Source organism: Ipomoea nil, unplaced genomic scaffold, assembly GCF_001879475.1.
Source record: "Ipomoea nil cultivar Tokyo-kokei standard unplaced genomic scaffold, Asagao_1.1 scaffold1421, whole genome shotgun sequence".
Taxonomy (NCBI): Eukaryota; Viridiplantae; Streptophyta; class Magnoliopsida; order Solanales; family Convolvulaceae; genus Ipomoea; species Ipomoea nil.
Window position 1 is genome coordinate 4,322,011 of NW_017617849.1, and position 61,674 is coordinate 4,383,684.

A 61,674-nucleotide genomic window follows, 5' to 3' on the forward strand; every position below is an offset into this window, starting at 1 on the left:
TCATATTATTAACAACATAACAAAAACAATAACATCAATAAAGAAAGGTACATTACCTGACCCACTTTTGCCCATTTGCACTTTTGACAATAGAGTTTGCAAATAATACAAGTTCTCACTATCAAAATTGCAAATGAGCCGATATGAGATTTTTAGAAAGGAAAAAAAAAAAAAAATACCACATAAAAGTGCAAGTGGGAAGACTTTTATGCATGCACTTACATGGCGTGTCTTTGAAAGGATGAAATTAAAGTGGAAATGAATTATAATTTCGTGGAAAAAGAATAAGATGAAACCTCAAATTACATTATTTGTTAGGCATAAAATAAATAATGACGGGGGAATTGAAAGGAATAAGTGAATAAAAATTAAAATGTCATTGTATAATAATAATAATAATAATAATAATAATAATAATAATAATAATAATAATAATAATAATAATAATAATAATAATAATAATGTGCAAAATAGTAATTCACTTTGAAATTACAATTCCACGAACTATGAAACTGCAATTCCCTGCAACCAAAACATGAATTTGTAATTTCATGGAGTTTGGTAAGACTGAAATTACAATTCAATCCCACCAAACACCACCTTAGCTTTAATTCATGACTTAATAAGAAAAAAATCTTTGATTTTTTTTTTCTTTTGAGTTTTCACATTTTAAAATCATTTTTAAAAAATGTACTTTATCTTTGGTCATAAATGCTTTTAGAGATTTTGTTGAATCGGTAGGATCTTTAACACCAACAATCGTACTGAATACACACTTTAAAATTATTATGAAATGAGAAAATTCAACTACCCAATAATTAATTAAGGTTTGAAAATTGAATGTGATTGCTTTAGTAAGTGGCATTGCACTCTTGTTTTATTATATTGTTGGTGGAACATTTATGGGCAGAAGTTGTTGGATAGGATGCCAAATAGTAGGACGACTATCCGGTACGCCACCATGTGCTTACTTCTTCCTTCCCCTACCTCTACACTATGGAAGTAGATGAAATCAATGATTAAGACATATACATGCACAATCTCCAGTTTATTTATTTTTTAGTAAAGTCATGTCAAATGGTAAAAATCTTAGTGAAAAATTTTGGTCAATGTAATATTGTTATGCACGAAACATAGTACATGATGTATGTGGTGATTGTAATTGACTAATAGTGTGTTTGGGAAACTGAAACATTTTTTAGTTTATTCAGTGTTGAACCATTGAAAATGAAGTTAATGGAATAATGTTTAGGTTTGATGGGAATGTTGAATTGGGCTCTTGGAATAAAAATGAAGTAGACAGTTGCTCATAGGACATTTAATTTGGTCATTCCCTTTGTGGTCCACCAAGGGAATCAATAGCCTAGCTAGATTCATGTTTCCCAGCCCAACAACTACATAGGCCCTTTCCTGGGCATTAAACCCAGATTCAATTCTGACAAATTCACTTTCTTCTTCCCGTCACACATGAAGTGCAAACCACAAACAAATTAGGTAATTCACACTAATCAATGAAAAAAAAAAAAGAATTTTAAACCGCTGAAACACAACTCAACTGATTAACCAAATCGAATAGAATTAAGAGCTTTGCTTGGCTGGCAGCGAATTGAATCCCAGAAGCTAAGCTAGCAATCAAGAAATCATGACGAAAAACATCAAGAATCAGTGTTGGGTTAGGGAGTTGGGGTCAGTAGGTCATTGGAAAGGCATGTGGGGGTGGGGGACCCGTCGGAATGGGATGGATGGATGGGTACATGGCATTGGCTGTGAATGAGTGACAATTATCCCAACCTAAAGCAACAACCTAACCCATGCAAAACTGGGATAGGTACATGGAACCTTGCATGCTTCATGAAAATGGAGCATTCTACACACACTTTTTTATGGCCATCCAGTCTCTTGTGCCCTACCACCTTTGCTGTCCTCCATTACACCGTACGCTTCCTAGGAAACAAGATAGATGCACACCCATTATGTAATCATATATCTATATGCATACTTGTATGCATCTCCAACTTTCACTCTCTATCCGTGCTAAAATCTCATCTTAAATTAATTTTTCTTCTGAACCCTCCCCTCCCCCTCAAAAAGAAACCCCTCTTGGGGACGCACTAAGTTCGGGTTAGCTTGAATAGTAGAGATGGGTAGTACAAAAACTGTAACTAATGAGACAAGATATTTTATGTGGAAATCCGAAATAGAAAAATTATGAGCTTTTTTTGGGTTGGGTTAGGTCAAAAATTAACTAATACGGCCGAGTAGTACATATTTTAAACTACAATACTTTTTCCTTTTGAAATGTGAATAAAATATAACAGGTAAATATGTGACACGGAAGGTAAGTGAAGGTGAGTTGCGCGACTGGGAGTTTAATTAAGGGTCTGACCACACTAGGGTAGGAGGCGCCGCTTGAAGTGGAGTAGGTTGTGCAAAGTAACTCTCTTTCTCAAGAGCAATAAGTGCCCTTTATATAGAGGGAAAATGGGATGAATGCCGGCCACTCGGCATGCCTTTTACGTGTCATATGGAGATTTGGAGGTGAAACTATATTGCCATGTTTCCTTAGGATTATAACCACGTGATGGGACACATGGTGTAGATCTTGCTGATATTTGGTTATCATTGTGTGGTTATTGACGGGGTCGGTCGGGAAGTCTACTAACAAGGCGACTGGTAAGTGTACTGATAATTAATGCGACCAGTAAATGTACTAATAATACGACCGATAAGTGTACATACACTATTCGAGTTGGGAATACACTATGTGTAACATTTTCCCTAATCATTATTATTATAACATTAGGATACTTTATGATAATATTAAGTATTTGATGTGTGGTGCAACACTAATAACCTAATAGCTTGACTAACGTTATGATTAGGAGTCTGGTTAGGGTTTAGGAGACCTAAAGACATACAACAACAATCATGGTCAGTGGTTATATAATGTCATTAATTAGTCCTCTCACTGCTCACATTGCATACCTCATACACCATCTAGAGAGAGCTGAGTAGAAGTGAGAGACAAAACTCTACAGCAGTCCGGATCGCTCTATACAAGAACTAATGGCTAGAGGTTAGTATGATCCTTTTATCACATATTATATGATGCATCTGATATATTTGATTCTAACACTATGTTGATCAGGAAGTGCACTTGTGAGCCTCTTGAGATCGAGAAGAGCACTTATGAGCCTGGTAGGGCAAGTAGGACTGCGCTAGAACTCTATCAGAGTCGAATTTAAAACTTTATGATTACCAAATCAACAATTGATCAACTTGGTTGTGGTTTCCCAGGTATATTACACTAATTAATAGTATGGTAGTAAATCGGTAAGAACACGCTACATGTCACTGTTAACTGATATAAAATGAGTACCTAATAATTAAAAATATGCTACATCAACATTTGGTGAAAATCTTAATACAAGTAAAATTTGTGATCCATCCATTAAAAAAATATATATGTTTCGTAACTTGAGAAATAGATAATTGTTTAATGAAAAATTAGAAAAATTGATAACATTTGTTTGAAACAGAGAAATTGATAACATGTTTATCTATCATTTTGGCAAATTAAATTTTTCTAAAATTAGGAGAACCATTTTAAGAGGGTTATCTAAACAGCAGTTACGACAGGTCATGCCTTTGAACCTTGGCAGCGGTTTTTATTTATTTATTCTCCTCTCTCTCTCTCTACTTTTTTTCTTTTCTCTCCTTTTTTATTTTCCCCGCATTTTCGGCATTTCTCCTCATTTTCTGCATTCCTCCTTTCAATCATTATTCTTTTTCCCCTTACTTTTTAGCTCCTTTTATTCCCTGTGAAGAACAATTTCAACCCATAAGCTCTCTGAAATTTCACTTTGTAATGGTTAAAATAATTTAAGTTAAATAATTTTGATTTATTTATTAATGTGTTGTAAATTTTTTTTATTATTATTAATGTTTGTTATATAGTATTAGTGTATCCAATTTGTGATTATATAGTTTTAAAAAAATTAAGTTTGAAAACTTTATATAAAAATTGGAGAAATAGAGAACTAAAGAACTAAAAAATTGAAGAAATAAAAAATAGAGATCTAAAATAAACAACCTATAAATATTTTAAAAACTTTACCACGATGTAAAAATATTTTGAACAAGAACTGAAATAATTTTTTTTTTTAAATCGAGAACCAAAAAACATTTTAGATTAAAAAGGAAACATATTTTAAAACATTATATAAAAAAATCATTATAATAGATGAACCTTGAAATAAATATATATTTTTTGGGTAATATCAGCAGGGGCTAAATTTTAGCAAAAATATCCTAAAAGTATTAAGGGAGGGAATTGTTAGTTCTTCTTCTTCTGCTCTCCATTTTGGTTGCCACACAAGATAAAACTCTTATAATTTTTCTGAAAAAAAAAAGCATATTTTACACACATAAATATTTGCATTCCTCCAAATCTTTTGTCCATAATCACCAAACATATCTAAATTAGGAATGAGGGCATACAAGTCAGCATCATATTTTGCATGTTCGCCACGTTGCACACATTCAGATTTGGTGCGCCACCTCATCTTGCTCTCCAACCATATTTCAATAATTGATGTTTCAAAATTAAAACCAGAAAAAAAAAATCTAAAATATTCCTAGTGCGAAGAACAGAATTTATCTCGTACATTTTTTATTTTTTTTGTTTGAGTACTTTTGAATTTATCTCGTACATTTTTTTTTTTTTTAGTACTTTTGATTCACTTTTTCAAATATATTGAAGTATAAAAAGTCAATACATCTACTAAAATTTGAATCTATGACCTTCTATGAGTGGGAGCATTGAACTTGTGACCTCCCATTTAAAAATGCTACAGTTATATCGCTTGACCATAACGTTTTTGGCATCTTGTATACATTTATTTATAATGTGGTTTATCATGTACATGTCTTCACAGTATGGTGTGATTTATTAAAGAGAGAACAAAATTTATCCTGTGCGATTTACACATCTTAGTGTGATGTAATTTAGTAATTTAGTGAGATGTAATTTGGAGGAAGGGAACGAAATTTATATTCCATACACATTTTGTGCGGTGTGATGTGATTTGATTGAAATGTAGTAGAATTTATCCCCCCAAAATAATAGTATTTATTTCGTATATATTGGAGTGTTTAATAAATAATTGTTAGCTAATTGAGTTAATGGTCAAGATCTATGATCTAATAGCACTAAAGTTGATTCTCGGGAGGTTTTGAGTTCGAACTTCAGTACTGAAGTTCGAACTCAAAACCTCCCATACGAGAATCAACTTTAGTGTTATTAGATCATAAGATCTTGACCTTAACTCAATTAGTGATTGTTCAAAAAAAAAAAAAAAACTCAATTAGTGAAGACGATATTGAGTCTGATTGTATATAAAAAGACTTTCTCAAAAAAAATATTTTAAACAATTTTTTAAAATTTTACATTTTAAAACAATAAATTGTTACAAAAAAACTAATTAATCAAACAAATAAACTAAAAATGACTGATAAAGCAAACAAAGCCATTATAAAAATTTTAGGTTATGATTGCAATATTCTTTTTTGAGGGAATAAGAGAAACAATAAATCTCACATATATACCCACCCAAAAAAAAAAAAAATATCTCACATTATAATCTTAGTCAACAAAACCCCACAAAGAAGTAAACATAATAATCTTAGTCAACAAAGTAAATTAATTTAAGCTGCCTTCCGCTCAAATCATTAAAAAGATAATAATAATAATAATAATAATAATAATAATAAATAGACTTCGAAAGTCGAATTTAGAATTAATTGTTACAATGTCTTTATAAAAGATAGAATCTTGTGGTAATTGTTGCAATTTCTTTATATAAAAAGGACACATTTTTAAAATTTTAATTAAAATCTTGTGGTTATTGTTGCAATTTCTGTATTAAAAAAAAATGACACATTTACGAAATTTTAATTGATGGTCCCGAATTTTCTTTAAAAAAAAAATAGAAAAATAAAAAGAAGACAAGTAGACTTATGGAAATGACAAGTAGACAAAGTCCGCTATAACGGAAATGCATGACATTGGAGATGAACAAATTACAGAGAAAATGAAGCACATAAAAAAAAAAACACAAACCCAGGAGGACCAAAAACTACCTTTGATCCAATCTTATCTTATAATAATGGACAATAACCTAATCCGACATTAAATTAGGAAAACAATGACATAATTAATTAATTGATTAAATCTAAATCATCATCACCATCGCCCCACAGAGGTTTTGATGATAGATGTATACAAATATAGATAGGAGATGCACCGTCCATCGCCGTCTTGGGGATAGCTGCTTCTCTATATACAGCAATCATCTTCTTCCTTATCCTGTACGTCCAACCAACTTTTCATCTGCATTAGCTGGACCACCTAAATGTTCATCAGTGGTCCGGATCAACTTTGTTTTTATTATTAGGTCAGCAGATCGTTGACCCACCCGAGATCAATTCCCGGCAGCCCACTGTCGTTGTAGTACTTGGTGGTGGCGCCGGCGGCCGTCAGGATCTTGCTTGGGCTGGGGGTTGACGGGGAAAGAATGAACTGCGGCTGGTCGTCGGAGGGGTTGTTGAAGTTCAGATCAACCATGGCGGGGATTTTCATGTTGATTAGGTTCACTGTGGGATGATGATGAGAATAGGCGGCGGTGTTAGTTCCATTAAGGTTCATGGATTCAAGAGAGCTCACCAGTTCGGTCATGGAATTGGGGTTGTGCTCGAACTGATTATCCATTTCGGGGCCGCCGAATCTTGAAAACGGGACTTTTGTCGCCGGGGATGGGAGAGACGGGGATGCCGGCGGCGACATGTGGGAAATGGCCATCAGAGTGGAATTGGGCGAGTGACAACACGCGCAGCAGTGGTTCATGTTGATCGGAGAATTATTATTGTCGTGGCAGTCCGGCGGCAAGACGCGGAGCTGCCGGGGAGTGTGGGCGAAGAAACAAACCTTCCGTTTGCAATTCTTGCCGTCTTTGCATGCCTCCGTCCGGTAACGGGTCGGGTGGAGCCAGCACTCGAACACTCCATGGGCGAACTCACAGTTATCTCCTCGGACACAGCTCCCCTTCCGGAACTCGGCGCACACCGTCCCGGAATAATGGTACTTCCGGGGATCCCTCCGGCGAGCCTTCTCGCCGGGGTGCGCGAACGGGCAGTCCGTCCAATCATGGCTCCGGCTCCTAGTACACCGCCGCACCTTGAACTCAAACATGCGGAAATTGTCGGACGAGTAAGGATCATCGTCGTCGTCATCGCTGTTGTTGTACGGCAAGAACTTCTGAAACTGGGTGTCCTCCTGCTGCATCTTGGTCGGAGATTCCATGTGCGGCATTTCCGGTTCGCCGGAGGGGCGGCGGCTGAGGAGCTTCCTCGGCGGAATTTCGGGGTCTCTAAGGTATTTCCTGTTGAAAAAGAGTTGGTGAGAGGGGTGAAACTTGTGAAGATGCTCACCACAATTATCGCTTCCCATCACTCACTCTCTCTCTATATGTATCTAATTAAGGAGTAAAGAGAGATGGAGAGGGAATGGAAATGCATGAAAGGAATATTAATTGAGTGGTGAATAAAATGAAAGAAGACGATGGATATATGAAATGGATGGGATGTATGTAAAGGTTATATAGATAGAGAGAGGGGGGAGGGGGGTGAAGATGATGGTGTAAGGTATGGGCTTACAGATGCGTGGCTGCATAGCATTAGAGATTGTCATGCAAACCCATATATGTGGCAGCTCTACATTACACTCTTGCATGCAAGGGAGTCTTGCTGTTTTTTTTTTTTTTTTTTTTCAAATTTTAGATCCCCAAGTCATAGAATAATAACACTTCTTAACCATATTATGAATATCACTATTTTTAGTTCTCCAATTATCAAAAAGGTTTTCCAACTTGGTCAGATCAGATTATATTTTGAATCTTATGAACTCGTCCTCAGAGTATCTACACTAATAAATAATACTAAATTTATTCACAGATTTTGAGAAAATAAATACTTACATAAAGGAGAGAAGGGTAGGAGAGAGAATGTTGAGGTGTTTCTGTAAGGGTTGAAAATAATTCAGAAATATGAGACCCATAATAGATTACACCAATTATGACAGCCACGCGTGGTTGTCACTCTTGTGCCCAGTGCACGGGCCCGCTGGACGTGCATGACAACTTACCTTTATATTAATTTTTTTAAAAATAAATTTTGTTTTATTTTTTTTCTCTCCCTTCCCTTATTCTCTTTCCTATTTATACTTACAAAAACTTCAAAAAAATCACAAAATATCCCCACTATTATGGATTCTCCTAAATTAACAAGATAAATCGAGATAATCTAATTTACGAATTCAATACTAATATGTACACTTAAAATTTGTTATTACTCTGTAAAAATATTAGTTAAACAATGATATTAATAAAATTTTACTTAGTTATAACACTCTAATTTAATTCTCCACTATAATAATAAGAAATCTCAATTATTGGCCTCGACTCTAATAATTTTAATTGTTTTGTTAGATTAGTGGATGTTAGTTGTCTATGGTTTTGTATTTCTAGATACTAAGTTGTGTGATTTGTTTAGTGTAAAAAATTAGCAGTAAAGTTCTAGTATTAGTTTTAGTCAACTAAGTCTAAGATGATGAAAAATAATCATAAATTTAACCTAATAGTTAACAAAGAAACTAAAGATGTTATTTTACTAATAACTCATGAATTAAAAGTGGTAACATTAATATTAATAATAATATATACATGAATAAAATGGATAATTACTGTTTTCAAAAAATGGATAATTACGTTATAATTTATGAAGTAAAATATAATTTTTTTTTTAAAAAAATATTTGTTGATTTTTTTATTTTATTATTTTAAATTTATATACATGTAGTCACACGTGGTAATATAGTAATTGAATACTGAATGTAACGGCCATGACCTAATTGTCAAGGAGAGTGACAAAACTCGGAAGAAAATTGTTATGACACATAATTATATTCGATGTTATTCTAACAATTTAATTAATTTTTCCCTGCGCTTGAATCCTTGTTAAATGCTGCTATTTAATTCACTTATAAAATAAAATAAAAAAATCGGGAATATTTTTTTTTTTTAAGTAAACGAATTGTCACTCTGCCTAAATTCGTCCCCCCAATTTTGTTTTCTAAACTTGAAATACGACGTCGTATGGACTCAATCATTAAGAAAGCGTGAAAGAGGTTGGCAGCTAATATTGTGCACAGGGAGAAAGCTAAAATGGCATTTTGTCCATATTGTGTTTGCAACTTTGCATCGTCTGATATTTAAAGAAAAAAGAAACAGAAAAAACAGGAAAAAAAAAAAAAGAGAGGAAAAAAGCAATGGGCTGAAAGAAAGGGCCTTTGGTTTTTGGTTCGTGGATCCCTAGCTTTCACTCTCCGGCACTGAAATTCCCCATTAAGATGTGACACGTAATCGTCTCACGTGGAGTGATTTTCTGCCACGTAGCATAATTAGCAACTCTAATATTCATGCATTACAATGATGAAAGAACATGGGTGAGGAATTTTTAAATTTGATTTGACAAAACTCATAACTCAATGTTATGAGTTGGGCCCATATTACAATACTAGTTTTTTTTTTTTTTTTTTTTTTTTTTTTTTTTTTTTTTTTTTAACATTTTTGATTGTGATGAAACTTGAACCTGTAACCTTCCGTTTGGAATGAAAACAAAACAATGATACTATTAGACCATAAAGTACTTGACACGGAAGTTATATGAACCAATAACTTCGAAGTCAAAAGACTTACACATGAGCTACAAAAGAAGTAGTTGAGTAAGTAGAGTAAGATTTTTATATTTGAATCGTCATGAGTTTGATTTTTAAACACCTTTTTGGTTGAACCTGTTATAGAAGAAGCTTAAAATAAAATAACACTTTTAATCATCTTTAGAATTTCATTAAAGTGTTATGTTGTGTGGTGTTTTCTGTAGAGTTAATTTCACCGGAGGTCCCTTGTCTTTGGTGGCAATTTCAAATTTAGTCACAGACTATCGTTTTTGTCATTTTACATCCTAGACTATCATTTTTTGGACACTTTTAGTCCTTCTCATAATTTTTTTTTCTATTTTTAGTAAGGGCATTTCCGTATCTTCATATTTTTCTTTTGTTATTTTTTTCGGTTTCAACCAGTTTAATTGGTTTAGAACTTTAAGTAACCTCTGATTTTTAGTAACCATATTTTTCAACCAAATTTTAGTAAAACTTCTAAACCAATTAAACTGGTTGAAATCGGAAAAATAACAAAAGAAAAATATGAAGAGACAAAAATGTCCTTACTAAAAATAGAAAAAAATCATGAGAAGGACTAAAAGTGTCCAAAAACCGATAGTCTGAGATGTAAAATGGCAAAAATGATAGTCTGAAACTAAATTTGAAATTGCCACCAAAGATAAGGGACCTCTGGTAGAATTAACTCTTTTATGTAATATACTTATTGCTTTTTGTAAGGTTATTATATTTGATTTGTTTTAAGTTATTGTGATGGACGAGTCGTTATGTTGTGCATCCGTGTGCACCATGTATGATGCACACGGATGCAAAAATGACGTCGTTTTGACGTCGATTTAAAAAAATAAATTCAGAATTGTATAACTACACATCCAGAATTGCATAACTATACATTTATAATTGCATAACTATATATCTAGAATTGTATAACTACACATCCATAACTTCATTACTATACATCCATAACTTCATAACTATAAATCAAGAATTGCATAACTTCATAACTATACATTCAGAATTGCATAACTAAACATCCATAATTTCATAACTATAAATCCAGAATTACATAACTATATATCCATAATTTCATAACAATACATTCAGAAATTATGCACAACATAATGTTGTTGACGGGAATTGAAACTGATTTTTTTTAGTTGAACACGCGTTTTGTAATCAAAACGACGTCATTTTTGCATCCGTGTGCACCATGCATAGTGCACACGGATGTACAACATAATTTGCCGTGATGGACTTATAAGTTATTGTGATGGACTTATATTGGGCTGGGGTGGGAGACTTTTGAAGTTGTGAATTCAACATTTTGGGAGAAGATGTTCACCAATTATTTGATTCTATAATAGAATATTTTATATACTCATTATTCCAAGCAAAATGGCTATATGATTAAGAATACCATGCTAAATTTACAACCTCAAAACATCAATCTATTGAAAATAGTACCTTAATCATCCATTCTTACATGATTTTTAAATATGAGTAAATATTGTGTGTGACTATTTAATTTAAAATGTAATATTTTTTTATGTAGGCTCATAAAAATAATCACATTTTAACCAAAAAAATATTACATATTTTACGTGAAACATTACCTATTTTACGTGAAACAGTATTACACAAGATTTATTTTTTAAATATATATACGGGATAATCCCATTAGATTCAGTCCAACTCAAACGTAGCAATGTAGCATTGATTCGGCTATGGATAGTTTCCCCCCAAAAAAAATTTTGTACACATGCTATTAAATTCAGCTGAAAACTAACTTCAAACTATAATCAATGGAACTTAACAACTATACATGATATATCATCCTTGCTTTTTCTAGCAACCGCGGCCTCTGCCAAATGCTTTGCCGCCGATTCTGCATCCTTAATGTTCTTGATTGCGTCCACCGCCTCTTGATTCGTCATCACCTAGGAAGAACACGAGGAGCGAAATAGAGATTTCATATCAGCATTCAATGAAGTTCTTAGTTAACTACAAGGAAGTTCTATCGTTAAAATGAAGCTAGCACGGGAGCAAAGTGAACATGGAACACATTGAAGCATGTGCTCATCTCAACTAAAAGCATAAGTTGATAGTTGGATTGCACATATATGTTCAACACGCTCCCTCACGTCTGGCTCTGATACCAAATTGAAACATGTGCTCCATCTCAACTAAAAGCCTAAGCTGATAGTTGGATTGCACATTAATGGTTATATACTCAACAGAACAACTCACCTTCCATAGCCCGTCGCTTGCCAAAATGATGAAGTCAACGTCATCGTCTATCGACACCGTTTTCACATCTGGTTCTGAACTCAGGTGTCTTTTTAGGCTCTTGTCGCCAAATGCCCTGGCTACAGCCAACTGCCCATCAACTCGAGGGACATCACCTGTAAAAGTGATTATGAAACGCTTAAATATGCTTCATAGTCATTGCTGGGGTTTGAGTTTGGTGGTATAAAACAGATAGGAAATCAATTAGGGGATGCATAATTAGATAGAGGGATCACGGGATATGTTTAGCCTAGCAAAATTGAACATTTAAATGCAAACACAAAGCACCCACCTGGAATGTTTGATACGAATCCACCCTTGCTTTCAATAATCGGCTTTTCTTTGTTTGGTTCATGGTCAACTGAAAGCTGCTTGGCAGAACTTTTCCTGGAAATGACGGCCCGAGAATCTCCCACATTTGCAACTACAAGCCTTTCACCATTGATCAGTATTGCCGTAACTGCAGTTGAGCCTCCTTTCCCCAAGTGCATTGATTTCTCCAGTATATCTTTGTCGGTTGTATGATAAGCTCTCTTTATTGCATTCTCAGTATCGCTCCAAAAGTCATGCTGTTTACAGGAAAAGATTATTTATGAGATGACAGAGAAACGGTGGAGAAAATTGAAGCATGTGCTCCATCTCAGCTGATAGTTGGATTGCACATTAATGGTTATATGCTCAAGAAAAGACTGACAAATCCCAGAGAACAAAAAGATGAAGAAAACATAGTTACCTCTTTCAAAATATTGTCAAAGAGGTGGGATTGCAAGTACTGGGCAACATCATGGCCCATATGCCCATCAAAAATCGCAAATAAACCCAAATCATGTTCATTTACTTTCTTAAATTTAGAAACCACATAATCTTCCATGGCATGATTTGATTTCCCTTTCAATAGGTGGAAGCCATTAGTGATCCTCTTCGATGTGCTTTTACCTTTCTCCGGATCTGGCGAGGCTGGCATAGAGGTGTAAAAGCATGCCTTCTCCTGAAACAAGAAATGCAAACAAATAAATTCAGCAGCCCAAGATTCCAATGCTCTAACAAAACGCGAATGAGGATACTAAGATACAGACTTATGAAGTAATAGGTTATTGCTCTTATGTTTTCCATAGAGATAATCAGAGCCAGAGTAAAACTCTTGTTACCTTTCTCTGGAACATTCCATCCACCTAGCAGTTCTATCATAATTGCCATAGAAAATATTCAGCCTTTTCTGCCCACCTTAAAACCAAATCCTCTAAGCCCTAGCTCTGCCCGATATGTTGGCACCAAATACACAAAAGCTAATTGACAAACACCCAAATTTCCCCTGCCACTCAATTTTCTTAATCAAAATCTAAACTTTTTTCCTACCCAGACTTCAAAAATTCCCAAAAATGATTCTTCAAGTGTTCAAAACCTAGATGCCTGAACTACTTTTGGACAATACATGAAATACTGAATGCTATACCACTTCAGGTGGCTTCACTTGATTAACTTGCAGTAAAGTTCTCTAATTTCCTCCTAACCAATACCCTTTTCTATAATATTATGTACAGATAGCATTTCCTAAAAGGTTATGATACACATAATCAAACATACATCAGAATATCAAACCAGTAAGCAGAAGGATCAAGAACTAGTAACCAAAGGCCTGAGCCCCTCTACATATCAAAACAAATACTGGGAAAAAAAGTATAAAACAAAACAAAATAAATCAAGAATCAAAAGCACAGAAGCTACCTTCATCTTGTTAAGAATTTCCCTTCCTCCTGTCATGACTGTATCTTTCTTCCAAGTTCCAAGCACCAAACCAAACCTCAGATCAAAACGAAAACCAAGAACATAAAGAAGAAAAAGAGGGCTGTTTTTTCTTTATTTTGTTTCCTTGTAGATTTGCCTACTTCTGCGCGTATATGACGGTTGGTAATATATATAATATATAGGCTCGAATATAGATGTGGCAGGAATAGGAATAGGAATAGGAATAGGAATAGGAATAGGAAGAGGAATAGGAGGAGAATACAGATATAGTCAAGCTGTAAAATGGCAGTGGGTCGAGAGTTGAGATTACATACATGTGAGTATGAAGCTTGGCCCGCTGACCTTTTCATTCAAAACCGCGTTCTTTAATCAATTTCTTCAGTGTGAAGCTTATTAGCTCTATCTCTATCAATTTTCTTTTACTTTTCTTTTCTGAGACTGAACGCCATAAATATCTTACTGAATTTGATTGACATTTGAACCCAACCTTGCGTCACATTAAATGATACATTACTATTGTTTGAAAATAAAATAATATATTAATAATATACATTCAACTGTCAAGTAAGGTGAATTTCATTCTTGATATCACGTTCTTATATAACAGTATTTGAGTGATTTATTGTGTTAAAAAGATTTTCCAATCTTAATATCTCTTACAACTACTTTGACCATAATGAATCTTCAATTCTTACTATGAGTTGGATGCTTGTTCGTTTTTCTCGTCGTTATTGTTTTAGGCTATTAAGTCCTTGCGCTTATATCACCAATGCTAATTGATGACACTTGTATTGTATTGCCTCTAATACAACTATGCAGGTGTGTTTGGATGTACGGGATAATATAAGTACTTGTGCCAACAATATCCAACATAACCAATCAGTACTACATAGTTGTATTACGATATAGATATCGATTAACATACCATAATAATTTTATGAACTATTTTAATTATTTAACTATACAAATTACATATATGCTGCAAACACATTTGTTAAGGATTTGGTGGAGACATTAAGCACGAATTCAATCAATAATTACAACTAGATTTGAAGTGATTATTTAAAATGATAATCTTCAGTGATTTTGGCACACAATCATTTTGTTTTACATGAAACAATAATGATTAATCAAGTTGCCTACTTGGTCGGTCACACCACCCCCGCCCACCCATGGAGAACGACAGGTCTACGGTTAGTAGCACGGCTCATTTGACTTGCCACTCTCACATTTATTCATTTGTTTTTTTAAAGAATATTTATTTATTTTTATTAAAGAAATTCACCATCATTATCTAATGATATTTATTGAATAAATTTCAATTTTATACAATAGTCTATAAATTATGTAGAAAAATAAATCACATTAAAAAAATTCTGTATGATTAATTCAACCAAAAGGGTATCATCTTACTTTTATACATGTCCACAATTATGTGACAATCACACACATAACAACATACCCATTCTTTTTCATCACATTCATATTTTGTGGAACACATAAATCATACCAGCTTTAACAAATTTTCAAACAATAATATGACGTGTTTCAGAAATTAGGAATTGAAGTGAATTTTAGAATTTGAATGTGGTGTTGCACCCAACCAGATGTTTTTATACCAAAAATATTATGAACATTGATAGATTTATACATAGATTAGACGTGATAATAGTATTAGGTTTAAAGAAGTTGTAGGTTTATGTAGTAATAAAGTAAAAGATCAAATGGGTGTTAAGTATCTCTCTGCAGGTAAGGGTGTGAAAATGGCCAAAATTTCTTGGATGCAAATAGATCAGATTATGAAAATGAGGCATATGACCAAGTCTTCTATGATGAATGTAGGCAAACAACTAAAAGGATGCACATGGCCAAAAGTCCCAAAACGAACTCTCTTAGACATGGGAGGAGACCTGGCCTCCCACAAGTCTTTTTATTGGATGTATGTAGATGAATGAAATAGAGATATAAAATTAAATGAAAGTATATATAGAAATTTAAAAAAACGGTTACGTCACAATCACTATAAAATGTTTTTATGTCACTTTAAAAGATCATCATATCTCCACTAGCACTAAAAAAGAAGAAGAAGAATTAAACATATCATAATAAATTAAAATTATTATAACACTGTTAGTGGGTTGGAAACTTGGAATTAACGATTAGAAATAGATCAGAGGATAAATTATAAATTATAATATTTCCTACCGTACCTACTTAAATCTCTGTTACTTTCCCTCGAGGGAGTCACAAAGGTATCATCTAAGCACAAATTTGAATAAAACTTATAACTTATTTACAAATTAACATAAACTATAAGCTCTAAAATAAGCTTGTTCCGAGCTTAATTCTATGGTTTCACGTACAAGAGGAGGCAGTCAATTTCTATTCCAACATCTTCTCGGCCGAGGATTGTCCGGGCTTAATCGATCTTCTTAATTGCCTCTCTTCGGGGTTGGCTGAGCATGAGGCTTTCTCCCTCTTAGCGCCACTCTCACGCGAAGAGGTAAAGGAGGCGGTTTGGAAACTAGATCCGGATAGCACAGCGGGGCCCGATGGTTTTTCAGGTGCATTCTACAGAGACTGTTGAGACCTGGTTCATGAAGATGTTTTCTGGGCAGTGCAAGATTTCTTTATTGGAGTCCCGGTTCCCCGAGCGATATGATGGCAAGTACTCAAATCGTCCTGATACCGAAGAAGTCAAATTCGGACTCTTTTGCTGATTCAGGTCAATTTGTCTATGTACTTTCATTAGTAAGTTTTCACAAGGGTAATCTCTACTAGGTTGGCTGTGGTCCTTTCGAACAATAGATCTAAACTTTTGCTTGTTACAATAGATCTAAACTTTTTAAAGTTGATAAAAAAAATAAAAAAAAATAAAAAAAAAAACCTAAACATTTGTGGGTTTGTATCAATTATAAATGTATAGCACTTGTATTAAAATATTTAAAACTTGATAAATTAATATAAAACATTTATATTTTGTAATAATTATAATTTCCAATTCAAGAAAGAATATAATCTAACCCAAATTTCTTTAGTTTGCATACAAATTATTTTAAAAATTGTAATACAACAATAGTATGTATCAACATGTCCACTTTATATAACTAGCTAGAAGTTTAAAATTGAAATACTAAAAGAGGGGTCGAGGTGAAATATATATATAATTCTTGTACTTAAAGGTCATGATGAGTTCAATCAAAATTCTAAAGATATATAGGTTTAATTTACTTGCTCTCAATTTTGGCACCTGTTAATTTGGATGATCTATATTCTTACTTACTAAAATTAAATATTTACATTATTTATTAATTTATAATTTATTACTATTAATTAAGTTCATTTCAATTATTCTTGGCTATACAGTGTTCATATCATTTGCATAATAATTTATCTTGTTTCAAGTAAAATTTGTGTACAATGTAATTATCTAAATAATTATATATTATGTAATTGTTTTTTTTATTGTATGAAAATAATCTATAAAAGTTAATAATAACAAATAATTAGATAAGAATAAACTAAACTAGAAATATAAGTAAAATAAACAATTTATAATGGACAATTAAAAATATAATCAGGAAATAATAACACAAGCTGGCAATACTTATCTAGTAAGAATAGATCCAAACTTAATTAAAAACTTGTTATTATATTCCTATTTAGAATAAACATTCCTTGTTTGAGGTTGATTAGAATTAGACATACTACAAAAAACTTGTCCTGAGAACGTATCAATTCCAGCATTAATCTTCGATGCATGACCTAATATCAAGACTCAAGAAATATAGAAAGAAGGATAAACCGATAGAGAAGGTCAAAGAGCCATGTCAAGAATGCTACAGAAATTCATCGCCGCCGGAGTTGGAGAATCGTGGTTGCCGGCGATTAACCGGGGGTGGGACGAGGTTAAGAACTCAGTCGGATTGCAAGACGGCATGTTTTACTCGCTCTGCGCCGCCGTGGCCACGGTTGCGCTGGTTCAGATTATAAGAAGCCAAGTAAGAGCGGCGGAGTTAGGGATGACGACAACGCAGAAACGTTTTCATATGATGAATTTCTTGGTAAGCGCATTACGCGCAATCGTCTTTGGTTTCCACAATAAGGTGTTTCATAGTCTCCCCTACAAGGTTTTCACGTCGGTACTTCTAGACCTCCCAGGATTACTGTTTTTCTCAACCTACACGCTTCTTGTCTTGTTCTGGGCGGAAATATATTATCAGGCTAGAAATTTCCCGACCGATAACCTCCGATTCTTTTACGCGTCAATCAACGCCGGAATATACAGCGTACAGGCTAGCTTTTGGATCTTTTTATGGATTACTGACGTCAGAAACGGCGTCGTGGATGTCATCTGGAAGATGTTTACTGCTGCGGTTTCTTGCACGGCGGCGCTGGGATTCTTGCTGTACGGAGGGAGGGTGTATATGATTCTGAGATGGTACCCTATTGAATTTAGGGGGAAGAGAAGGAAGACTCGTGAGATTGGAAGTGTGACGGTCATATGTTTCAGCTGTTTCCTCGTACGGTGCTTTATGGTTGCGGCGTCTGGTTTTAACTATATTGCGACGGTTGACGATGTGAACCACCCTGTTCTGAGTTTGGTGTATTACATGGCGGCGGAGATTCTTCCTTCGGCTCTTGTTCTGTATATTCTGCGCAGACTACCTCCCAGAAGATTGCCTGCAGATCAAATACTACACTAGAAAGGAAACAATTAATTAGACTGCATAATTAGCATATAATTTATTATTAATTACTCTGTAGTAAGAAAATTAGGATGTGTTATATTTGGTCATGCTTTTAGAAGAGTAATTTCTCAATATTCTTGGGCTCAAAGAATCAATGCTTCCATGCCCAAGATAGTATTTGTTCTATACTTCCTCATCAATTGTTACGCCATGAACCTGCCGGTGGACCCACATCTAAAACAGTGTCGTCCGAATTAAATAAAAAATAAAAAATTACCCCATTCCTTGCCTTTAACTTGATGATCTTCAGAATTCGTTCCTCTAATTGCGGAACTCTATATTCACAATTTCAGAACTCTATATTCAGAATTAAAAACTCTATATTCACAATTATAAAATTCTATATCCAACAAAAAATATCATTGACGGAGGAAACAGTGTCACTAACAGCACCTTCTATATTCAACAGAAAAATATCATTGACTAGGGAAACTAACAGCACCTTTATTCCAAGAAGTGCGTTTTGGACTTGGGTCCACATCATAATTTGCCCTTTCTCATCATCGCGGTTCAATCTTGTAACCACTCATTTGTAATGGTAACAGATGTGCCATCACATTACATATTAGTTGGCCCACCCGAGCAGAGTATTTCTTCTCAAATAATATTATATTTTCTCATCTAATACCAAAGTAATAATATCATAAACTCGATTATTAAGAAGAAAAGAAAAAGAAGTTTACCATGCATTTAAAAATTTCCAAATAATATCCCAACATCAATAAAAGATAAAAACTATCAGATAAGGGGTCACATACACGACCGTTGATACCCAACTGTCAGGGTGGGTTCACTTAAAAGAGAAAAAAGAAACCATGAAAGTAAAGTAGCAGATAACAGAAGGAGCAGCGGCAGGAGGTGGAGGTGGGGCGGCGGTGAAAGAAGCTTCCCCCACCGGAAGCTCTGATCTGGCGGCGGCTCAGCCTCTATCTGAAGGGTTGAATTGAGAGCTAGGGGTGAAACTTAAAAGATGGACAGAAATGGAGGATGGCTCCACGGGTTGTCTTCTCCATTGCTGACTTCCCAATCTTGTAATACACAGCCACAGCGTCTTTCAAATCCCTCTCGTACTCTCCTACACATTTGTACCACTTCTTCCAACCCTCATGTTTAGCCCTACTTTTGGACATTATTATAAGATCAGCAATCACCTGCTGAGTGGCCTGGAGGGGGGAGAACTTCTCCATTAAATTGAACGCACCACTTTCACCACCCTCTAATTTCCCCATCTCTATCTTCACATTACTCACAGCGTCTCTCAGCGACTCCAGTGCCTTATTAGCATCCGCCTGTCCCATCGCCCTACTAATAAGACTCTCTATCTGCTCCAACTTCTTCTGCAACTTTTCCTTGAGGCCTTCCATGGTTACATGAAGGAAGTGATTTAGCCTTTCCATATACGCCTCAACCTCCATTTTCATCATATCCCCATCCTTATCCTCTAACAGGTACAACACTTCCAAGTATGGGACAATGCACTGCATGTAGCCAATCATAATCATAATCATAAGATAGAGATTATATGTAACTAAGTTATCATCATCGAATCTACCAAAAAACATGCATACCCGGTATACATTACAACATATGCTGTCCTGCACCTCAATAGGAAGCTCTCTCACACGATTCCTCACCTCTGGGAGCACCATGCACTCCACTATTCTCTCCGCAAAACCCTGTCTTGTTTCTTTATCCAAATGTTCGGGTAGAATATTAGGATTGACAGGCTCAGAGAATCTGCTATCAGAGGAGGAAGACGTTTGGTTGGACGGAGCTCCTATGATTCTCCTGACTTTGGTTTGTTTTCCACACTCATCATCATCAGTTGGAGCCTTTCTCTGATACAAAATTGAAACATGTGTTTTATATTTAATTAAAAAGTTAAATTGATGCTAACTGCATATGTAATGTGATGACACTTTTGTTAAGGAAGTATTGATTTTTTAGACTAAAAATATTGAGAAAGTACAGAACAGATATTACCGACGACCAAACCATATCATAAAAAATTACATACCTTATTATATCCGCACTTCTCAACAAGTTTACATACAGCCCCAACCAAACCATCAAAATTTGCATCATCTTTTAATGAAGCACGGCTGGGAATATGGCAGCGGCAAATAGGGCAATCATTCATCCTGTCATTGGCCAATTATTACTACTGTTAATGATATAAACTTGAGAATAACATTTGGGAAATGGGAAATCCCATGCACACCAGACCAGAATCTGCTTGGACTATATATCAAAGACTTATCAATTGATAACAAATTAAACATAATAGTATGTATGTAATAACTTGGGAATTTCAATTCGTACCCCTTTTCCATAACATGTTCAATGCAGTCCCCGCAAAAGCGGTGCATGCATTCCACCACGGTACGAGTTTTCTTGATGATGCCTGCAGTCCATACAAGAAGAAGGTGGATGGTGCACCCAATGTTTAGATACTGCGAGCAGTGGTTACTATACGTTGCTCTATACTCTAGCCAATGAGTTTAGGAAAGATAGATAGAAAGATGGTGATGAATATATATACAAAACTCTTAAATGATGCCAATCAGATACAGAAACCATTAGAAGATGCAATATTGTTTACCTAAAGGAAAGTGAATACAATTAAAAATTTTAAAAATAAATTTAACTTCAAATTTTTATAGTCAAATTTTAAATGGAAAATGGTCAAATAGGCCCTCAAACTTTAACTTAAAAGTCAATTAGGTCTCCTAAACTTTTTAAATGTGCAATTACACTCATCAACAATTTATTTAGGTGCAATGAAGCTCAAAAACAGGTTATTAATGACCTACTATCACAAGTCATTAGGGTTCAGGGCACCCTCCGACAAATTTTCCGACAAAAAAAGTGACCGGGGACTGACCGACGAAATTTTCGACAAAAAGAATGACCGACGAACGGTCGTCGGTCACGGAGAAGACACCAAGGTCACCTTCTTCGGCGAGAAGCGACCAAGATTTGGGTCTCCTTCTCGCTGGAGAAGGCAACCCAGATGTGGGGTCTTCTCCGGTTGAGAAGGCAACCACTGGGATGCCTTCTCCGGCCAGAAGGCAACCCAGGTCTAGGTCTCCTTCTCTGGTTGAGAAGGCAACCCAGATGGTCGCCTTCTCAACCGGAGAAGGCACTACATCTAGGTTGCCTTCTCCAGCGAGAAGGTAACCCAAATCTTGGTCGCTTCTCGCCTGAAGGCAACCTTAGTGTCTTCTTCGTGACCTGTGACCGTTCGTCGGTCGCCGGTCACTTTTTTTCGTCGAAAATTCTGCCAATCATTTTTTTCTTGCACGAAAATTGATCAGAGGGTGACCTGAACCCTAATGACATGTGGTAGCAGGTCATTAATTTGTTTTCGAGTTTCATTGTACCTAAATAAATTGTTGATGGATGTAATTGCACATTTAAAAAATTTAGAAAATTAATTGACTTTTAAGCTAAAGTTCAAGGGTCTATTGATTCTTTTCCCAATTTTAAAACAGATAAACTAAATTAAAAATGGAAATAAAACAAAATGGAAACAATCAAGCTGTTGGCAAAATTGATTTCTTCTCAAAATAATAAAACAAAAATAATTTAAAGGTTGGGGACAGTTGTTCGGCTGTTCCCCACCCGAAAAGAAAAAAAAAACAGAAGCCGCCACGGGCATTAGAAATGTTGCAACAATCCATAGTAAATAATTGCAAGAACAAAAGAGGATCGGAGAATACCTAGGCATATTGGGCATTCAAGCCAGTCACGGATTTCAGTTCGTGATTCCATCAAACTGCAACAGATACGAATTGAAGATACATAAAAATCTATTTAAACATCAGATTTTTAAATAAACATTAAATTAAACAGTCCCAGATACAGAATATAATGAGATCGAGAGTAAATTAAGTTAGGGGACAACACAAATTAAAAGAAGCATGCATGCCCAAATTAAACACGTAGCAAGCAAGCGAACAGATCGAAAGGATTTACTCATCCAGGATTACAGCAGAGTCGGTGCCCATCTCATCAGACCCGGAACCTGAAGCAATCAAATCAAACGTCAAGTCGATCGAGGTACAACAATCAAAATCAAACAACGTTAGTTAGTTAGCCACACAGACACATTAGTAGATAGTTGTATTATTGGACCTCCATTTTTAAGGGGAAATTCTCCTTCTTGCTCCTCATTTTCGTCTCTCCTCTCTGCTGCCATTGCTATGCTATTACAGATTTTAGTCGCTCACTTCTCTATCTGCACACATACACACACATATATATATATATATATAGAGGAAAATGTTGGGTGGTAGATTGTGGATAAAAAAAAAAAGGAAAATGTTTCTCATTCAATTGCAGACTGGTCCGGATATCAAAATTGTACTCGCGCGCCTGTTAGGAATAATATTTAATGACATTAATAATTACAGATTTCTTATAAAAATAATAAATATTTTACTTCAAATAAAAATCAATGTATAGGTAATTGGGGTCATTAACTATTTGGGGATAGCAATTAAGCTATAGGACTTGAACTAGTATTTTCGCCCGTACGATGCACGGAGTGAATTTTTTGTAATATATTAAGAATATTTGGATCGATATATAATTATTTAAATTAGAATATCAAATATTATAGGCTCTGTTTGGCATAGTTTATTTAGGAGCTTATAGCTTATTTTAAGCTACTAATAAGCTATAAGCTCTGTTTGGTAATCTTCCCAAAATAAGCTCCTAGCTTAAAATAAGAGCTTATTTTGGAACACTACATATTCCAAAATAAGCTTCTAGCTTCATAACTTTTTTTTTTTCATCTTTACCCTTATTATTTTAAAGAAATGACATAATTTACCCTTCCCAATTAAAAATCTTTTCTCTTCTCTTTTATCCGCAACCTTCACCGCAATTATTATTATTATTATTATTATTATTATTATTATTATGAGATTTGCAACAATATTGCTACTTCATTATGAGATGCAAGATCATGATTATGCTAATTGTTTTATTTTAAAATGTTAATTTTTTTAAAAGACAAAATGTGAAATTTTAATATGTAAACAAATTAATTTAAATTTTATGAAGATGTCCTTTTAGTCTTTATACATTTATCAGCTTATCAAAAAGCTAATTTTACTAAACACTTTCAATCATAACAGCTCTTCAGTTTTCAGCTCCGAACTTATAGCTTTTCAGCTTTCAACTCCTAACTTATAGCTTTTCAGCTAGGTTTGCCAAACAGAGCCTATAGTGCAATTGAATATGTGGTTTGGACAATTTATGTGTTTTGATGTTATCATTGTTTTAATTCAAGCAAATAATTACTCAAATTAATAGCTAATGTGTAGATGTACGCATGCGGTACTGTAACTTTGGAGATTTTATTTATCATTGTGAGTATTTTTTATAAATTAGGCAATGTGCTCGTTCTCTAGCAACTTAGTTATAAGAATGAATTGATATCCTAATTTATTTATATGGAAAATATTTTTTTTGTATGAATAAATTTAAACTCTAATCCGACGCATTTTCTTATATGATTGTATAATTCAATTCATTGTATATACACATAATATTTATTAATATGTATATAGGAAAGTTCTATAATATAATTTCATTAATTATAATTTATATTGATAGATTTATAATTAAAAAATACATTTAAAAATTTAAAAAGTAGCATTTAAATTTTGTATGATTATTATAGACTTATAGTGCATAAGTGTATGTATGTATATTTTAAAAATTAAAAATATTCATGTTTTGTTAATTTTATAATTTCATTTCTTTAATTATATTTGATATTTTATTAATTATAATTTCATGAAATTGCCACAAATATTTCTATGAAAGAAATCTTATATTTCTCAATTTTATTAATTATAATAATTATAATTATCAAATATTGTGGTAATTACCATAATAATTTCATTAATTATATTAATTAATTATAATATTTGTTCTAATCTCTTCCAATATTTAAATACACCATAATAATTACACAAAATAATGAAAGAAAAATTATCTGAATAATTACCTTTAATATAAATAAGAAAATTATATTAAAAATTAATTATATATTAAGATAAGTATAATTTATTTCATGCCAATAATATTATAAATTAAGTATAAATATATAAATATATAAATATATAAATATATATATATATATATATATATATATATATATATATATATATATATATATTATCATAATAATTACACCGAAAAAGGTAACAATACATCATTATTAGGCAATAATATTAATAATTAATTATTAAGGCAAGTATAATATTATACATAAGATATAATATTATTAAATCAAAATAATTAAAAATAATGTGTCCATATTACAAAAGATTTTATAATAGTAATTTTTATTGCCTAATAGAATTTATCAATTATTAAACATTGTTTATGGTAATTATTGTATGACATTTAATACTAAAATTATTAGGTATAATATTATTAAATCAAAATTATTAAAAAAATGTATCCACGATATAAAATAAATTATACTTGTCTTAATAATCATTTTTTTTAATGCTACTGACTCTATTATATTGTGTTAATATAAATTTACAATTTACAATAATGATTTATTAATATAAATTTACAATTATAAATTTGTATAAGGAAAACATAGAAACTTCTAGTTAAAAAAAAAAATAAATAAATAAATCTCTCCATTTCCTTTTTCTCTTTCCTCACCGTCACATTCCCACTCTCTTTAGAAAAAAGGCAAAGTAAGATGAGAAATGGCCTCTATCTACAATGTCCTCACCCCTCAATTCGATTTAGCTTTTGCTTGATTGCTGTTTTGCCCAACGAACCACGTAACCCTTAACGCTTGTTTAAAAAAAAAACATTGAAACTTGAATGACATGTACAAATCTCGTTGTCAACATACTAACTCTAAGTTTCATAAAATTTTACAAAATTATCAAAATCACCGTCATTATCATCCTCGATCGCATCTCTACGTTCTTCCATAAGAAACTAAACTATTAGGGTTCTGTTACCAAGCCTCTTCTTCCTCAATTTCCTTTTGCTGAAGCAAAGCCTCCTTAAGTATCTTCAAGCTCACACTAGACAATATAAACAGCAAAACATATTGAAGTACGGGGGAATATAGTTAGAAAAAGGTAGAACATTTATACAAAAAGAAAGAAATTATGGGATGGAGAAGCCCTACCGATGTGGAGAAGGAAATGATGGGGGGGCTAGGGTTTGAAAAAATTATAAATTTGTATTTATAGGTGGAAAATACTAATTCAAAAGGAAAGTATAATAATTTGTAATTAAGGTAATAACATTATTATTATTATTATTATATTATTATTATTATTATTATTATTATTATTATTATTATTATAATAAATGAATGATATTACAAAAATGTCCCTAAATGTTGGGGGAAAAACTTGACTATGGGGATTTCACTTTTATATATCTATAGAAGATAAGCTTCAAATTCAACTATAAACTCCGAAAAAAGAGTAATTAGCATTTTTAGCAAGTTAACAATTGGTAAATGCTGATTGGAATGCTATGTGTATTTATATATTTTTTTATTATCCTGCTTAGACTACATGTAAGCATTTGACATTTTGAAATCAAAATTTAAAGCCTTAATTTTTTTCTCTCCTCTATTATTTATCCAGTTCTTCATTCACGTTTGCAACAATTGCTCCTCCCCTTCGCGTCCACCTCTAGATTGGCCCACTTTCCACCTCTTGATAAGGTGGATACAGTTCCAAAATTGTTCATAATTATGGATATATAGTTTTAAAATTATGAACATATAGTTCTATAATTATGAACATATAATTCTGTAATTATGAATATAGAGATTCAATAATTGATAGAGTTCAATAATTATGAATATGAAGTTTAAAAATTATGAATATATAACTTTATAATTATGAACATATAGTTAAGTAATTATGAACATAGAATATAATCGTATCCACTTTGCAAGGTGCAAAACGTTCCACAGCATAACGATTGTCTTCTTGGTCCGTACCATCAGAACTGGCCCAACAACGCAGGTCCAATGAACCTCAGCCGATAGGCCATAACCTATATCCCCATTAACTTTGTATTTAAAAAAAAAAAAAGAATATAAATCCTATATATCAATATATCATTAGTCAATTGGTGAAAGCAGTCTATTAACCTCATCTAAGATGTACTTTCAAATAGCAGTTATGAGATTTAATTTCCAAAAAATAAAAGCATTTGGACACTTCAGAAATAGACAAAAAAGATTTCAGGACGTACGATGCGTGCAATTTATTTAGCAATGTAAAAGCCAATATAATAATCATTAGTAGATACAAATGAAACCTTAGACGAATTGAAGCAGCTTTGGATGCATACAAACAACCAAAACATATATGGCTTCTCTTCTTTCTTCAATATTATGACCCCATATAGACTTATATATCTAACTATATAAAATTTGAGATTCGATCAGATGACAGAAGATCAGAGAGAGGGCAATTCATAGTCGATTAACATCAATAAGGATCATATCCTTAATATTTGTAAAAAAAAATTATCTGATCTGGAAGTGTTTGAAAGAAGAATTTTCTTGGATAGACATCTGAATTCTTCCCTTGTCGTCAACCTGCCCGCACACATTTATGTCCTTCAGATACTGATTGCGGGTTGATGAAGATGCTGCCACTGCTTCTGCCGCCTGAGACGACTCTGATGATATAGCGGAGCTCTTCCTCCGCCTCTCATTGTGTCCGGCCAACCTCCTCCGGCAACTCCTCTTGGCTTCGTCGAATTCACCAAGCTCGTGAAATCTGCATGCAAATATATAATTAATTAATTACTATACAAACGTGATGCACAAAAACTATACATTGTATTATAAGTATGTAACAATAAATGTATATTTATAAATTTAAGTCGAGATATTAACAAATTCTTCAATTAGCATATATTTAACAATTAGGACACTGTACAAGCCTCGATGTATAAATATGCTTAGACATCAATACAATCAATATGTATGTCTATATATGAAAGTTGTTATTTACTCTAATTTTAAACTCTAATCTAACTTTAAATGAAGTGTTTTATGACAAGTGTCACGCTATTGTCATCCGACAATAATTAAATAAAACAGATGCATACATATATGACCAGATCTTACCTAGCTAAATCATGCAATATATACTGTCATAGGTAAAGATCAAGAATTAAAAATAAAAATGAATAGTAAATGAAGTTCTTGTGACAAAAGTTGAAATCCCTATCCTACCACCCCTACACTTTGGTTCAACAGGACTGTGAAAGTTAATCAGGGTGACTTAATTGATCGACGGAGTCTAGACAACAATCAATAATAAATAATATTTTATTATTATTAATTGATGGTTCAAGCTAGACAAAATATTTTATTAATTAAGGGTACTAAAATGTGATACTGATTTCTTTTAGGAGGCAAAAGAAAAAGAAAAATGTTGGTGCTTTAAAGTAAGTGGAGACACTTGTCAAGTAGCTACTGTATGTTCAGTAGAAAGAGAGTCAACGCAGACGTTAAAATTATGACAGGCTAGAAGTGAAGGATCAAACCGGCTGCATTGCTGACAGAAGCGTTGCCGGAGACCGGCGACGACCACCACCTGCGCCTTGGCATGGAACTCGCACACCTTATGCCGCCGGTGGTACTGCTTAGCTTCGTGAAGATCAGCACTGCACTTCTCAGCCTGGCAGCTCCTCATGACCGGCCCTCCATTGTTGCCGCCACCCCCTTTCTTGCCGCCTCGCTTCTTCTTCTCGTCGTCGGCGGAAATGGCCGACGACGGCGACTCCCTCTCCCCCGCCGCCGCGTCTCCCTCCATGGCCTCCCTCTTCAGTACCACCTTGCTACTCATGATCGATCAAATTTATAGGGGATCGATAGAGACGGAGAACATATGAGTGAGTGATGATATATGTGGAGAGATAGATATGGAGATCAGAAGGGGGAAGATGAAAGAGAATTTTTATGAGATGAAAAGCTAGGTAGCTTAGCTAGAGAGGAATTGTGTGAGGACCACATTCTCAATTTCTTTTGTGTTTTTGTTTGCATGTGTATGTGTGTCTATGCGAGGGCTATAAGGAATGTACGTACGTTAAAGAAACAAAGAATTTTTTTTTTTTTTTTTTTTTTTTTTATGTGGCGATGCCATGGAAGGGAGCAAGGGATTGAAAGCTACATTTCTTGTCGAACTCGACATATCATACATACTTACATCTAGCTTGTCACACTACTAAACGGAGTTAATTAACAAATGAGTAGTAGATGACAATGCAACCTTAAAACATTAATAAACTCGTTCCATCATATCAGACCGAAGTGACAAATTATAGTTAATTAACTAACCCTAAATAGTGTTGAACTGGTTGTTAGGGTGACGTACAGTTGTGTGTTTTGGGCGGGTAGTATAGATCAGATAGTGTGAATTATATGTGCTCAAATGGCAAAGATTTGAAATCCCTAAAAAAAGAGCGATACCTACTTTAAAATAGTGAATTTGTGAATCAATTCAGATGCTGTGGTCTAACCCATTCTTTCCGACTTACCTTAGCCATGATTTGGTCACTTTTTTTTTTTTTTTTTTTGGGTTCCAAACGGTGGCAAGTTTCTGCATGTTGCCAAGAATCCCTAGTAAAAAGACATCCACGGTGCAACATTTTCTACATTATTATAATATTACTGTTTAAATAATTAATATATATTTACATGCATGCATACATACATAAATACACATATATTATACAAGCATTTGGCGATTGGTAGACTAACTAAGACACATCCTGCAATGTACCTCATCCATTGGTCTTCGGGGTAAAAGTGGTGATGGATCGTAATTTTAGGTTCAAACCTATTCATACACATAAAGTGCATACAAATGTAAGTTACTCATCAAGAAAGTAGATTATGTCCTGTACTTATAGTGTCACCATATTAAAACTTTTTTTTTTTAATTGACTCTATCATATGAACTTACATTATTTAATCAAAAGTGATGTATATATGTTAATTCACAAATCACAAATAGTAAATAAATATAGAAAAAGAAAAAGGTACTTATTAATATTGACATGGAAATTGCATAGACAAGTTTACTAGACAACCCGAGTCAAGTTGATAGTTGACTTATAATTATAAGCTTTTAAGTAATTTCACCATTCTTGATGATTCTTTATTAGCTTTCTTAGTTTGAGTTATGTGTAATAAAGGTTGTTTGGTGTGTCTAATATCATTTATAAATGTAAAGATGAGTTGACATCACATATAAGACTCTGTTTGGTAGAATTTATTTATGAGCTTATAGCTTATTTTAAGCTACTAATAAGCTATAAGCTTCTTTGGTAATGTTTTCAAAATAAGCTAGTAGCTTAAAATAAGAGTTTATTTTTAAAAGCTATCTTAGGTAGCGTTTCAAAAATAAACTAATAACTTAAAATAAGAGCTTATTTTGAAAAACTACCTTAGGTTGCGTTTCAAAAATAAACTAGTAGCTCCCTAAGTTTTTTCCATCTTTTATCCTTATTATTTTAAATAATGACATTCTTTACCCTTTCCCATTAAACCCTTTTGGTATTTTTTCTTTTATATTTTTATTCATTCTCTTCAGCAACTCTTCACCGCCCAACAACTACTTAAAATTCCAACTCCAATTGTCCGTTCATAAATAAATGACATCATTTACCCTTATCAATTAATTTTTTTTTGTTTTAATTTAATATATATCTCATATATTATACTATAAAAACACAAACTTTTTTCTTATAAATTAAATATATCTTATATATTTAATAATATAAAAACAATATAATAATAACATCCCTAAATTTTATGAAAATGTCATTTTTAGTCTTTTTACATTTATTAACTTATCAAAAAGTTAATTTTATGAAACACTTTTAAGCATAATCAGCTAGTTAACAGTTCTTCTGTTTTCAACTTATACATTTTCAGCTAAGTTTGCCAAACATAGCCTTGATATGACAATTATCAACATGTAATTTAAGTCTAAAAGAGTTTTCCAACTATTATGTAGTGTAATGACACATCTATTATCTTTTCAAATGGGTGGTCACATGGTACTGTGATGAGACATTAATTCTTTGGACTAAAAGAGATTGAGAAAATATAGATCGAATAGATACTACGTCTCGAAAACAAGCTAGGTCTCGGGCTCTCATGTTGTAATTAGAATCCTATATATCAAAATTTGAAGCTTATAATGAAAACGGCATCATGAAGAGTTGATGGGGGGAGTAAAGTATGGGAAGGACGAGGCCGGGAAGGATTGGCAATTCTCGTGAGTGGTGGCCCCCTACACAGTTAATATATATTGTGCAGACAGGTTTTCCCCCCAGCAGGACGATTCCCTGTGGGTATGCTCCGATGCGCCAACCTCCATGCCAACAAACAACACGCATTGTAGGATCCTCCGAATGTTTGAGGATTTGGTGTTTGGTCCATTATTTGGTCGAAACGTGTAGAGGAACAGTGTAAGGGGTGGGGAGTGTGAGGATCGGATAGCACGCGAGAGAGGTACGATTCCTACAACAGTGGTGGGGATAACGTTGTCTCGCCCAACAAGCTAATGAATCATTGGCCCCTTCTTGTACTTTGCTTTTTTGTTGCACAAATATTTTCAGCATATTACTGCGTACTGTGTACGTCGTCACTGCACCTTAGCTTCTTCCCATTTTAATTTCTATGTTTTTTCCACCCTCAAATATTGGTTCGTTAAACAAACCAAACCAAACTTCTTTTATTTTCCATGTATTTCAGGCACTCCAATACCTACTCTAATCGCTCTTTAACGTTAATTACTAACTTTCTTGTACAAATTAAAGTTGTGGGAGCAAGAATAAAAGTTTAGAAAAAATTAAATATCTTTCATTATCTCTTACTCCGTACTAATTTTTTTTTTTTTTTTTTAGAGATTCTCTTTTCAGTCACTAGAAAGGGTTGAGGGAGGATTTGTCTTTCACTATATATGCTACTACCTTTTTTCTCTCCCAAGTTGGGCTGTCCAGAATTTAGTGATACGCAAGAAAGTTTTGTTTGTTCTGATGAAGAAGTCATTGGTAAATAGATTTGATATTTTTTTTAAAAAAAATTTAATAAAAACTATTGTTAAAAATTTACTTATATATTATAACTATCAAATTATATTTATATTTAGAATGAGTAAACCAACAATGTGATTATGTGAGGATCCGAGGAACAACAACATAACATTATATTTATATTTAGAATGGCAACTATAATGTTTGGTATAATGTAGCAATGATGGGAGGCACGTTTGGGTTGGAGGAGGTAAGGGTGAGGGAACATGATGGATATGCAACACAAGGATTTTTGTGACTTGTTGTGTCAATAAACTAAATGTACATATAAGTAAAATTGTATTTACAAGAATTATTTTTTTTTTTCTGTATAAAATTTTGAACTTTATTTAAACAAACACACAAATTTAAGAAAGCAATCAATTCAAAGAGAATAAAGCAATCCAAAAAGAGAAAGTAAGTAGGAAAATAAAGTAAGGGAAAGGAAAAATGGATGGTGGAATGAACGAACTTAGGGTTTCTAACTTCACATATCCAATAATAATACAGTATTTACTATCCAATCCTATCTTTGTTTATTCTACATTTCTACTAGCTAGTGTGAATTTGATACTAGCTCTAAATATCTTTTAAATCATAGAAATGTTTTAATTAAATCTAGTAACAATATTTTTATCCTAAAATAATTTACTTAACTAATTAGGACATTGTCAATATTTCTTCTTGCATGAGATTTTGTTTTTTTAAATGTCGTCTTTAAGAAAAAGAAAAAGAAAATAAAAATTGTCATGTGCCCAGTAGATAAGTGCACAGTACACAACTCACTAGCTAGGTGCATGTGTGAGTTGTACGTTGTGATTTTGTTGTTTATTACTCTGTATTATTATTTTCTTTAGAGATCTTACATATGCAATGAGAGTTTATTGTGTAGCGTCTCTCTCTCTCTAGTATTCTTTCCTTAAAATGCACATTGGAGATGTCTTTAAAGAGGCGTTTGGTTCAAGTAATCTTAGAGTACCTAAGTAATGTGAGTATGATAATGTTATATTCCTACATTTGAGCATGGTAATATTACATTTCTACAACTTTAATTAACCAAATCTTACATTCTCTTAATCTCACATAACATTCATAGAGACAATCATATTACTTGGGGTAATCCAAGATTCCGTGAACAAAACGACCCATAAGAGTAAAAGTCCAAGTACAACCTATACATAATTTCAAACACATTCCAGTTTTAATCACACAACTATTATATATGACATTGTAATATTTAGTACTAAACTTTTAATTTGACCACACATAGTCCACAACTTTAATGATATTTTCACATTTGTTCATCTATTAAAATTTTATCTAATTAACTTTAATTTTTGAAACATTAGATAGTTTCATAGTTTTAATATTCTTTTTTTTTTTAATGCTCATATATAAACAACATACTAAATGATATAACATATAAAACTTTTAAAAAAAAAAAAAAAAAAAAAAAAAACTAAATATTTCAATACCACGGTAGCGGTAAGGTTAAAAGTTGAATTCACTATAATGCCATTAAAATAGGGACAAATTATATGGTAGACCATGATCTATATTACAAGGTGGACCATAGATTAACGATCATTTTTAATATATTAAATATTTATTTTTAATGTATTAAACGCTTATTTTTATATAATAATTACTCAAAATAAATTAGTAGTACATTAAAAATGAATATGCATGTAATACACTAAAAATAAACATTCAGTATACTAAAATAAATTTGTATATTTGTTCACCTTAAGACCATGGTCCACCATAGACGGAGGCAGTATGGGGGCAGTGGGGGCAGCTGCCCCCACTCCCCCACCTCACCCCTTTATATATATGTATGTATATATCGACATATATAGCATTAAATGTTATATAAAATTTATATTTATGTTTGATTTATTAATAGTTAGAGTAGCTTAGTTGTTTGAGCTTTAAATTTAATTTTTTAAAAATGTATGGTTATAGGTTCGAATCTCATTAAAAACACTTTTCCATCTTCACTTATTTATTTTATATCTTTCATTCCTTCTCAAGATAAATATTTTTTAGCCTACTTTTATGAATAATTTAATTAACAAATTAAATGCTCTTTTAGTCGACTTTTTATGAATCATTTAATTAATGTAGTATACAAGTTTATATTATGCTTCATTTTATTCAAATTATTTTACATTTTTACCTCACTCAAGTATACTTTTTTGCTCTGATTCTAACTATCGTTTAATCTATCAAAAAATTTCTATTGTAATTTATAATATATTTTGTATTTTAACCTTATTATGATTGTTTGATATTTCGTAATTGATATTGCTAACTGTCATTTAAACTTCGCCCCCGCTCAAGTATTTTTCTGGCTCCGTCCCTGTGGTCCACTACTCCACTGACAAAATGTTCATTTTTAATATATACTGAATGTTATTTATTGTACATTGAATGTTCATTTTTAGTGTATTTAATGTTCATTATTTGATAAATCATCTAAAAATGAACCTTCAGTGCATTAATAATGAACTTTCAGTATATTAGAAATGAACATTTATCACTGATCCATAGTGTAATTTGCCATAATGATCCTAAAATAGGCTGTTGGGTGGAGTTCATTAGCAATGAAAGCTTAAGCTGAGACCATGTCCAATTTATGGGGCATTCAGGCTCAAATCAATCTGATGGTGTTGCTGGGCTTTACTGTGGATTCCACATCTCATGCGTGGGACTTATTGGGCAATTTATATCGTGCACCAGGGTGCGCATTGCATTATGCACCCTGATGCAAAACGACGTCGTTTCATATAATTATATAAAAAAATACACATAATTGTATAAACAAACACACATAACTTTATAAAAAAATACACATAATTGTATAAACAAATACACATAATTGTATAAACAAATACACATAATCACGTCAACTCCCTACTGCGCCTCCCAAAACGACGTCGTTTTAGGAGGCGCAGGGCGCATAGTGCTATGTGCGCCGTGGTGCAGGGTATAACGATTGGACTTATTGTTTATCGTGGGTTATACACTTGGGGATGTATGATTCACTTAAATCTTGTGACAAAAGATGGAATCGCCATTCCAAACGTCTCGATACCTTAGTCTGACAGTTTGTGGAAAGATAAATCATGATAACTCAACTTATCAACAAGGCTAGACTTTTACTTACTACGCATAAGAAGTCTCCTTATCTTGAGAGAGATTACTCTCAAATTGGCGCGGGTGAAACTCGATTCTAATCTCTTGTGACAAATTTCACTTTTTGTGACCAGTTGAGCTACCTGGAGACATATCCACTTAAACCTGTGGTTCTAGTGGGTGGATTGCAGATTTGCAGGCATGTGTACTGAAGTGTTTAACCCTTATCTTCCATTTAAAACTTCATCACTCTTAAGCACTAATGTAGCCTTATGTCAACTTCTTCTGCTAACTACATTTGTAAGCAACTAACAATATTTACATCACATTGTAGAACTTGATTCAGCCCCCCAAAAAAGAAGAAATCTCAGCCATTCAGAACTTTCTCCTTTCTCTTCTTGTAATCTTTGAGCACCTTTTCCCTTTCAGCTGGAGTTGCAGAGAGTATCCATTTGCTAAACTGGAGCTCCTTCATTCCCATGAACTGGGCGATACGGCAATATTGCCTTTTCTTATGCATCTTCACCACCTCATCTGAATTTCCCGCCTTCTCTTTTCCATTCATAGCATCTAATTCCCGTCTCCAAACTCCAGCAAATTTTCGCTGTTGCATATTCTGTTCCTCGCTAGTCGGGATTGCCACAGGTCGGAGGTTAACAACATCTTCATTGCGATGAGCATAAACAATACCTACATCCCAAAGTTCATCAGCTAAGATGTATATATATATGTTCCATTATCTGCTATTTATTCAAAGAAGTAATTGGCATACATTACTTCATTTTCGAAACGTAAAACTTACCGAGGTCTTCTAGCTCGAGTTTCGTATCTCGTTTCTTAGGTTCTTGGCATTTGGATGTCAGTGAAGACGATTTCTCGGGGAGAAAATGCATCCCAAGCTCACTCAGATTAAGGCTTCCACCGTCTTCCTTGCCTTTATTCTCTTGTAATTCAATAATATCACTTGTAAAAAGCTTATCAGACAGATCCCGGAAAAGATTGCAGATTCCAAACAGCTCGCCTTGGAACTCTTTACAGTCCTGGAAAAGTAGTTTGGATCAGTGATTTTTCTCTTCTCCCTTAAAGAATAACACAAATTCATAAATATATCGACAAAAGTGGCTTCCAAGTTCCAACCTGCACGCCTTCAAAGTACCGCTTCTCCATCTTGCCAGAAACAGCGATATTGGATAGCTGCTGTTTATACACCTGTCTAGAGTAAACGAGCTCTTCGAGAGAACCAGCAGCAAGAAGGCGAAAAACAACAACATGCCTCTTCTGCCCAAATCGGAATGATCTATCCTGGGCCTGCAAATCCTGAGCGGGGTTCCAGTTTGGATCAAATATTACTACGCAATTCGCACTAACGAGGTTGAGTCCAAGGCCGCCAGCTCTTGTTGATATGAGAAACACCTAAAGGCGAGAAGAATCTAAATTACGGAGGTGAAGCCATGCCAACAACATTAGATTCCATTATTCAACCTCTGTGTTTAAACTTACCTGTTTGCTTGGACTCGAGTTGAAGTCATCTACAAGAGACTGACGCGAGCAGGTTGGAGTGGAGCCATCGAGTCTCGAGAAACAATATCCTTTGCGTATAAGAAATTTTTCGAGTATATCCAGCATCCTGCTCAGAGAGTCAGACGAGAATTACTTAAGCTAGAGAGGCAATGAAGGAAAATCTACGAAGAACAATGGATCTATGACATCCTTTGACAACTTACCTCACAGAATAACTGAAAAGAAGAATCTTGTCACCCTGTGAAATCCAAGTGAACATAAGTTTTTCCAAAGCTCTCATTTTCCCGCAATGTTTAACATCACTCAAGCCCATAAAACTCTCGTTCTGAGTATTGCCACCCACCAAATCGATATCAGAGCCAAATACAGCAGCCGCAAATTCTGCATCCTTTCTTTGCTTGTCTGGATCATCCTTTGGATTGGGTTTGATGAGCTCTAAGTGATTGCTCACCTGTAAGAGAGCTTTAAATTTCAGGATAAACAAAAGAAATCAATTTGTGGAAAGATTCAACGTATAAATGAGTGCAGCCTTTCCCAATGAGCAATATACTTCTTTCATAGACAACCAATGACCTTTGGTCTGACTCTGATACCAAATTGAAGCATGTGCTCCATCTCAACTAAAAGCCTAAGCTGATAGTTGGATTGCACATTAATGGCTATATGCTCAATAGCTTCACAAAAAGTTTCGGGTAAATTTTAAAAATTACCTGTTGGAGCTTGACAATGCACGGAAGTACAAGGCAAAAAGGGCACGAATCACAACCATCGGGATTGTCTCTATGAAGGTATGGCCAGATAATGCCATCTGGAACAATCCTTTTGCAACATTCAACTTGCTTGAGACGACTTCCGCAACTACAAGGGTTGTCCTTATTGATAAGGCACTGGATATCGGGTAACTGTAGAATCCTCTGGTAAACTCGCTTTTGCAATGCACTCATGGCACAACATACAACGTTGTCTTCCTTCCCGAGCATAAGATGTCCGATGGTCTCCTCCTTTGTCCTTCTCAACAAATACGTCTGCAAAACTGATACCAAGTGCTGTTTTCTCTCATCAGCAACCTCGACAAGTCGATTTGAAGCCGTTGATCTCTGGCCATGCTTAAGGGGATCCTCATAGAACTCGCGGAAGTGTTCACGTGTACCCAAACAACCAGGCACCACCCAGTCGAATAGATTGAACAATTCCATAATTTTGTTCTGCATTATGGTCCCCGTGAGCCCGTAGCGTTTCTTAGTTTTAATTTCTAAACAAGCTTGATAGAGTTTAGACTTGTCATTCTTAAGCCGGTGTGCCTCATCAACAATCACAATCTCCCACTGGACATCAGATAAAATGCTTCCATGGATTCTGTACGTATCAAAACTCGTTATTGTTATCTCAACTCCGTACCTTTCTAGTTTCTCAATTATCAGTTCCCGGTTCGGTCCATGATGAACATAAACGCTAAAAGTTGCCCATTTCGAAAACTCATTCTCCCAGTTATGAATCACAGAAGTAGGACAGACAACTAGTACAGGGCCCTTCCTTTCAAGATCCCCCGAGATCGATGTTGAATCAGTGACGTCTGCATCTTTCCCATACACAGCTGCTAAGAAAGCAATGGTTTGGATCGTCTTTCCTAGTCCCCTGATCCATGAACACGTCCTAGTTAGACAGGAAAAATGCATGCAAAACCGAAAGACAAAATGCACAGAACAGATCAAAACCACATCATGCTGCAAAGGGAGAACGCAGAGAGGCTAAGTTAAATCCATTAGTACAATCAAAACGAAGAGTGGGAAGGAAACTAACATGTCATCTCCTAGAACACCTCCATGGTTGTTCCAGTATAAACCATACAAAAATTTAACTCCCACTCTTTGATGCTCCAGAAGTCTACAATTAATAGATGCTGGTACCTACAAAAGCAAAAGAGAAAGCTCAGCAGCTCAGATGAAGTTTGAAAATTAGCATAATATAACATACTGGATCCAAGAAAGGAATAAGGCAATTTATGATGAATCAGTTACTAGTAGAGAAGGTACATTGAAGAGCAATGGAAATCTGGAACGAATTAAACAACCAGAAAGGGTTTCAAATTTAAAGATGTTTAGTAACCTTAAATATCTCATTGACACCACCACTATTCCTTGTCCAAAAGATGAAATTATCCCAAGATTATAATCTTTCTTTCTTTCTTTCTTTCTTTCTTTTACTCCCCCTAAGCTCGCAGCTCATTCAAGCATTGGAAACTATATAAACTCTTCCATTTTCCACATAAACTTGAACTATGTGCAATGGGAGAAAATAGCAATGAAACTGAAAATGTGCTAAAATTAAAGAGAAAGATGAACAAAATCAATTCTTTCGCTATTAGACGGCAAAATCACCTGTACTAGTGGTGTTTCTCCGGGAGGAGACAGAACCAAAGGCTCATAAGGCCCGGTGTGATCAAGAACAAAAGACTCCAACTTTGACCGCCCAAACGTCAGGGGCTTCTCTTCTTCTTCCTCTTCTTTCTCATCTTTGACTCCAATGCTGGAATGGGTCTGCTTTTGGGGTCTCTGTGATTGGGTCCAGGATGAAGAGGTGGAGGAATCTTCAAGGAGAAGAAGCTGGCGTGAAAGAGAAGATTTGGGGGGCTTTCTAGGGTTTACAGCGGATGAATCAAACTGAGTAGAAATCAATGAAGTTTGGGAGGAATTCGAGGAGGATTGATTATTGCAGGGCTTGAGGGCCTCCTTGAAGGCGTTCAAAGACATTCAAGATTTTTGCTTCTTCGCAATGGGTTTCAGTGTTTTCCGTCTAATTTCTTCCTTTTTAAAACTCCTCTTTATATATATAGTTTATTACACTCTTCTACATTTTGCCTTACGTATCAGATTTGAATTAATCAAATCTCAATTAAATAGGGTTTAATTTCAAGACTGATTGATTACTTTGATTATAAGTATAATTTCTTATTTTCTGAGCATTAAACATTACATAATTCAAATTTAATTAACTATTGTTTAATCGTTTAATGAAGAATCAAACCTTTTGGCAATTAACTAAATGTCTAAATATAACACTCGATTGAAATTGATATTGTTTGAGTAATTCTATAAAAAAAAAAAAAAAAAATCGTACTACATATATTCATGTTTCTGCTTCTGCATCCCTAATCTTCTTGAGTTGAAGAATGCGATGAAACACTTGAGCTTTCTTGACGTTTAGATCCGTCAATTTCTTCTCCAAACGTCTGATATCTTTCTCTGTCGCCATAAGATCTCTGCGATATTGCTGCAGTTGAGTCCTGAATGCCATGTCTTCCGTCTTCAATTGCTCAATTTCCTGGACTATGTTCTGCATTGATTTCAACAAAGTTATAACCAAAAACATGATGTTTCGAACTCGATCTCAGTATATATGAATATATGCATTCACTTGTTAGTGTAGATATAATAAGCTCAGAAGATTAATGTTTGTCTCACTTGAACTCTTTCTTCCCTACTGGAAGCCTGCGGGGTTTTGTTTGCAGCAGCTATGAGATCTTGTCTTCTTAATTCTGCATTTTTTATTTCTTCAAACAGATTCTTCTCCTCAGCTCGTTTATTGCTCCCATGCTGCAACTTGCTATGCAGCTTCCGAATCTTTATATATATGCACAAATTAAACATCAATGCCAATTAATAAAATTTGCATTTATCATGTGATTCATATTATATATAATACAAAGGTCTCGAGTTTAATTCACATACAAAGCCATCAAGCTCGTTAACTGAGGAGCATGTCTCTGCATCTTTCAGCCGTCGAGGATTTTCCGACCCTGAAATTTTTCCCAGTAAACATTGGAGACCTTTTTTACGCTTAATTGCCCAATTTGTAACATCATTCAAGCTACTCCTGCAGTTTACCCCCGCAACACGTGTCTGAGGATGGATCAATAATCATATTTCAATGATAACGCCACAGTAATATGAGATATAAGAGACAGTTGGCCAACTTGTAACTATAAAGTTACAAGTTTGACTCTCCTCGGCAATGACTTGTTGACCTTTTCAGTGTGAATGTCCTAGGAGCAACAATTATTGTGATCTGTTGCCGGCTAAAGATGTTTAGAGGTTTATCTAATGCACACCTCTAAATACTGGCTGTGAATTTTCAATCACTCGTCAGTGTCACTCACTGGAAAAACAATGGTCCTATTTGGTAAAATAGTTAGCCTATCACTAATTTTGGCTTTTTTGACAATTGTTTGACTTGGTTAAACAATCGATATAAGTGTTTGGTTAATTAACTTTTTGTAATAACGTATTGCTTTCAAAAGCTAAAATTCAAAAAGCTCCTCAACTTAACTTTTTTAAAAAGTCATTTTGCATATAATTAGTTATTATTAACAGTTAATTTATCAAATATCTCACTACAATCAACCAATATTATCAACTAATCAATCTTGCTAACACAGTCAGCTAATAGTTATCAGCCAACAGTTATTTACCAAACACCTTCAGTACCTTCTTTTGCTGTAACTCATTGCTGGTTTGAGTTCGCTGGTGCTTTAACCATTGATAATGGCTCTCTGCCTGGCGGATTAATGGGGTGAATGTGGGATGTTGACGGGGCAGGAAACGTTCAACTAAACAGAAGGGATGATCTTCCTTAGAAACAGGGAAGTTGGGTTGTGTAACGGTATTGTTTTCTGGCTCCATTGTATTGACATATATATATATATGTGTGCAGGTTCAGATAAGTGTGTCGGTCTCTACTCTCTAGTGGCTAAATGTGGTTTTATAGTTTGATAGGAGGAGGGGCAGGGCAGGGTTTAGACGGTGGAATTGGTGGGCGACCGAGTAAAAGTAGTGTTTAATTGCAGAGAAACATAGAAGGTAGTATTAGGAATTGCAGAGGGTACTTGCATTCCACGCCAAGTTTGTTAGCTCATCCTTGACTTTGAATTTGAGTTTTTTCATTTAATATTCTTTATAAAAAAACATAAATGCTTATTCAACTCTAAACTTAGAAAGAAAATATTGATTTTTTTCATGGAGTCTCTTCATCTCAAGTCATGGAAACGAATAAATCTTCTTCGACTCCTGCTAGAGACGAAGGTTTCTTCATCTCCAAGGTCGAAGACGAACCTTCTTCGTCTCCGGCATGAAGATGATTTTGTTTTATTTTAAATAATTATTTTTTAAAAATATTTTAAATTTGAAATGACATATTATAAACTTAAAAAATCTATAAATTAGACTAATTGCATGAAACTAAACTTAATATAGCTACGACTACTTGAAGATGCGCTTTTAGTGAAACATGTCTTGTAAGGTTAATCATCAAAAGATTACAAGGATGCAAATCATCCTATATTACCTTACAATTGATCTGCTCAAATAAAAAAGGTCAATAGACAACTCTTAACTCATTGGGGGATACCAAGTCAATTGTCTGACCAACTCGACTGAAACTGCCCTTCAATTAACTCCTTTAAATTATAATTGACTTCATTAATCTCTGTTAAAACTAAAAATTTGTCAAAATAATTCAAACAAATATTATGACAATTTAATAGAGTCAGTAGCATTCAAAAAAAATTATGATAATTTGATTGGTCATATCATATTTATTAGTCAATATATATTAATGTTATCTCAAAATTATTCACTCACATATTTAAATTAATTACTTCCCTTTTTTTTCATTATAAACAAAAATAATATGACAATAATTAATTTATAATCTTTGTCAACTAACTAATTTCTTTATATATTTATAAAATAAAATATATAACAAAAAAAAAAACAAAATAAAAAAAACAAAAAACAAAAAACAAAAAACCAAGGCCAATATATAGACCGCTTCTGATCTACTGCTTTTAATTTGTTCGATCATCTACTCCAAGTAATCATCTCAGTCCTTATCTCAAACCATCATAATTGACTAAGTCCATTATAATTCATTACATCTACGTCACTTAATTTTGCTATAATGATATATATATAATACAAAAGCAGTGGTATAAGACATCATGGTCGTGCTTAATTTTCTCCAATAAAACCAGGGGCCCGGGGCCCTTAATTAGTTCATTTTTTAACATTGACGAATCGCCGAGAAACGGTTGTCTTCCAATCTTTTACACGATAATTGGTTCTACAAATAGTATATATAATATACTAACTGAAGTTGATATGATATTGACGTACTGGATAAATGGCATCTTGGTTCCAGGTCACCATAGCCAATTGTAGCTTCTTCCCCAACTTTTCCCTGTATAATAATTTATTAAATGAATATATTTACAAAAAAGAATTCATATATATATTTATATAGTAATAATACGTACAAATGAAACCTCCCAAACTTAGTATATATGGTCGTTTCATGTAGTTAACCTATCGCTAGCTTCTAATCACTTCATCTTATTGTTGAATATGATTTTGAATACGTAATGCGAAAATAATGTTTAATATAATGAAAAGTAAATCTTAGATTTAAGTTATTTATGATTTTTTAAAAATATATTTAGTTCAATATTAGTTATAAAATTTAAATATTTAGTTATTAGATATGAGATCTATATGTTACAAAGTACAAGGTAGAACACAAATCTATCTGAGGTAGGATGTAGTTATACGTGTAAAAGATGTTTTTAGTATTTAATATTTATAATGTCAATTAGTTAAAGTACAAGCCCTAAATATATATAAGATCAACGTAACTCAAGAGGCTTGTTTGCTAGGTTAGGAAATGTACTGTGAAGTGAAGGTAAGATTATTTAGCTAGCTAGTGATGGTCTTTATTTATATCAAGGAAGCACCGAGTGTAATCCCATAATTCTACCTATCGGTCTAATGTATGTTATAGAATATAATGTAACTAGTGGCTAATTAGATCGGTTGTGATGCGTGTTGGATATTAATATAATGTCTCTGGAGCAATGATAGCATAATTGACCTGTTTTCGTGATTTCACTTGAGTTTTAGCAACCAATTTTATGGGCTCTAGATAGAAATTAAAGTACCTAGATAAGATCTGGGTGGTATCTGAGTTATTGCATGTACTAATAATCTTGGTGTATAACCCATCACAATATTAAATTATACAAAAATAATATAATATAAAAAATTGTTTGAAAAACAAGTGATGAATAATAAAGATGACAAGTTTGTTAATGTGGTATATATCAAAATATTTCATTTTATTGTGACATCAGGCTTGGCCCTCCCTTAGATTAAATATATATATATATATATATATATATATATATATATATATATATATATATATATATGTGTGTCATTTTATTGACATAACCATGTCAATCCAACTTTTACATTTTTAATATTTATAAAATTTTATTAATCAATTAATTTTTTAAAAAAATGATGATGGTTGATTGGTTGTGCAGCTTGGCCAAGAACCATGACCAAATTTTTAAGGAGCAGCTACCTAAATATGTGTTTTGAGTGAAACTTGCATTATGACTTTAATCAATAAAAAATCAGTATGAGATAAACCAACATAGGTTGCTCGTAATTGATTTAACTATGCATCCTATGATTTCTGGCAAGAGACAACATCCAAATTAAAATATAATTGTATGTTTGTGACATTTGATTTTTTTTTTTTTATAAGTCATACCAAAATTAACAATTAAAAATTTAAATTCTTTTCAAAGTAAAATATTATTCTTAAAAAATTGTACATTATATGATGTCAATCAAAAAAGTTCAAAAACATGTTTTTTTATTTTATTTTATGTTCTTGATGTCAATAATTGTAATTTGGATATGATGTCCTATTTATGATGTGTAACATTTCTTAAAATTTATTTTTCTGGACCCCCTTAATATTGTTTGTTCGTTGAGAGTTAGCATATTTAACCATTGTAAAGTATAAGTCATCGCTATGCCAGATCAGTTACACATTTACTTGTGCCCACAACCAAGAATAAGAAACCACAGCCACAAGCATATAAATTAAATTAAGAAAGGTGATTAAGTGAGTGGAGTATCATTCTTGTATTTTAAGATAATGAATTTAATTTTTTTCTTTGTCTAACAATCTCTAGGTCAAACATAAGGCACATAGTCTTCTCAATGTGATTTATCATTTAAAAAAAAAAATTAACCCTCTCAATCTACCTATATCATACCACACAACAACTATATAGTATAATTTTATTTTGAAAATTTCTTTATACTAAGGTGTTAGGACACGTACTATGGGGCTGATCCACTGGCATGCATATGCTCCAAATATATATCGGTGTTACAGGCTTAATTCCAAACCTCCCAAGATTATATCACTGCTGAAAATTATGAAATTTCCGACCACCTGAAAATGATCTTAAATCAAGTCAAAAGTCTTGTTCCGACCACTTTTGGTGTCCGGAAAAACCTTTATAGCTATTTCCGACCACTTTTTACTTTAGATTTGATTTAAGATCACTTTCAGGTGGTCGGAAATTCCATAATTTCCAATAGTGTATATATGAAGTTGGTTTTTCAATTGGAAAATGATGACTCAATAATGTGATTTCTGTCAAAATCAAGTACCTTACATTGATGAGCTATTCTTTAGGAATTAAAGATCAGACGTGTTTCTTCGTCTAAAAATTTAACGTGTAGTAATTACTATGCATTCATGTGATAGTTTTAGTGCATTCATGTAGTAGTCACGGAGTTGAATTAGTTATTGTGCATTCATGAAGAATTTACCTTGCATTACTAAAGAAGTCCACATGTTATCACGTTAAGAGATGATCTCACTTGAATGGGACTATGTCTGTGTGTGTGTCCAAACTCCCATGAGAATTGAACAAGGCTTGTTACGAATCAACCTACAGATCAATTAAGAATGCCAATTGGACACATAACAAGATCCAAATCCTATAAGTAAAGACAACTCTTTATTGGACATGTACAAAAATGATCGTCCCCTTTATTCTTTCAATGAATTCCTTGAATTATTTTCAAGCATCACCTTTGCATACACCCAAAGTATGTGTATGTGTTAATCCTTGATTAACTTCTTACCTTCTTTAACTCTTTAGAAATATTATTTGGAGTTCTATCTTGTAATCTTTCTAGGGGCGTAGCTAGCTAGACACGCTACATTGAAGATTGTTCGTGAATTCTTGAAGTTGCCACGGATCGCAACGAATTGAAAACCCTATCAGATTCGAAACTAAAACGAGATTTCGTGCAACTACAGATAATTTACTCCGTACAATTGAATTGAGAACGTTCCTAATAGATAATCTTATTGTTCCCTGATCTGCTTTCCATGAAAAGTCGGGACAAATACTAGTCATTGATCTGGTAAATATTGTAAAATATAAAATGTAAGAGGTAAACAAAAAAAAAAAAAAAAAAGACATGTTCATTTCATAAATATTACAAATTTTCAAAGTTTATATATATATATGAAATTGATCAATTATTTTTCTTATTTTATAACTATTGATCATTATTAGTTAACATTTTTTTTTACACAAAATCAAGTTAAAATTCTAGTTCTCGTTTAATATGAAATTGAAAAGAAATCACTCCATCAGGCGGCCATTTAACATTTAATAAACACAAATTATTGTGTCTGCCAAAGTCTTAACCAAAGAAATGGATAACATAGACCTACCATGCACGAAAACACTTTTGGATTCGTCACGTAACATGTTTTGGATTACACGATGATTCCCACAAAAGATACTCCAAAAATCACATTAAAAATGGGGAAAACTATTGAAGACTTTAGCTTGTCCGCAGTTTGTCAACATTAAAATCAAATTAAAGAAACCCTACCTTTCACTTTTATACCCTTTCCCCCAACTTTTTTATGAGTTTAATTTGATTCCTTTTTAATTAACTATTATTATTGTGATTAAAATGACTTCGTATCTCTTTTCCCTGTCACTGCGGACACTGCCTTACACTGGATAATGGCATTTTTTATGTTAACTTTGAATGCGACATTTTCCTTCTTATCCTCTAATTTACTTAATTATATTCTAATTAATTATAATTTTAATCTTTCACGTCTGGTAAAATCGACAATAGATTTTATATGTATGTTGATGACTGTAGGTGAAAAAGAAAGTTGATGGGCAAAAATTGGAATTAATCCCTATAATTATGATTTTTTGAAGTTTATTACTCCATTTAATATAATGGACAAAACAATATGAATACAAATATTTTAAGTTTCGGAGACCTTTGTATGCATTTTTTATATCGTTTCTTACATCATATAAAATCATTTAATTTAGTTAGTTTAAATAATATTAATTAAACTAATAGAGTCAGTAGCATTAAAAAAAAAGATTAATTTGTTAACTACTATGTAGTATAATGACACATCTTATATCATTCCTAATGAGTTGTTACAAGATCGAGCACCGATTGGGGCATTGATTCTTTGGGTTAAAAAATATTGATAAAGTATAGAATAGATACTACATTATAATAAATCATGAGTGTTTAAAAAAGATCAATTAACTTATCAATAATCAATTAATAATTTAATATAAGAAATAATGACATTTGAATATGACCTTGTTAAACAATATAAGATGCATGTGAACACTGATGCTGTTTTGCATTAGGTGAAATCATGTATACTTTTGGGCTAGGGTGGAATTATTGTACTAATTAAGTATTGTTAACTAACTCTTGTCTTCATAGTACAACAGTATCAACCAAACATATTATAAAAGAGTAATGATAAGTACTTCTCCTAAAAATTGTCCTTTTAATTTTCCTTCTTAATGTGATAGCTAATGTGACACAATATAATTTAATTGGACTATTTAGCATTTAATTAAAAGTGTGGGGTCAGTAGGGGCGTAAATCATGGGACCTACTATATATTTGGAGAAATTTAAGAGGGATAAATACTAAATAGCATTAAAAGCTAAAACCATGTATATATGATCGACTAGCCCTAATTCGTCAATGTAATGTTTCTACTTATTAGGTAATTTCCATATGAGATAGACCCCATAGGGCTTGGAACTTGGAAGTGTCGTCCATAGCAGTATAGGCTATAGCACATTAGTGATAATGATGACTAGAGTATGAATTTTTCTTTTTGGTTAACATGGTTAAAAATAATTTATAAAATAACTTAGTATAATAAATTATGTTGGTGTTTAGACATGCATTGTTTTAATTTTTTTTTTTTAAATTAACGATTTTATTAGTTCTATCATCAATATAAACTGGTTTTATGAGGCATTTTGATTTTGATTTATTACGTGTTATTTATGTTGAATAATTGGTTAACCTAATTGCTCATTCTCTATCTAGAATTTCGGGTCAGGTCTAGAAGTTTGGAAATAGTCTCATTCCTTTGTTGCCGATGTGTTTGCTTCTTAATTATTAATTACGGAGTAGTATTTTATTTTACCTTACATTACAAAATAATAATAATGATTTGCCACTCCTTTATCTTTTTATCCAATTCAATTCAAATATGACAAATATCTTATTTTCAACTTTCTTTTAAAAAAAAAAAAAAAAAAAAAACTGACTAAAAAAATTATCCATTTAGATATACGAAGGTGTGCATTAGGTTATAAGATGGGTTCTGGCACGGGAAAATAAGTTGAGTATACATTTCCGACCAATTTACATTAAGAGTGTGTTTGTTTCATGGGAAAATTAAAATTAAAGTTAGTATTTAGTTGACAATTTTTTAAAACACAATTATGAGATTTGAACATCTTTAATTTAAAAAAGATATTTCCTAATTAAAAAGGGTATGTATCATTCCATCTTATTGGTTTAAATTCTTACTTTTAAATTTTTATTTTAATTTTTTTATGCATTATTGAATGTTATTATATTATGATTAATTACCTTAAGATTTTTCATTTTTAAAACTTTTATTCCTATTATAGTGTCTCATTACCATTGGTCCATTACCAAGTACGAAGTATTCCGAATTTGATTCACATGTGTGAACCAAAATTATTATTCAATATTCCACACTGAAACTAATTAAGACACGACAACACGTACAAATTAAACGACGGCGGCATCAAACAACTCTGATCGCCGGCGTAAAATGCATGGGCGGTAAACTGTCCAGCAAGTCGAACGTGAGCATGGAAGCCGTTGGCCTCGGCGGCGGGCGCTCCGAATGCTTCACCGGAAAGTTGTCCTCCGGTTTAAGCTCAGGCGAGCCCAGCCACTTAGATTGCATGTACTTGTGCTTCCTCCATGGAGCCAAATGCCTTTTCTTCTTCTCCATGCACTTCTTTGACGCTGCGCATAATATCTTTATCAGAGATTGAAGCCTTTCAACTTTTCCGACGTATACTTCCGGCAATTTTTTTACTAAACGATTATATTCTTCGCTCGCTCTCCCCATCTCAAACTCCCCTCGAAAATTCAACTCTATGATCACCTTCACCGCCCCTTTCTTCGAACTTGATTTTTGCACCACTTCCATATAAGTATGTTCACCTGAAATATTTTTATTTTTATTTTATAATTTAATTATGTCACATAATTATTCAACCATATTGCAGTAGCATATCTTTGGGTTGTTTGGTAAATAACTGTTAACTGATTGAGTTAATGGGGTTGACTAGTTGATAGCATTAGTTGATTGTATACAAATATTTGGTAAATTAGTTGTTAACTATAGCTGATTACATGCAAAATGATTATCTAAATAAATTGATCAAAAAAATTATTGTGAACAGTTTTTTAAATTTTAATATTTTAGAGCAATAAAGTGTTACAAGAAGCTAATTAATCAAACAGCTAATAGTGATTAAATAAGTCAATTTTGGCTGATAAACTAACTATGTTACTAAAAATGACTTTTATATATATACCTGATGGAAGTTCCGGTGTGCTTTTCCACTTGGATTTGCAAATAGTGCAGTTATAGCCTGAGCTTTGAAGGCGGTGAGAGATTTCTTTCTGCATACAGCACCGACAAATATCGGCGACCATTTTCCGGCAGGTGCAAGTAGCTCCGGTTAAGTTCAACTCTTTTATAGCCTCCTTTGTAGCCTTTCTGATTTCCGACTCAAAAAAGGTTGTCCGGCATATATTTGCCTGCAAATTAAAATAATAAATAATACATAATCCGTATTATAAAATTATATATATATTTAATGTAATTTTATATTAATAATTTGAAAGGAAATTAAAGATCAAGATACCTGTAGAAGCTCCTCTTTTGATTCCCAAAAGGCCTTGTTCTCCGCGCTATCGCCGGAATGTTCTTCGTCGTCTTCTTCATCCACTATTTTTATTGTATTAAGATCGGTGGAGTCAAATGAAGTTTCTGAAAATTCAAGATTTTCGTCTAAAAATTCAAATTTTAAATTGGTTTCGTATTTGGGTTCACCGGAGTAGCTAAAAAATTTGTCTAAACTCCGATGACTTATCGGAGTTTTAGCCGTTGATCCGGACATGTGACCCAACCTGTTTAAGAATTAAGACAAATGCTCACCCTTTGATTAAGGTATTTGCCTGGGTATTTCTCACCTACCGGAATTTTGGCCTACATTTATACTGAGCCATTGGGGCCCACGCGGGCCCACTTGTCCCAGGTGGACGAACAATTCGCCGCGGACATGGCAGTCGTCCTGCTGACGTGGCTTTAATTTTTTTAGGCTTAATCATAAAAGTGTCTGTCGTTTTCTCTTTTTGATTATTTAATTTATCTTTTCTCAATAATTAATGTTGCTTACGCAATTGAGTTTCCACTTTTCCATGTCAGCTTGGACAAGTTGGCACCAGTGACTCAGTGAGTCACCGCTTGGTAACCCAGATTCTTTCAAGACATTGACACATATATTGTTTTATCTACGTCATAATTCACACCCATTTAATACCAAAAGTATACTTTTAATCCCTAAATTATATATGGATAATGATTATAGCCTCTATCTAATATGAACACATGTAATTCTCAAAACTTTTATTTGGATTTCAATTTTTATCTTCTCAAGTAATAATTTGAATTAGTTTTTAAGCGGACAATCTCAACCGAGTTGATCGGGTTATTAGTTTGATAACCACAAAGTTTTAAATTTGACTATTAGTGAGAGTAGCCTATTAGTCTTAACTTTTCAATTTGAGTCTCAACTCGTCAACTATGAACAATTTAAGTTAGCTTATATTTTTGTGGTTTTTTGTCGAATATAGTCATCATGTGAATTTCACTCAAAGTACACTTTTAGGTCAGGTAGTGACTCCGGAAGATGTAAATCAAAATTTTTAAGATATACTCCGTAGTTGAAACTAACATTATAGTAAAGTAGGAACCAAGGTTAGTGTCTATATCCTAAATGAATTGGAGGTATTAAGAATAAACAAATTAAAACCTAAACCTCGATCATTGGCCAACTGCAACAACTTGTTCCTGATCAGCATAATATAAAATGCGAGGCCAGCCTAGCAACATACCAGATTGAAGCATTTTTAATAATTGTAACTCTGTCATGATTTATGAGAAGAATGACTACTACTTGTACAGATTATATTCCAATTCTTTATGCGAATATATATGATCAACGGTTTATAATTCACATCTGTACAGAGAGAGAAACTGGAAGTTTGGTAGATACTGGAATCTGGGAAGCATCAAAAATATGTGAGCGGCTTCCGGTTTCTCAGTTTTTTAGAGCCGATAGACAGGCGGCTGATCTCACTACCTATTCACAAATAATTTTTATTTTTTAAACTTGAATATATGTTTGATAGGAATATACAGAGCATATATAAGGATCATATACAGTATAAAGAAGCTGGCCAATCTCTTCCAAGTCTTCCCGACTTCCGTGGTCAGTTTTTGATCGCACAAACATCACATTAGTCTATCATTGTCTTGAAGGTTAAGTTGTTACCTGACATATATCACAACTAATATATATGAGCCACTCATATATGCTCAACTATAAACTAAATTTGTACTGGAGTCCTAAAGATTATCAATAACATCACGTACTACATTACTTTTTCATCTCTGTACAACTATACGATATTATACATTTATACGACGAATAAGCTAATAAGTTTAGAATGGTGTTTAATTTTGAGTTAACATAAATGAAATGAAAATTGGAATCTAGAACATGGTCTTCAATTCCATAATGACGCAGGGCTAATGGGACTTCTCAAAGGGCAGGAAACTATCATTTTCAACAACTTGATGCATGTAAGCATCATTAACCTTAATTAAATTGCAGTAATCAAATTACCTAGTACCAAACTTTATATTACTCAATAAACAACTTGAATTGAACGTACACATATGATCCTAGCGAATCTAATTTAATTAATGAGTCCAACATGAATTAAAATAATTAGTAAAACTAATTAACAACGTTACAGGCTTACAGCTGCGCTAATGATGAGTATTTGCGTATTTTAGTTTAGATATGAAGATGTTCTTTAATATATTGTGTGTTTGGTCACCCACAGTTTGAGATAATCTCGTACTACTTTTTAAGATTGCGGTGTTGATACAACAGGTTTATATGTAGTGGTTATGCACTTATGCATACCAAAAAATAATTCATTATTGCTAATTAACAGAACCTAGCTCTAATATACTTTCTAATCCATTCCAAGAACTGGGACCTACCTTATATGATAAACTTATTCGTTGTTCTCATTAAATTTGATTAGTAACTTCTTTTAGAGTCATTTCGTGTATCACACTACCACTCATATCTTAGGGACGGATGGATCTGAGAAAGTAATCGCGAGATGATTCATTAACCGGCCTACAAATTTTTAATTGCTTATACACTATTATTTATAATAAAGTTAATTTCATACATGCATCTTTTCAAAACTTTGTACATGACTATTAAGTTGATTGATCGGTTGAATTATATTGAGAACTTATTTCCCTTTTTTTCTCCATTAAATGACATACAAGTTGGTAAACTTAGTGGTTTAAAACAACACTCATCCCCCACTATGAAACATCCATAATTACAATGATTAAAGAAATTCGATAATAGAAAAGCTTATATCATTATCCATTATATTACAAAGTTCATAGTTGTACTATATCTAAAATATTATCTATTTATGACAAGGTTTTCATAATTTTTCTTTTCTTTTCTCTTTCACAATTATCTTGAAATCCCTCAATCATTAACTAATTAGCAACTCCAAAAAAAAAAAAAAAAAAAACGGTTATGAGGGCATTGAAGGTTACGAGGGCGCGAATTAATGTAACATTTTAATCTTTTTACTCTTTTAAGATTAGTTGATTATTTGAGTGTCCCACGTATATAATTAATCAACTCCAAATGAATAATTAAGATTGATTTTTATCCGATAAATATGATACAAAAGGTATTTTAATCTTATTATTTTAAAGTATTAATCCAAATATACAAAGAGTTAATGTCCAACTAAGATTCAAACCTGTGAAATACCGATATCTCATTGAGCTACAAGTTAATGACCATTAAATATTTCTTTATGATCAATTGGAAAGTCCATCAATTCATATTAAATATATGGGTATATGAAGTGTTTATATAATTAATAGGGAATGTTTTTTTTTCTTTTCCGAGGAACATTATAAAGAGACAAAACCTATTTATAGTATTATGTGGAAAAACAGAACCCAGAGAGAAGGATTGAAATGACAAAAAAAAAAGACATCAACTTTTTGCACCAGCCGGGAATCGAACCCGGGTCTGTACCGTGGCAGGGTACTATTCTACCACTAGACCACTGGTGCTTGTTGATCTTCGTAGTATATTTTACAATACAATCGAAATAAAATGAACTGGGGTCTGAGCTCAAGCCATTGCCTACTTGCTTTGGTAGAGGATGACAATGAGGTGGCCAAAAACATCATATTCCTATCATTCATGAGTGTTGAAGAGTTTATACTTTATACAATTAATAGGAATTTTTTTTCCCCTTTTCCGAGGAACATCATAAGAGACAAAACCTATTTATAGGTGTGTTATGCAGGATTAAAATGACACAAAGATGTTTTGCACCAGCCAGGAATTGAACCCGGGTCTGTACCGTGGCAGGGTACTATTCTACCACTAGACCACTGGTGCTTGTTGGTCTTCGTGGTAAATTCTAGAATAAATATCTGGGCTCTGAGCTCAAGCCATTGCCTATTTGCTTTGTAAAGGAAGATGACAATGAGGTGGCCAAGAACATCATATTCATATCATTCATGAGTGTTGAAGATTGGTGATAGAAAAATAAAAATCAAACATTCAACGCGGATGACAATAAATGTGCTACTCAATTAATCAACTTGGACCAAGATGGTGACTTATAAGGCTGTCCTCAATCCAGCTAAGACTCCACTTGTTAAATGATGTGGATTAAAAAATAAAATTTTTTTTATTTTTATGTATACGTGGGTAGCAAGTTTGCATCTGTTGCAAGCTTACTTTATATTTTTTTTTTTTTTTTTGTTAATACTTAATGTTTTATTATAGTTTATGAAATTAGAATTTTAAAGTTGATTGGATTTGCAGGAATGTACTGTGAATAGTAAATGAATTGTAAATTTAGTAATGTGGAAGTATGACCTACTTTTAAAAATGAGAGTATTCACTGTTATGCCAGTATCAAGAATCAAGATGGCCACAGGCTCACAAACTGACTTCAACTCCATTTCAGAGGGCTCAATACTGCAGATTTTTGGGCAAAAGAACACAATGGCAATTCACATTATATTCATAAAGATGACAAAAAGGAAATGATTTTCTAAAGAATGCTGATATGCAGTGACTGGCTATTCATCCCTTCCTAAACAACTGTACATGATCTCACTATCTACTCTACATTTTTTACACAAGAAATCAACTGATGTTAATCTACCTTCTCCCCAGACTGGAGATGTATATAGAATTACCCGCTGTTTGCATTCCTTGCGCGTGGGCCCTGTCAAGTCTCGCCTTCTCAATCCTCGATCGTCGAGCAGCTTCCTGGATGCGACGATCATGTTCTCTCAGCAATTGTTCGACTCTGTTGGATGAAACGAGTAGTGGACCAGAAAAATGGGCCTTGTTTCCCTTAACTCCACATCCGTGCTACCAAAGTAAACAACAGCTAATTAACACACAAGTGCAGCTAAATAACGCACAGTTGAGGTATTATTAAGATCGTCAATATGAAACTCACCGGAACAGGTTCCTTGGCACTGGACTTTCTGCTTTCAATGGAACCAGCAAAGTTCTGCACGTAATGCTTATGCTTTTCATCCTGGTTCCTCACGGCTGCTTCGAGTAATTCCACGGGCACCTCAATTTCATTTGCTGAATCCATACGTGAAACACCAGAATCCCCAGGCAAAGCTGACCTTGATGCTACTAAACCAGTTAATTTGGATAAATTGGCTCTAATCGATCCAATGGAAATATCATCATATTTCTTCCCGGAATTTGCCCACTGCATCCCCGGTGCTAGAGGTCCGGAATGAGAAAACCTCTCAGAAAGAGGTTCGGGATGATCCTTGCAAGTTTCTCTTACAGCTTGTGGCGGATCAATAGGAAAACCAGATTTAGCTTCCTTTTGTGGGTTGAACTGCTCGCTTATGCTCTTGCTATTAGGCTTGTGCTGCCTCATCTGTTATAAAGAAAGTAGAATAACGAACTTGAGCTCTATACGTTTCCCTAACAAAAATATATTGCAATTGATGTCCGATTAAATACCTTCATCGGCCTAGTCAGCATGGCATTAACATTAGACGCCAAAACTCCTCTAATCTCTTTTGACCCTCCTCTTGAGCGCTTATCACTCATCTGACCCTTCTTAGCTTCGAGGACTGCTTGCCTATTTGAAACAATAACAGAGAGTAATTCTTAGATTCTTTACGGATGAGAAGAACAAAGTATAAAAACTAGAGATGCTCAATTTTATTCATTTAGCGAATTCAGAGAATTGCTAGTAAAGTTAATTGTGTATATGTGACGAAATATACAAGAAGATTACCTTCTAGCTTCTTCTTCACGCAATTTTGCATCAATTTCCTTGCTGGGAGGGTATTTTGGCAAACTTGAAGCATCACAGGCGAAGGGCTTCGTTGTGAAAAGCTGTCAGACCAAAAAAAAAATGTTAAGCAGGAAACCACAATTTTAAATTGTAAAAAAGATGGCAATCAAGGGTTAAGAATTAGAAGGAATTTACAAGAACAAAAGTAGTATACATAGTACAATTGAATGTAAGATTATTATTGTTGTTGTTCTTATTATTAAACTACGAAATTATTCACAAACGCTTTTTGGCTGAGAAACTTACATCACTCTCTAAAGCACTTGCTGCAGTTCCTCTTTGTGCAGGATCTATAGAAAGTAACGTTTCCATTAGTCCCACAGCAGTAGGGGGAAGATCCTTAAACGCCTCTGTGATACGCCGCCTATAAGGCTGTAAAGGTTTGAATACCGTTGAATGAGGTAATTTTTCTTTCCTCCAATAATCTTCAGACGGTGAACCACAAATCTTAAAAATTTTATGCAATTGCTCCACCTAAAAGAAAAACAATTCACGTGAAAACTTGCTACTTTAACAAAGAAAAGTTTATGGGTCAAATGGTCAAAGCAAGTCATTTTGTACCTCGGTTCTACCGGCCATGATGGGCTTGCCAGTATATAATTCTCCAAGTATGCAACCAGCGCTCCACATGTCTACCGCAACTCCATAGTGAGTTGCTCCAAGTAAAAGTTCTGGTGGCCGATACCAAAGAGTCACTACACGGCTGGTTAATGTAACGCTTTGCTCACGATCAAAACAAGTTGCTAAACCAAAATCTGCAATTTTCAAGGTGCCCTCATCGTCAATTAGAAGATTCGAACCCTTTATATCCCTATGTAGAACACCTCGAGTGTGGCAATGATCAAGTCCTCTAAGAAGTTGTTGCATGTAACATTTGACCTATAAAAAGTAAAAGAAAAGTAGAAATTAGTGTTCCATACTAAACTACAAATTCAAAGAAGGAATATAATCATTTGGATGCATCAATCTAAAAACATCCCTGATTGAAAGGATCAGATAACAGATTAGAATACGGAATCTATGGAAAAACACCTGTGGTTCAGTGAACTTAACGCCGGGAAGTGATGTCAATCCCGTGAGATCATGTTCCATGTACTCAAAAACAAGATACAAGCTGCAAGACGTTCTAGAGGTAACCATGCCTTCCAATTTTATTACATTTGGGTGATCAAGCCTTCGTAAAATGAGGATCTCCCTTGCCATAAACTTGACACTTTCAGGGTCCATATTATCAAACCTAACCCTTTTTAGTGCAACAACTTTATTATGCACCAGGTCACGAGCCTTGTACACACTGCTATATGTTCCTTGGCCAATCTGCAAGAATAAAATGCTATCACACAACAACGAAAACAAAAAGAAAAAAACGTTAAAAAGATTAATGCTGAAAGAGTCACATTCACTTTCTTTTGATACATAACTGTAGAAGATTTCATCAAAAGACTTAGCTGTATAAAACACATTATACTATGCCCTTTGCAAAAACACATTATACTACGGCCATTAACAGACTACAAAAAAGTGCTATCCAAACTACAAAAGGAATAAGATCAAAGACCAGAACGTTACCTTATCCAGTTTCTCAAAAGTATCAGCTTTGCGGGGAAGCCATCCAATAATAGCTTCACTAGCAACCATAGAAAGCCAAGAAGGCCAACCAGCAGCAACTAATTCCCCCTCCACAGCATTGGGAACATTACCATATCCTGGACTACCACTGATAATAACTTCAGATTTCTCTTTTATCTGCTCAAAATTATCATCCCTGACTTTTCTTGATCCACTACCCTTCTTATCAACTGATCCTTTTCTTGCTTCGCCCTTTTCCTTCTCTTTTCTCCTGAAACTCTCCTTTCTCTTTGAAGAAATAGCTAGTGTCACTCGTGATCCTGCCGACCCTTTGATCAATTCTCTCTTCTTTTCATCCTTTACCCTTTCTTTGGCAGCTGGGGAAGCTTTCCCACAGACACAACCCATTAGAAACCAACCAAGAACCCACCCAGAACCTTCAATTCCTCTACTGAAATCAATACAAACCCACAAAAATATGCCTACCAAAATTCATCTTTCCACAACCCCATTGAAACAAACTATCACAAATCACAAATAACTATCCAATCAACAATACTGAAGAAAATAATAACCCAATACTCTTCAAATCAGAACACCTCAAATAACCAGAATCCCAAGTTTCAACCTATGTCTCATACAAGAACAGTAACACCCAAAGAAAAACACTCCCAACTTTCTAAAGACTTTATTGAAACGTATAAATAAACATAAACCTAACGGCCGAGAATGTTGATCAGGCCCCTTGATCTCCACAACTGTGTCATAAGCTTCTAAGAAGCTCTCCCTGTTTTTGAATTGAGATTGGGAGAATAAAATAAAAAAGTAGTCTTTGGTTTTAAAGGAACGGTTCTGCCCTGCTGCTTGACTGTTCAACGCGCTTATAAAAAATGCTACTCCATATAAAAATCACATGAATTATAGATAACATCGATGACGGCAAAGCAGTCAACAGAGGCTACAGAACGCAGTTTGTATGACAAAAACGCCTTGTTGGAGTCAGAGAGGGTTGTTAGCGAATAGCGACACAGGAGAGGAGAATCATATAAAATGTATCGTTGACGACTGTGTGGAAGTGGATGACTGCTATAACAATGGAGGTGTATGACTGCTAAGCGGCCATAATGAATTGTCCGCGAGGTAGATGTAGATGTGGATCCCTCTGCTTCACTCCCCAGTTTTCAATACATGTGTCCTCTATAAATACTTTTCTTACTCTTTTTTTTTTTCTGGAAGAAATAATCTTTTTGGTTAAGAGTCATGTAATAGGTTTGATTAAAAAGGTGGTGATAAAAAATTAAAATCGTGATTTTTTAATAATTATACTTTATCTATTGATCACGTCTTTCGAAGATAAAACAACTAGTTATGGCTATTCATATTTCTTTCATTTTATCTATTATTGAGTATCTAACCTATTAAAACGCATGTATATACAACATAAAAAGCAAGAGCAAATGAAAATTACATGAATTGAGGTCTAAAATGCCAACAATGTCAACTTTTAAGAACCGCTAAGAAAAAAATTCGGAATCAAAAGTCTTTGTAGTGCGTCATAAGCCAGTCCAAACACGCATTCCTCTCCCATGGATATGACAAATTGAGAAAAACCAACTCCTATGCAAATGAGCTTCTTTTTTTTTTTTTTTTTTTTTCTTTTTTTGCTTCTGTCCTTGCTCCAAGCGGGTACTATCTTACTCTTCTGAATATGGCTCTTCCTGCATTAGTTAAAAGAATTCCACCAACTCATCCGGAGATCCTCTAAAATCGTTGTGCTTCTACCTTTAGTTTGACCAAGATTAGTAAGGAAATCAGGCAAATGAATATTAATGTGGAACCATTGTGTATCCCTTCCTTTTTTGTCAAAGTAATTTTTCTAATTTTGACCATGAATTGTGTGCATGTGGTATGATTGTGATTTATATAGCTCAGGTTGTTTCATTTCTGTTATATTATATCAAATCAAATCAAATATATATATATATATATATATATATATATATATATATATATATATAAGTAATTTTTTAATGTATTATATTTTGATTTATTGAATGACCAAAATAACCATAGTATCACAAATTTAAGAATGTGTTTTACAATTTTTTTTACCACAAAAGACTAAAATAATTAATTTCAAATTATTAAAACTTCAAAATATTGTTTAAAATATTGAATCCCCAACTTAACTTGATAGAACATTTTGAAAGATGTAAATTACGAAGATAAGAGATTTATCCATTTTAAACATAATCTTTATCATATCATTACCAAAATTCGAACATTTATCTCTTCTATTAAATAAAATATTATTTACTGAACAATTAAGTTAACCTCGCATTGGCTTCAACGAAAAATCTTAATTGAACGCCTAGATGGTCAATCCAAGAATTCGTCAAACTCTTTCAATTCTTAGTACATTCTACATAACATATGCATATACAAATCTGTCAGGCTGTCAGCTATACAGAATTTAATATTTGTGCATTCAATTCATTTGAAAAAGTCCAATATTATTGCCAAAATTGTCGTCTGCATGGTGGAAAAAACTAAGTTGTGGGGCTTTCCAAATTAAATTCTTTGATATTTCTTCAGACAAAACTGCAGGCTTAATTTTCAGCACCGGTTTGAAATTCAATATTAAATATAAGGAAAATGGTACATTTCCCCCCTGAGTTATATACTTTTAGTACTTTTTCCCCCTCAATTATTTAGGTAAGCACATTAGCACCCTCAATTATTCTAAAAGTGGTAATTTTTCCCCCTAATATATTAAATTGACATTTCTACCCTTAAAGTAAACATTTTATTTATTTTACTTCTCCAACAAATTATTGCGTATACGTAGGGATTACCACGGTTCGGTTCGAACTGAACCAGACACTATAGCAATCGAATTAAAAGTTTCCGATTATGATTCAGATCGAGAACCCAATATTTGAATTTCAATTTATTAAAATTATGAATCAAAAAAATTGGATCCTAAACTGTGAATCGGCGGTTTCGGATCCGGTTCGCGATTTTGAACCGTCTTTATTTTAAAATTTTATTTTTTATTTTAAAATAGTCTAACTTCAACAATAAATGTATTTTATTTTTTTTCAGTTCGGAACATGAACTGTCTGTTCCAGTTCGCGATTTTGATAAACTCTAAATATCGAGTTTCGATTCTAAATTGTAATTGAAATATTTCGGTTTGGTTGCTATAGTGTTTGTTTGGTTTGAACCAAATTATGATCATAATTTCTTGGAGATGAAAAATAAATGAAATATTTATTTATAGGGTAAATATGTCCATTTAAACAGCCACTTGAATAATTAAGGGGAGAAAAATGCTATAAGTATATAACTCAAGAGGAAAAAGTGTCATTCTCCCTTAAATATATCAAGTATAATTTGTTAGCTTTTGATTTTCCGATTATTGTACCTTTTTTAAATTTGACCACTAAGTATTAATTTTTTATATTTAGTACATGATTATTAAAATATTATCACATTATGTCTTTCTAATCCGCTTTCCTGGTTAATCATGTATGATTTTCATCACGCAGTGAACACCGGTCTAGCCTCTATGGTTCATGTTCAGTTGAGTCACCATGATTTACATTCTCCCAAATGCTCTGTCGGACCGAGGTGTGGGGGGCCCTTAGAGTTGGGGTTCAGCCTTTTGGAATAATATATAATTTTCATCAACACTAACTTTAAGACTACTATTTAACTACATGACCGGTTTACATGCTATTCAAATTCAAATAACAAAAATGTTTTTTTTTTTTTTAAATAACTCACATGACTATTATGATGAAGTTTTCGACTAAAGTTGGTTAGAAAATTAATAAAAGTGACCTAATGTTGTACGAATTTGATAGCCATGCGGGCACTAAACGAAGAAGAAAAAAAAAAAAAAAAAAAAAAAAAAGAGATAATCATCTACCATGAGAGATATACAATAGTCGAGAAACTAAAGGTGGACATAATTCCATCAAGTTAAGTATGGCTTGATGAATTCTATCATACATTTGATGAGTTTGGACATTTCCATCATCCAGGCCCCTTGATTTGTGTATATATATATATATATATATATATATATATATATATATATATATATTTCCATCATCCAGGCCCCTTGATTTGTGTGTGTATATATATATATATATATATATATATATATATATATATATATATATATATATATATATATATATATAGTATTTTAAAAATTTGAGTAGGTACATAAAACTAGTGGATTTTGTGGACTGCTGTAATAACCATAAGTTGAAGTGTTGAACCAAAAAATATGACCTAAGTTAATTGGATGACCAACTCTATTTATTTTGTATGGAGTAATTCCTATTTGAGGTCAAATACATACGTCAGGGCCACAACAACAACAACACCACCACCAATAATAACAACAACAACAACACTAATAATAATAATAATAATAATAATAATAATAATAATAATAATATTATTATTATTATTATTATTATTATTATTATTATTATTATTATTATTATTATTATTATTATTATGGTGAAAGGAAAATTGAGCCTTTTAAAATTATTATCAGTGTTACAAAAATCGCGCTTAAGCGCCGCCCGGCCGCGAACGATTAGGCCGGAATCGGCCTCCTCTGCGGCCGGGCAGCTAGGCGGACATTTCCGGCGTTCTTTCTCCTTGTAAACCCTATCTTTAATATCATCAAGCCTCCTTTCCGCATCATCTTAATTCATTGCATTCGCTAGAAACGGGAGAGGAAGGGATGGAC

General features: G+C 33.4%; 10 protein-coding genes and 2 non-coding genes across 14 annotated transcripts; 1 reads left to right on the plus strand and 11 right to left on the minus strand.

The window, feature by feature from the left end:
* Positions 1–6,032: 6,032 nt before the first annotated feature.
* Positions 6,033–7,689, minus strand: LOC109187314 (zinc finger CCCH domain-containing protein 2-like). Its single transcript, XM_019337495.1, has one exon. It carries the CDS (start codon positions 7,505–7,507, stop codon positions 6,452–6,454), a length of 1,056 nt encoding a protein of 351 aa, XP_019193040.1. The 5' UTR covers positions 7,508–7,689; the 3' UTR covers positions 6,033–6,451.
* Positions 7,690–11,409: 3,720 nt separating this feature from the next.
* LOC109187951 (probable protein phosphatase 2C 58) lies at positions 11,410–14,110 on the minus strand. The gene is made up of 5 exons (XM_019338390.1): positions 13,805–14,110; positions 12,813–13,067; positions 12,372–12,648; positions 12,041–12,195; positions 11,410–11,730 (listed from the first exon to the last, which is right to left on the minus strand). Exons 1-5 carry the CDS (start codon positions 13,838–13,840, stop codon positions 11,593–11,595), a joined length of 861 nt encoding a protein of 286 aa, XP_019193935.1. The 5' UTR covers positions 13,841–14,110; the 3' UTR covers positions 11,410–11,592.
* A 3,542-nt stretch (positions 14,111–17,652) lies between these two features.
* On the plus strand, positions 17,653–18,531 carry LOC109187403 (tobamovirus multiplication protein 1-like). The gene has a single exon (XM_019337588.1). The coding sequence runs from the start codon at positions 17,653–17,655 to the stop codon at positions 18,529–18,531; it is 879 nt and encodes a 292-aa protein (XP_019193133.1).
* A 711-nt stretch (positions 18,532–19,242) lies between these two features.
* LOC109187953 lies at positions 19,243–20,284 on the minus strand. Its single transcript, XM_019338393.1, has 3 exons — positions 20,145–20,284; positions 19,488–20,054; positions 19,243–19,454 (listed from the first exon to the last, which is right to left on the minus strand). Exons 1-2 carry the CDS (start codon positions 20,223–20,225, stop codon positions 19,527–19,529), a joined length of 609 nt encoding a protein of 202 aa, XP_019193938.1. The 5' UTR covers positions 20,226–20,284; the 3' UTR covers positions 19,243–19,454; positions 19,488–19,526.
* On the minus strand, positions 20,234–22,914 carry LOC109187404 (putative E3 ubiquitin-protein ligase RING1a). Its single transcript, XM_019337589.1, has 7 exons — positions 22,714–22,914; positions 22,555–22,603; positions 22,299–22,354; positions 20,899–20,980; positions 20,594–20,717; positions 20,301–20,414; positions 20,234–20,263 (listed from the first exon to the last, which is right to left on the minus strand). The coding sequence occupies exons 1-7, from the start codon at positions 22,775–22,777 to the stop codon at positions 20,234–20,236; spliced, it is 519 nt and encodes a 172-aa protein (XP_019193134.1). The 5' UTR covers positions 22,778–22,914.
* Positions 22,915–26,818: 3,904 nt separating this feature from the next.
* On the minus strand, positions 26,819–28,721 carry LOC109187954 (squamosa promoter-binding protein 1-like). The gene is made up of 2 exons (XM_019338394.1): positions 28,153–28,721; positions 26,819–27,377 (listed from the first exon to the last, which is right to left on the minus strand). Exons 1-2 carry the CDS (start codon positions 28,452–28,454, stop codon positions 27,122–27,124), a joined length of 558 nt encoding a protein of 185 aa, XP_019193939.1. The 5' UTR covers positions 28,455–28,721; the 3' UTR covers positions 26,819–27,121.
* Positions 28,722–35,036: 6,315 nt separating this feature from the next.
* LOC109187948 (switch 2) lies at positions 35,037–39,222 on the minus strand. The gene is made up of 8 exons (XM_019338387.1): positions 38,730–39,222; positions 38,152–38,258; positions 37,062–37,986; positions 36,555–36,802; positions 36,331–36,457; positions 35,968–36,243; positions 35,633–35,870; positions 35,037–35,520 (listed from the first exon to the last, which is right to left on the minus strand). Exons 1-8 carry the CDS (start codon positions 39,099–39,101, stop codon positions 35,198–35,200), a joined length of 2,616 nt encoding a protein of 871 aa, XP_019193932.1. The 5' UTR covers positions 39,102–39,222; the 3' UTR covers positions 35,037–35,197.
* Positions 39,223–39,345: 123 nt separating this feature from the next.
* On the minus strand, positions 39,346–41,171 carry LOC109187952. Of its 3 annotated transcripts, none has more exons than XR_002055335.1 (4): positions 40,836–41,171; positions 40,080–40,147; positions 39,813–39,971; positions 39,346–39,684 (listed from the first exon to the last, which is right to left on the minus strand). XR_002055335.1 is itself a non-coding variant. In XM_019338392.1 (4 exons), the coding sequence occupies exons 1-4, from the start codon at positions 41,028–41,030 to the stop codon at positions 39,370–39,372; spliced, it is 591 nt and encodes a 196-aa protein (XP_019193937.1). In that variant the 5' UTR covers positions 41,031–41,171; the 3' UTR covers positions 39,346–39,369. The 3 variants fall into 3 exon arrangements, 2 of the variants coding, with proteins under 2 accessions (XP_019193937.1, XP_019193936.1); XM_019338392.1 differs by lacking the exon at positions 40,080–40,147 and having other exon boundaries at positions 39,346–39,436; positions 39,515–39,684; XM_019338391.1 differs by having other exon boundaries at positions 39,363–39,684; positions 40,080–40,250.
* Positions 41,172–47,912: 6,741 nt separating this feature from the next.
* LOC109187950 lies at positions 47,913–49,810 on the minus strand. The gene is made up of 4 exons (XM_019338389.1): positions 49,496–49,810; positions 49,163–49,388; positions 48,288–48,785; positions 47,913–47,955 (listed from the first exon to the last, which is right to left on the minus strand). Exons 1-3 carry the CDS (start codon positions 49,748–49,750, stop codon positions 48,358–48,360), a joined length of 909 nt encoding a protein of 302 aa, XP_019193934.1. The 5' UTR covers positions 49,751–49,810; the 3' UTR covers positions 47,913–47,955; positions 48,288–48,357.
* Positions 49,811–52,975: 3,165 nt separating this feature from the next.
* Positions 52,976–53,046, minus strand: TRNAG-GCC. The gene has a single exon. It is a non-coding gene; the product is annotated as a tRNA-Gly (tRNA).
* A 263-nt stretch (positions 53,047–53,309) lies between these two features.
* On the minus strand, positions 53,310–53,380 carry TRNAG-GCC. Its single transcript has one exon. It is a non-coding gene; the product is annotated as a tRNA-Gly (tRNA).
* Positions 53,381–53,926: 546 nt separating this feature from the next.
* LOC109187949 (probable serine/threonine-protein kinase At1g54610) lies at positions 53,927–57,776 on the minus strand. Its single transcript, XM_019338388.1, has 8 exons — positions 56,901–57,776; positions 56,364–56,648; positions 55,893–56,210; positions 55,578–55,805; positions 55,272–55,372; positions 54,992–55,112; positions 54,462–54,905; positions 53,927–54,370 (listed from the first exon to the last, which is right to left on the minus strand). Exons 1-8 carry the CDS (start codon positions 57,306–57,308, stop codon positions 54,155–54,157), a joined length of 2,121 nt encoding a protein of 706 aa, XP_019193933.1. The 5' UTR covers positions 57,309–57,776; the 3' UTR covers positions 53,927–54,154.
* Positions 57,777–61,674: the final 3,898 nt, after the last annotated feature.

What these genes read in the sequence shown, in the direction of transcription:
- LOC109187314 (XM_019337495.1), bottom strand. Translation starts at nt 7,507, where the DNA reads ATGGGAAGCGATAATTGTGGTGAGCATCTTCACAAGTTTCACCCCTCT.
- LOC109187951 (XM_019338390.1), bottom strand. Translation starts at nt 13,840, where the DNA reads ATGACAGGAGGAAGGGAAATTCTTAACAAGATGAAG. An exon ending in AAATTCTTAACAAGATGAAG is followed by an intron (nt 13,068 to 13,804) that starts GTAGCTTCTGTG and finishes TTCTTGTTTCAG; the next exon opens with GAGAAGGCATGCTTTTACAC. An exon ending in CAAGCGACGGGCTATGGAAG is followed by an intron (nt 11,731 to 12,040) that starts GTGAGTTGTTCT and finishes TGTTCTTCCTAG; the next exon opens with GTGATGACGAATCAAGAGGC.
- LOC109187403 (XM_019337588.1), top strand. Translation starts at nt 17,653, where the DNA reads ATGTCAAGAATGCTACAGAAATTCATCGCCGCCGGAGTTGGAGAATCG.
- LOC109187953 (XM_019338393.1), bottom strand. Translation starts at nt 20,225, where the DNA reads ATGGTGCTCCCAGAGGTGAGGAATCGTGTGAGAGAGCTTCCTATTGAG. An exon ending in TATGTTGTAATGTATACCGG is followed by an intron (nt 20,055 to 20,144) that starts GTATGCATGTTT and finishes GGCTACATGCAG; the next exon opens with TGCATTGTCCCATACTTGGA.
- LOC109187404 (XM_019337589.1), bottom strand. Translation starts at nt 22,777, where the DNA reads ATGGCAGCAGAGAGGAGAGACGAAAATGAGGAGCAAGAAGGAGAATTT. An exon ending in TCTGCTGTAATCCTGGATGA is followed by an intron (nt 22,355 to 22,554) that starts GTAAATCCTTTC and finishes TATCTGTTGCAG; the next exon opens with TTTGATGGAATCACGAACTG. An exon ending in ATAGCAGATTCTCTGAGCCT is followed by an intron (nt 20,264 to 20,300) that starts GTCAATCCTAAT and finishes ATTTGGATAAAG; the next exon opens with AAACAAGACAGGGTTTTGCG.
- LOC109187954 (XM_019338394.1), bottom strand. Translation starts at nt 28,454, where the DNA reads ATGAGTAGCAAGGTGGTACTGAAGAGGGAGGCCATGGAGGGAGACGCG. An exon ending in TTCTGTCAGCAATGCAGCCG is followed by an intron (nt 27,378 to 28,152) that starts GTTTGATCCTTC and finishes ATTTGCATGCAG; the next exon opens with ATTTCACGAGCTTGGTGAAT.
- LOC109187948 (XM_019338387.1), bottom strand. Translation starts at nt 39,101, where the DNA reads ATGTCTTTGAACGCCTTCAAGGAGGCCCTCAAGCCCTGCAATAATCAA. An exon ending in ACTCGAGTCCAAGCAAACAG is followed by an intron (nt 36,244 to 36,330) that starts GTAAGTTTAAAC and finishes TCTCGCCTTTAG; the next exon opens with GTGTTTCTCATATCAACAAG. An exon ending in GGTACTTTGAAGGCGTGCAG is followed by an intron (nt 35,871 to 35,967) that starts GTTGGAACTTGG and finishes CTACTTTTCCAG; the next exon opens with GACTGTAAAGAGTTCCAAGG.
- LOC109187952 (XM_019338391.1), bottom strand. Translation starts at nt 41,030, where the DNA reads ATGGAGCCAGAAAACAATACCGTTACACAACCCAACTTCCCTGTTTCT. An exon ending in TTAACGAGCTTGATGGCTTT is followed by an intron (nt 39,972 to 40,079) that starts GTATGTGAATTA and finishes ATATATATAAAG; the next exon opens with ATTCGGAAGCTGCATAGCAA. An exon ending in GTAGGGAAGAAAGAGTTCAA is followed by an intron (nt 39,685 to 39,812) that starts GTGAGACAAACA and finishes AAATCAATGCAG; the next exon opens with AACATAGTCCAGGAAATTGA.
- LOC109187950 (XM_019338389.1), bottom strand. Translation starts at nt 49,750, where the DNA reads ATGTCCGGATCAACGGCTAAAACTCCGATAAGTCATCGGAGTTTAGAC. An exon ending in CAAAAGAGGAGCTTCTACAG is followed by an intron (nt 49,389 to 49,495) that starts GTATCTTGATCT and finishes TTTAATTTGCAG; the next exon opens with GCAAATATATGCCGGACAAC. An exon ending in CACACCGGAACTTCCATCAG is followed by an intron (nt 48,786 to 49,162) that starts GTATATATATAA and finishes AAAATATTTCAG; the next exon opens with GTGAACATACTTATATGGAA.
- LOC109187949 (XM_019338388.1), bottom strand. Translation starts at nt 57,308, where the DNA reads ATGGGTTGTGTCTGTGGGAAAGCTTCCCCAGCTGCCAAAGAAAGGGTA. An exon ending in CAAGTGCTTTAGAGAGTGAT is followed by an intron (nt 55,373 to 55,577) that starts GTAAGTTTCTCA and finishes TTGGTCTGACAG; the next exon opens with CTTTTCACAACGAAGCCCTT. An exon ending in GTGCCAAGGAACCTGTTCCG is followed by an intron (nt 54,371 to 54,461) that starts GTGAGTTTCATA and finishes TTACTTTGGTAG; the next exon opens with CACGGATGTGGAGTTAAGGG.